Source organism: Coregonus lavaretus (assembly GCF_964263955.1).
Source record: "Coregonus lavaretus genome assembly, chromosome: 24".
Classification (NCBI taxonomy): domain Eukaryota; kingdom Metazoa; phylum Chordata; class Actinopteri; order Salmoniformes; family Salmonidae; genus Coregonus; species Coregonus lavaretus.
This window is the reverse complement of record NC_140011.1, coordinates 34,884,254-34,956,342: the sequence shown is the minus strand read 5'-3', so window position 1 is coordinate 34,956,342 and position 72,089 is coordinate 34,884,254. Positions and strand designations below refer to the sequence as shown.

The 72,089-nt window shown below is 43.9% G+C and overlaps 2 protein-coding genes across 6 annotated transcripts; one reads left to right on the top strand and one right to left on the bottom strand.

Moving 5' to 3' along the window:
* Positions 1–12,535: 12,535 nt before the first annotated feature.
* LOC311100205 (tumor necrosis factor ligand superfamily member 13-like) lies at positions 12,536–15,842 on the top strand. 2 transcript variants are annotated; one of them, XM_084141017.1, is made up of 6 exons: positions 12,536–12,753; positions 13,766–13,856; positions 13,947–13,994; positions 14,248–14,369; positions 14,456–14,594; positions 14,721–15,842. In XM_084141017.1, the coding sequence occupies exons 1-6, from the start codon at positions 12,559–12,561 to the stop codon at positions 14,828–14,830; spliced, it is 705 nt and encodes a 234-aa protein (XP_083997143.1). In that variant the 5' UTR covers positions 12,536–12,558; the 3' UTR covers positions 14,831–15,842. The 2 variants fall into 2 exon arrangements, with proteins under 2 accessions (XP_083997143.1, XP_083997142.1); XM_084141016.1 differs by having other exon boundaries at positions 13,944–13,994.
* A 17,671-nt stretch (positions 15,843–33,513) lies between these two features.
* On the bottom strand, positions 33,514–60,830 carry LOC311100209 (uncharacterized protein). Of its 4 annotated transcripts, XM_084141022.1 has the most exons (6): positions 60,591–60,830; positions 55,351–55,631; positions 55,161–55,260; positions 48,614–48,842; positions 45,431–45,962; positions 33,514–33,600 (listed from the first exon to the last, which is right to left on the bottom strand). In XM_084141022.1, the coding sequence occupies exons 5-6, from the start codon at positions 45,715–45,717 to the stop codon at positions 33,585–33,587; spliced, it is 303 nt and encodes a 100-aa protein (XP_083997148.1). In that variant the 5' UTR covers positions 45,718–45,962; positions 48,614–48,842; positions 55,161–55,260; positions 55,351–55,631; positions 60,591–60,830; the 3' UTR covers positions 33,514–33,584. The 4 variants fall into 4 exon arrangements, 2 of the variants coding, with proteins under 2 accessions (XP_083997148.1, XP_083997149.1); XM_084141023.1 differs by lacking the exons at positions 48,614–48,842; positions 55,161–55,260; positions 55,351–55,631; XR_014609807.1 differs by lacking the exons at positions 33,514–33,600; positions 45,431–45,962; positions 48,614–48,842 and having other exon boundaries at positions 55,169–55,260; positions 60,654–60,830.
* Between the last annotated feature and the right edge of the window lie 11,259 nt (positions 60,831–72,089).

Here is a 72,089-nt window from a genome sequence, read left to right as displayed (position 1 = left end):
AGATTAGGCAGCCGCCTATGGTGGCACTTGAATTTGGGGCGGCATTTTGACAATTGGCTGCCGCCCTCCGGCGCCCCTGATCGGGTGCTACACCGCAGATGGCACCCCAGCCACCAGCTCATAGCGTTGCTGCTGTTCCCGCCCTCACCCCATTCCCGCTTCTCCCCAAGTTCACTCCCACTATCCTTGGTAGCTATGGTGATGTGTATGTTTATATGGGATTATCCAATTGTGAAACATTAATAAAAATGAATCTGCCAATTAAATGATTGTTTTGTTTTTTATGTTTGTGTATGAGGAAGACTATTAGTGATTAAGGCAGTAGCCTAACCTAGCCTGTTAATGTTAGCTAGCCACTACTAGTGGATATAATTTTAGCTAAAGGTAAACTATAGAGATTTGAAACAATTTGCTACCATGTCTAAGAGACAAAAACTATCAGGAAGCGAATATTTTAAAAAAATGAATGAGAAAAGAGGCAGTCTCTAAACCAAAGAAATTCGCTGCTGAAATGTATCAGTTTGCAGCAATGTCCATCAGCTGGTGTGGAGAATGGCAAGCCTCTGAGGACAGGCCATTCATTCGCGGAGAACAACAAGCCCCCGTTCGCTGATTCTAGCAGCGAAGAGGGAAACCCGGAGGAGTTCGAGCCATGCACTTCCACTGATGATGACAGCTCTCTGGCTGGACAAGAACAGGTGGTTGCACCATTCCTAGCCACACCTCCAAACAATGCCGGCGAAGACCCTACTATCTTGGACCCGGACTCAGATTCGTCGCTCCCCGTCCCCGATGACAGTGGTGGTGCTGCTGTTAAATCCAACTCCCAGACAAAAAACATAAAAGATCCCGGTGAGTGGCCAAAATATATGAATGGATCTTTACGGGATATGTTAGTGCAGGCTGGGCCACATCAGGACAAAGAGGGGAATTTCCCAAGAGATGAGGGACAATGAAAGTTTTCGGTGGCCCACTACAATAGGAGGATGGCGAACGGGGAGAGAGTGGAGAGACCATTGCTTGTCTATTCCAAGCAAAACGATGCAGCCTTCTGTTTTTGCTGCAAACTTTTTTCACAGGAGTGCAAATCTGCGCTGGTCAGGGATGTTACCAGGGACTGGAAGAATCTGTGCCACCTCCTCAGCTAGCATGAGAAGTCGCATGACCACCTAGATAGTTTCCAAAGGTGGAAGGAGCTGGAGATCAGGCTGGCGTCCAAGCAAACTATCGATGCCCAAGTCCAATGGGCTATTGACGGAGAGACTCTCCACTGGCAACAGGTGCTGCAGAGGCTCATAGCCCTGATACGCGTAATGGCCACCCAGAACATTGCGTTACGTGGGACCACAGATAGGCTGAACTAGCCAAATAATGGGAACTTTCTGAAGTTTGTGGAAATGCTGGGTATCTTTGATAGAATCATGAAGGAGCATGAAAGGAGAGTACAGTCCAAAGAAACACATGTGCACTACCTCGGTAAAAGTCATTGACATGCTGGCACAAGAGATCCAGCAGACAGTGTGCAGTGATCTAAAAGCAGCCAAATATATTTATATAATTGTGGACTGCACACCAGACAAGAGCAAAACAGAGCAGATGACCATGGTGGTGCGTTTTGTTTCAACCGAGGATGATGGGTCAGTGCGCACGAGAGAGCACTTCCTGGAGTTTAGTGAACTGCTTGATGCGATGGGGGCGGGCATGACCGAGTTGCTCATCTCAAAACTACAGAAACATGGCATCGCCATGAGAGGGCAGGGATATGACAACGGGGGGAATATGCGGGGGAGGCACAGCGGAGTTCAAAAGAGAGTGCAGGATATCAATCCGAGGACCTGGTTCTCTCTAATGCAGCATCGTGTTGCTTGGAGGCGGTTGAGTTTTTTAACACCATCCAAGAGATTTATACATTTATACAAGGTTGGAGGCAAACAGCATTGCCGCCAAGATGAACAACTTTGGCTTCATGTGCGCAGTGGTCATTTGGCATGACATCTTGTTCGAAGTGAACATAACCAGTAAGAGTTTGCAGGCGGTGAGTTTTAACATTTCACTATAGCAGTGGAGTACATATCCAGACACCAAATGGCCTCATTGTATCCCAATGCCTTCGTTGCCCTGAGAGTTCTTCTCACACTCCCGGTGACAGTGGCAAGTGGGGAGCGCACATTCTCCAAGCTCAAACTCATCAAAAACTACCTGCGCTCTACTATGTGTCAAGAGAGACTCAATGGACTCACCACCATATCAATTGAGCACGAGTTGTCTTACGAAATCAACCTCCAACAAGCAGTGCATGCTTTTGCTGCCAGGAAGGCCAGGCGAGTCAACTTGTCTTTGAATAAAAGGTAAGCGTTTGTAAGATTATTCAATTATATATCACCTGTTTACTTTGTATTTAAAAAAAAAGATTTAAATAGACTACATCCCAATCTCGCTCTCTCACGCTCTTTCTCTCTCTCCCCCTCTCTGCCCAACCCCCCTCCACGCCACTCCGCCAACCGCCAGGATGCCCGGCATCAGAACATTCCAGGCATTCCCGTGATTGGCAGATAGCAGGTTGATTGACATGTCGGACCCCGCGAACACTGGGTACTGGTAGGTACAACACAACCATCTACTAGCCTAACACATAACACACAGCTGTCTGTGCGGGTCGCTACACAGCCCCCCCACCACAAAGTCCCTCGTCCCCGAGGGAACAAACAAAGTCTCTGAAGCGACCCGGAGGTCTCCTTTGCCTGCGTGGCTGTGATGGCCGCAGAGTGCCCCTCTGGGAACCAGGGGATGAAGGCAAGGACATGGGGGACAAGGAAGCGGGAACGGGTAATACAGTCCGTGGCTCTGGGGAACCACGCGGTGACACAGGGGGAGTGGGCTGTCTGGAGCCTTGTCTGCGGCACCTGGGGGTGGGTGCCTGGAGAATGTCATTGCCAGAGAGGGGAATTGTGGGGGTTCCTGGGGTTTGGGGAGAAGAGGCCCCTCTATATGGGGCTAACCTGTCCCGGTGCAGTGTCACCTTTCTCCCCCTGGGAGGAAGCCGCACCCGGTAAACAACCTCCCCTACCCTCTCCAGGACACTGCAGGGTCCCACCCAGTGACTGTCCAACTTGGGGCATCTGCCTTTTTTCCTTAGCGGGCTGTAGACCCAGACCAGCTCCCCAGCCACAAAGTGCCTTCCCCGGGTGTGCACGTCATAGTTCCTCTTCTGCCTCACACCTGCATTCAGCAGCTGCTCTCTGGCGAAGGTGTGGGCTGTCTCCAGGCGGTCCTGGAGTCTCCGGGCATACTCCGGCCCCGGGGAAACATGAGGGCTATCCAGGGGCCGATCAAATGCCATCTCCGCAGGGGTACGGATCTCTCTCCCCAGCATGAGGAGGGCAGGCGTGCAGGAGGTGGAGTCTTGGACAGCGGAGCGGCATGCCATGAGGACCATAGGCAGGTGCTTGTCCCAGTCACGCTGGTGTTTGGAAGAGACGATGGCCAGCTGCTGTCCAAGCGTTTTGTTGAAGCGCTCCACAAGGCCATCACTTTGAGGATGGAGAGGAGTAGTGCGGGTCTTGTGCATACCCAGCCTCTCACACATGGTGGCGAACACACGGGACTCAAAGTTTCTGCCTTGGTCGCTGTGGATGGACTCTGCAGCTCCAAACCTGCTGAACATCCCCGCTGTCAGGGCGTCGACGATGGTCTCTGCCTCCTGGTCAGGCAGAGCATAGGCCTCGGGCCATTTTGTGAAATAGTCCATGGCCGTGAGCACCCAGCGGTTTCCACTGTCTGTGGTGGGAAACGGCCCAACTACATCCACTCCCACCCTCTCCATGGGAGCCCCCACTGGGAACTGTTGGAGCTGAGCATGAGAGCGGCCTGGGGGGCCCTTTCTCGCTGTGCAGTTGTCACAGCGGCGGCAAAAGTCTTCCACATCCCTCTTGTGCTGCCCCCAGTAAAAGCCCTGACGGAGGCGGCGCAGTGTTTTTGTGACCCCAAAGTGTCCAGTCCCCACCCCCCCATGAGTACTCTGGAGCACAGCCTCCCGCAATGCTTTTGGGACCACCACCTGCCACCTCTCCTCCCCCGTAGCTGACTCCTTCCATGCCCGCTGTAACACGCCATCAGCCAGCCGCAGTCGCTCAAACTTTGACCACAACCCTTTGGTCGTGAGTGAGAGCGCTGTCACCTCTTCCCATGGTGGCCTCACCTGCGCCTCTACCCACTGTAGCACTGGCTGTAGGTCTGTGTCCCGTCCCTGCTGCTGCCCCCATTCAGCCACGTCGACAGTTTGCAGCTCACAGCAGACAGGCCCGCTCGCCCGACACACTGTGGCACAGACCCCCTCCTCTGCACACAGCTCTCTCTCCCGTCCCTCTCTCCGTTCACAGTGGCGGCAGCCGTCTGCAGTACAGGGCCGACGGGACATGGCGTCGGCGTTGGAGTGGCGTGCCCCTGCCCTGTGCACCACCGTGAAGTCATACGGCTGAAGCTCCTCCAACCAGCGTGCCACCTGCCCCTCTGGCTCTCTGAAAGACATGAGCCACTGGAGAGCAGAGTGGTCAGTCCTTACAGTAAAGGGCAGACCACCCAGGTAGTACTTGAAGTGTTTGACGGAAGCCACAACAGCCAAGAGCTCCCGCCGGGTGACACAGTAGCGGCGCTCATGTTTGTCAAATGTTTTGCTGAAGTACGCCACCGCTCTCTCCCCCTCTGGCCCCACCTGGGCCAGCACCCCACCCATGCCCACATTGCTCGCGTCTGTGTCCAGGATAAAGGGCAATGTGAGGTCAGGGGGGGCGAGCACGGGGGCCTCGATCAGTGCACGTTTGAGGGTGTTGAACGCCTCCTCACACTCCACTGTCCAAGTGAAAGCCTTGTCCTTCGGCAGCAGGCGGTTCAGTGGAGCAGCAACGCTTGAGAAGCCCCGTACAAACCTCCTGTAGTACGAGGCCAGGCCCAGGAAGCTCTTCAGCTGACGCTGGTCGGTGGGGGTGGGCCAGTCTCTGACAGCCGCTACCTTGTCCGCCATGGTGCTGATCCCCTCCTTCCCCACTCGGTGGCCCAAGAAGGACACCTCTCTCCTCATGAAGTGGCACTTCTCGGGGTGGAGCTTCAGACCTGCGGCAGCCACCCTCTCCAGCACACACCGTAGCGCCCCCAGGGCTGACTGGAAGGAGCTGCCATGGGCCAGGATGTCATCGAGGTATACCAGACACTGCTGTCGGGGGATGCCATCCAGCACCCTGTCCATCAAACGCTCAAAAGTAGCTGGAGCGTTGCACAGGCCAAAGCACAGGACCTTGAACTGCCAGTGTCCTCTGTTAGTGGAGAACGCAGTTTTGGCTCTGGCCTCTGGGGAGAGGGGCACCTGCCAGTAGCCACTGCGGAGGTCTAGTGAGGAGAACCAGGAGGACCCCCTAACCAGGTCCAGCGACTCATCGATACGTGGTATGGGGTATGAGTCCTTCCTGGTTACCTCATTCAGCCGCCTGTAGTCCGCACAGAACCTCAGCTTGCCCCCCTTCTTCGGAACCATGACGACTGGCGCCGCCCAGGGGCTGTCTGAGGGCTCAATGAAGTCTGCCCGCTGCATCTCCAACACAGCCTTGTCTGCCGCCTCCTGGCGTGCCAGCGGGATACGGCGGGGACGCATCTTGATAGGTCGAGCATCACCTGTGTCGATCTCATGCTGCACCAGATGAGTCTGACCCACCTCTTCCTCACTCAGCGCAAAGCTGTCTCTGAATTCAAACAGCAACTGCCTCAACCGTTCCTGCTGCTCGGGGTCAAGACCAACACAGTTCCTCCCCCATATCTCCCTCACTGCAGACAGTGTCCTCTCCCCTCCCATCTGGGGTAGCTGGGCTGGGGGGGCGCGGCCCGGGCTCACAGAGGACTGTGTCGTGGAGGTAGCTGGGGGAATGTAACGCAACGCCGTAGGTGACAGGGGGGCTGGGGAAAAGTCACACCCAGATGTGGGGGAGGGGGGGCAGCCATGAGTCTCTGCTGCTTTAACTGTTGGAGTAAAGGGTTTGTTGGGTTGAGTGAATGTGACATTAGGGGCCATGGTGACCTCCGGCCCTCCCTGGAAGCTCAGTGTGCCCCTATTTAGGTCTAACTGGCAGCCTGTGCTCCTAGGAAAGTCCAACCCCAGGATACAAGGGTCCTGCACAGCCGCCACCCACACAGGATGACGCACAGTCCTGCCCCCTACTGTCAGAGTCATTATTCCCTTCCCTTTCATGGGTGCCAGCTCACCTGTGACTGTGCGGAGCTGCACAGTTGTAGGCTCACACTGAGTCCAACCTGGCACAATATCTGGCCTCACCAGGGTTACTGTGGACCCAGTGTCCACCAGGGCGGAGCAGGGCACCCCCTCCACAGTGACAGGGACATGACAAAAGTCCCCAACACAGGTCCGGCCCACCACAACAACAGGCTCCATCCGCTTGCCCTCGTCTGCTTCTGGGGGAAGTGGAGCCTTGCTTCCCCGTCTGTGCCGGTGGGCTCCTCCTGAAGAAGATGGTGGTTGGGATAGAAAGCCAGGGGTCCGCACTACCCGGTCTATGCGGACCCCGAGCCGTTTCCCTGAGCTCTGGGGGACATGGGGCAATCTCGGCGCAGATGGCCTGGCTGGCCACAACCCCAGCAGACCCTGGGACCAGGGCGTGTGTTTCGTGCCGCCTGTAGCGACACAGCACGAATGAGTTCTGTCATTTCAGCCACCCATGCAGGCTTTTCCGGCTCCGGGCTGCTCTGCCCCCCAGCTCGCACAGAGGGTCTGTCTCCCTGCACCCCCACCAAAGCCCCAGCTGAAGCCCCAGCCCACACCAGCTCCCTCTCCAAAGCCATCTCCAAGGCTACCTGCAATGACTCAGGATGAGCCAGCTGGGTCTGTATGCGCAGCTCCGTAGGAGAGAGCGCCTGTATGAACTGGTCCCGTGCTAGCTCGCTCTGCACGGAGGGGGGCATGTGAGCATATGCCCGCCGAGAGAGGCTCTCAATGTCATTAGCTAGCACCCGTAGAGGCTCTCCAGGCTGCCTGCGTCTATTACTCAGTTCGGAGCGCAGTAGCCCGGGCTGTACACACTGTCCATAGCGCCTCCTCAGTGCTCCCACTAAAGCACCATAATCACGTCTGTCCTCGGGGCTAATCAATATCAAACAGGCCAGAGCTTCATCCGTGAGGCATAAAGCCAACTGCAGTGCCCTATCTTCATCCGACCACCCCCTAAAATGAGCTAACAGTTCAAACTGAGCATGAAAAGCTTCCCAATCCGCCTTACCGGAATACTTCGGGGTCTTAACGGATACGGACGCAGCCGGGAACTGGGCGCCGCCATGTTTGTTTACATCCTGAGCCCCAGATTCCTCGTCCCGCCGCGTCGACGTCACCCCTTCGGTCCGCCCACCAGAATCCGCGCGAAACACAGTCGACGAAGCACTCATGCCCGCTTCAGCCGCCATCACTCTAACGTCCTCCCTCAAGCGGCCTCTGGGCTCCGATGCCCTGGCGATCTCCTCAGCCAGAACCCCCGACGTCCATGCACACGCACCTCCTTGGCCATAATCGTCCCCTACCTCCACCTTCACTTTCGGATTCCCTCGAAGCATCTTCAACCCCCGTTCTCACCTACGGTAGCTAGCCACAGAAGTCAGCTAACTAGCTGGCTAACTTTTATCAACGTTTTTACTTCTGACACCAATGTAATGACCTGACTAGATCATAAAAGAACAACTGTCCAGACAGAGGATTGAGTTTACGAATGGACGGTTTATTAAACCAACTTTACACAGGCTACTGTTTGGCCGTAGCCCACGCCAAATAAATGAAAGATAACCCACAAGCCAATCGTGACCTTCTCTTGTGAAGCCCAGACGTAAAAAGAGAGAGAACAAAGGCTAAACCTGGTCTTAACTTCCAATGCTCCATCCCCCTGCCCAACCCCCCTCCACGCCACTCCGCCAACCGCCAGGATGCCCGGCATCAGAACATTCCAGGCATTCCCGTGATTGGCAGATAGCAGGTTGATTGACATGTCGGACCCCGCGAACACTGGGTACTGGTAGGTACAACACAACCATCTACTAGCCTAACACATAACACACAGCTGTCTGTGCGGGTCGCTACAATAGTGTTATTTTTATTGTAATTGAAACAATAATGGGATCGTGCCATGTGGGATAACAGGTGGCATATTATTAATAAGAAAGTCGGTTTCCTACTATAGGTAGTTGGCTGCAAAGTGATAGCAACATTGTAACTCTCCGATGCACGGGGTTAAAGTAAAATTCCCTTCTGCCTGGTAAGGGACCTCCTAAATTATATGTGCACGCGTGCACCAACATTTTTTATGGGCATAATCATAGAATTACATATATAATTGGAGCCTATTTCTTCCTATTCCAAAAAATAAGTGGTAAGCCTACCTGTTTGACAGACACAATTATGCTATCCATAGATGTCGGTATAGCCAAATACTCCAATACTGTCGCATGCACTGATTAAATACCTCGGTGCCTGGGAAGGGCTTGGTGTGTTTGGTTAAAACCAGGGCTCGAATTGAGTGAGGGTATCACATACCCGTTGTTAAAGAAAAGGGCAGATTTTTTTCTCGCGCCTAGAGCGGCAGAACGTCCAGGGCCGGCTCTGAACTGGACTACTGTTCTGTCATATAGTCAGGTGCCCCAAAGACGGACTTAGGAAAATTGCAATTGGCTCAGAACAGGGCCAACGTTGTCAAAAGTTTTGAGAATGACACAAATATAAATTTTCACAAAGTCTGCTGCCTCAGTTTTCATGATGGCAATTTGCATATACTCCAGAATGTTATGAAGAGTGATCAGATGAATTGCAATTAATTGCAAAGTCCCTCTTTGCCAGGAAAATGAACTTAATCCCCCAAAAACATTTCCACTGCATTTCAGCCCTGCCACAAAAGGACCAGCTGACATCATGTCAGTGATTCTCTCTTTAACACAGGTGAGAGTGTTGACGAGGACAAGGCTGGAGATCACTCTGTCATGCTGATTGAGTTAGAATAACACACTGGAAGCTTTAAAAGGAGGGTGGTGCTTGAAATCATTGTTCTTCCTCTGTTAACCATGGTTACCTGCAAGGAAACACGTGCCGTCATCATTGCTTTGCACAAAATGGGCTTCACAGGCAAGGATATTGCTGCTAGTAAGATTGCACCTAAATCAACCATTTATCGGATCATCAAGAACTTCAAGGAGAGAGGTTCAATTGTTGTGAAGAAGGCTTCAGGGCGCCCAAGAAAGTCCAGTAAGCGCCAGGACCACCTCCTAATGTTGATTCAGCTGCGGGATCGGGCCACCACCAGTGCAGAGCTTGCTCAGGAATGGCAGCAGGCAGGTGTGAGTGCATCTGCACGCACAGTGCGGTGAAGACTTTTGGAGGATGGCCTGGTGTCAAGAAGGGCAGTGAAGAAGCCACTTCTCTCCAGGAAAAACATCAGGGACAAACTGATATTCTGCAAAAGGTACAGGGATTGGACTGCTGAGGACTGGGGTAAAGCCATTTTCTCTGATGAATCCCCTTTCCGATTGTTTGGGGCATCCGGAAAAAAGCTTGTCTGGAGAAGACAAGGTGAGCGCTACCATCAGTCCTGTGTCATGCCAACAATAAAGCATCCTGAGACCATTCATGTGTGGGGTTGCTTCTCAGCCAAGGGAGTGGGCTCACTCACAATTTTGCCTAGGAACACAGCCATGAATAAAGAATGGTACCAACACATCCTCCGAGAGCAACTTCTCCCAACCATCCAAGAACAGTTTGGTGACGAACAATGCCTTTTCCAGCATGATGGAGCACCTTGCCATAAGGCAAAAGTGATAACTAAGTGGCTCGGGGAACCAAACATTGACATTTTGGGTCCATGGCCAGGAAACTCCCCAGACCTTAATCCCATTGAGAACTTGTGGTCAATCCTCAAGAGGCGGGTGGACAAACAAAAACCCACAAATTCTGACAAACTCCAAGCATTGATTACGCAAGAATGGGCTGCCTTCAGTCAGGATGTGGCCCAGAAGTTAATTGACAGCATGCCAGGGCGGATTGCAGAGGTCTTGAAAAAGAAGGGTCAACACTGCAAATACTGACTCTTTGCATAAACTTAATGTAATTGTCAATAAAAGCCTTTGACACTTATGGAATGCTTGTAATTATACTTCAGTGTACCATAGTAACATCTGACAAAAATATCTAAAAACACTGAAGCTGCAAACTTTGTGAAGATCAATACTTGAGTCATTCTCAAAACTTTTGACCACAACTGTACACAGAGAGCTAACATTAATAATATGCATGTCAATCTCTCCTGGCTCAAAGTGGAGGAGAGATTGACTTCATCACTACTTGATCTGTGAGAGGTATTGACATGTTGAATGCACCGAGCTGTCTGTTTGAACTACTGGCACACAGCTGGGACACCCATGCATACCCCACAAGACATGCCACCAGAGGTCTCTTCACAGTCCCCAAGTCAAGAACAGACTATGGGAGGCGCACAGTACTACATAGAGCCATGACTACATGGAACTCTATTCCACATCAAGTAACTCATGCCAGCAGTAAGATTAAAAAACAAATAAAAATACACCTTATGGAACAGCGGGGACTGTGAAGCAACACAAACATAGACACATGCATACAAACACACAATAACATACGCACTATACACACATGTACACATGATTTTGTGTTATAGATATGTGGTAGTAGAGTAGAGGCCTGAGGGCACACCCTTAATATGTTGTGAAATCTGTTATGAATGTATTGTAATGTTTTTTAAATGTATAACTGCCTTAATTTTGCTGGACCCCAGGAAGAGTAGCTACTGCCTTGGCAGCAGCTAATGGGGATCCATAATAAATGCAAATACAAATACAAAACTAATTCTAAACCATCTCAATTGGGTTGATGTCGGGTGATTGTGGAGGCCAGGTCATCTGATGCAGCACTCCATCACTCTCCTTCTTGGTCAAATAGCCCTTAAACAGCCTGGAGGTGTATTTTGGGTCATTGTCCTGTTGAAAAACAAATGATAGTCCCACTAAGCGCAAACCCGATGGGATGGCGTATCGCTGCAAAATGCTGTGGTAGCCATGCTGGTTAAGTGTGCCTTGAATTCTAAATAAATCACTGAGTGTCACCAGCAAAGCACCATCACACCTCCTCCTCCATGCGTCACGGTGGGAACCACACATGCGGAGATCATCCGTTCACCTACTCTGCGTCTCACAAAGACACGGCGGTTGTAACAAAAAATCTCAAATTTGGACTCATCAGACCAAAGGACAGATTTCCACCGGTCTAATGTCCATTGCTCGTGTTTCTTGGCCCAAGCAAGTCTCTTCTTCTTATTGGTGTCCTTTAGTAGTGGTTTCTTTGCAGCAATTCGACCATGAAGGCCTGATTCACACAGTCTCCTCTGAACAATTGATGTTGAGATGTGTCTGTTACTTGAACTCTGTGAAGCATTTATTTGGGCTGCAATCTGAGGTGCAGTTAACTCTAATGAACTTATTATGTGCAGCAGAGGTAACTCTGGGTCTTCCTTTCCTGTGGCGGTCCTCATGAGAGCCAGTTTCATCATAGCGCTTGATGGTTTTTGTGACTGCACTTTAAGAAACTTTCAAAGTTCTTGAAATGTTCCATATTGACTGACCTTCATGTCTTAAAGGAATGATGGACTGTCATTTCTCTTTGCTTATTTGAGCTGTTCTTGCCATAATATGGACTTGGTTTTTACCAAATAGGGCTATCTTCTGTACACCACCCCTACCTTGTCACAACACAACTGATTGGCTCAAACGCATTCAGAAGGAAAGAAATTACACAAATTAACTTTTAACAAACACACCTGTTAATTGAAATGCATTCCAGGTGACTACCTCATGAAGCTGGTTGAGAGAATGCCAAGAGTGTGCAAAGCTGTCCTCAAATATAAAATATATTTTGATTTGTTTAACACTTTTTTGGTTACTACATGATTCCATATGTGTTATTTCATAGTTTTGATGTCTCCACTATTATTCTACAATGTAGAAAATAGTAAAAAATAATGAAAAATCCTTGAATGAGTAGGTGTGTCCAAACTTTTGACTGGTAATGTACATTAATTCATTATAATGTAGACTGCAGTGCTGCAAACCCACTGAACTGTATTCCCTTTTCATTCCGTTATTACAATCAGTTATTTTTATTTTTATGAACTACTTGCTTGTCTTGGTCACTGCCTTTCTCAAAACAAGTATAAACATTTAATAAAGACAAGACATTAACTTTAGCTTTAGACTTCAATGTAGGATAGTCCTATTGGCCTTCTGTGGCCTATCACTTTGTTTTCACAGGTCCTCCAGGTCTTCATAGCAGTTTTGTAATCCGAGACTGTATGAGTCATCATTTTCCAAATAATGCGATGATGACATTCAGAAAGTGAAAGTACACATTATAACGGGATCATTACGGCCCTGACAAAGCCTTCATTGAAAAAGGACGCCATCCCCTCGTCCTCGTAACAGTTGGTATGCCTTTGTGACATAATGACAAACCGTTATACAGTACATTTTTATGGCTCATATCTGCTGTACGCTGTGTCGCTGTTCTTGGCCTGCCTAATGGTCCTGCAGTCCAACCGGGTCAGAGAGATTCAGGTCGAACTGCGGGAGCTGCGTCAGTGGACCAGTCTGGTGTGCGGGGACAGAAAGGAATCATCTGCTGATAGCTCTCGCTGCGGGGTAGGTGAGTTCATACATTTACTAATAGGTTATAGTCTACACGAAAAAGAAAACACTATTGTGAAACTTTGCTTGATGTGTAAAGTAGGTCTAGGTTTTTGAGAATTTACAAGAAGTCAATAAATATTCTTAGGCTTACCCACTAGGCCGTTTTAGATTTTGAAGTAATGAATCAAGATGCTTGTTAATGCTTAGAACAATAAGGCCTATTCCACCACACTTCTCAGTAGAGTTGAAGTCTGGAAAATGACTTCATTGTTTACCACCAGGGTTGGGGAGTTGTTACATGTAATGTGATTACAAAAAAACTGCAAAAATATTGAAATCAGATTACAGATACTTTTGAAAAACTAGATGATTACTTCTTGGATTACTTTTAAAGCCAGAAAGGATGTTTGTGAAAAAATACATGATCATACCTTTCTGTTTTCTCAATGACATTCAGCATCGAAAATAGGTGCAAGTTTAAGTTTGTTCAGCCTGACAGAGACTGACCACAAGACAGAGACCACTATGATGACACACCAAATGCGTTTTATGGATCATTTTTGTCTTCTTCTAATACCACTTAAGGGGAAAGTTATCCAAAAGTAAAAGAAAGTAATCCGATTATGTTACTGAGTTTGAGTAATCCAAAAGTTACGTTGCTGATTACAATTTTGGACAGGTAACTAGTAACTCGAGCGGATTACACTTAGAAAGTAGCCTACCCAACCCTGTTTACCACATATCTGAAACATTTTATTCCTATCACACTATCAGGTGATGTGTAAAGTATGTTTTCGAGAACTTATGAGACATCATCAATTCATATTCTTAGGCTACTGGGCTATTTTGAAGTTATTAATGCTTAGGTGTTCGAGCAATAAGGCTTATTATCCACCACACTTCTCAATGGAGTTGAAGTCTGGAAAAATATGACAATTATGTGATTGTTTACTACATTTCTGAAACAACTGATTCTTGTCACACTATGAGGTTCACATCTGATGTCATCTGGCATTTGACACAGATATCTGACTCTCACAGACATACACAATGGAATGGAATTCGAGGAAAGAGGGAGATTTCAAGAAATGGGAGACGGAGGCAGCGGCGCACTGGTCAGTCTCTACCGACACACACATACACACACACATACACATACACGCACAACTTGCTTAATATTTTATAATTTCCATTTCATCCAGCAGGGAGGAGTGCCTTTCTTCACCTTGTTCCTCTGTCATCACACTCATATGGTGAGTCGAATGTACACGGACATCACATCTATACTGTACATTCTCTTTCTCTCTCACACACACTATAGCCCTGTTTAGTCATCTACACCTGTCTAAAAATGTGGGCACATTCGGAATGTGGACAACATCAGGAAAAAGGATGCATGTTAGAACCAGGTATAAACGGGGCTTTGCATTAACTACAATACTCTCCAACATTATTTTGTCTCCAACATACATACACTCCATGTTTTTAACCACTATGTTGTCTCAGATGAAGATGACTACACTCTGGTAAAATGGGCTCTAGGACTGAGTCGTCTAGGGGAGGGGCTGCAGGTCTCTGGAGAAAAGGTCACCGTGGTAACCGAAGGGACTTACTTCATCTACAGTCAGGTAGCCTATTAAAACTAGACATTGTCATCTCTTGAGAGGCTGTCAAGCCAAGTTCCTCTCTATACAATCACTGTGTTTGTGTACAGGTGCTGTATAAAGACACCACATGGACTATGGGTCATGTGATCAAGAAGCGTCTACATGGTATGGAGACCATCTTGATGAAATGCATACAGAGTATGCCCAGCAACATCACTGTGGCCCAAAACACCTGCTTCACAGCTGGTGAGTGTACCCAACCCCCCGGCCAGTGTGTGTTACAAACGACATTCAAATGAATTACTTATAATACGGAACACAATTACTGCACTACTACACCCAGTGCTGAAGTTACTGGTGTTTATCTCCCAGGTGTCCATTACCTGGAGCCAGGATCCACTCTGGAACTCTCCATTCCCAGGAAATCTGCTGGGCTTGTCCTCAAGCCTCAGTCCACCTTCCTTGGCATGTTCAGGATCTGACACTGAGTGACGATCTAACACAAAACCATGTCCCTCCAGAACCCTACAATCCCTCACTGCCTATGATAACCCAACATGTTGACCTACTGCATTGAGTTGCCTTATATTTAAGAAACTCTTATCAATATCAAACGTTTTTCAAGTACTACTCAGCCAGTGTTTTCCTTTCAGCACTCATATTGTGGTAGCCTGATACAGAACAGTTACTAAATATCACAACATTCACCACTAACCTATTTTAGTATTGGAAAGTTCACCGATGTAATGTTTAAATTCCATTATTGAAAATATATGGATATTAATCAAGCAAACAAAATAGTACAGTAGTACAGTGACCCAATATCAAGTTTCAAGGTCATGTGCACAAGTACAGTGAAATGTCTTTCTTGCGAGCTCTAAACAGTACAGTGAGTGGTGACCCGATATGAGTACTGTTAAGTGTACAGCATCGTTGTGAATTAACCTCTGCTAAATTAAACTTTCTGTTTGCCATCCTTATCTATTGAGTGACCTCTTGTGGTCAATATATTGGTGACAATGGTGTATTGTAGTCAATGGGCTGGGGGTTGGAGATGATCAAGATTCATGACCATTGGAATAATTATTTAGATAAGGGCACTGACCTGAGTTAGGAGTTGTGTTCAAATCTTGGGTACTTGTTGAATATTGCGTCATGTAAATTAATTATGACGTCATTTAAGTGTGATGAAGTCACTCGCGAGCGAAGCTTTAAAAGCTCAATCGGTATAGTGAAAATTACCATACAAGAAAGAAGTGGTCTTATTTAGATTTTTTTGTGTGTCTGCGGAGCGTGTTTTAAGATTCAAAAAGATATCGGAGTGGAATGTTTCCTGTATGGATTTTCGTAGCAGGGCGCCTATCAAGGGGGTTATTTCTGGAGTGGTGCAAGAAGTAAAGGCAGAGGATATAACTGAAGACATCGATGGAGTGGTTGGTGCATGTTGATTGACCTGTATGGTGGAAGGAGAAAATAAATAAACTTCATCCATGCTATTGTAGTTCTTTGATGAAGAGTCTCTCCCTTCTCATATAAAGTTAGGATTCATGAGATACCCTGTAAGAGCTTTTGTGCACAAGCCCCTTCTGTGTCATAAATGTAAAATACTTGGTCATATGTCAAGTGTGTGCAGAAGGGAAGAGTATCGTATGCCAGATGAAGGGAAACTATACACTCAATCCCCTTTTGACCTCCTCCTTTTCCGCAGCAACCAGTGATCCGGGTCAACAGCATCAACGTAACAGTGTTGCTTCCGTCCCTCTCCTCGCCCCTACCTGGGCTTGAACCAGGGACCCTCTGCACACATCGACAACAGTCACCATCGAAGCATCGTTACCCGTCGCTCCACAAAAGCCGCGGCCCTTGCAAAGCAAGGGAAACAACTACTTCAACTACTTCAAGGTCTCAGAGCGAGTGACGTCACCGATTGAAATGCTACTAGCGCGCACCGCTAACTAGCTAGCCATTTCACACCGGTTACAGTGGCAAGGGTAAGGAGTGTCCAGCGTGTCTCCTATCTGGAGGCGGTAAGAAGATTGGAAGGATTGAGTGGCGGGGAAGGAACAATGGTACACGCTCCACGACCAGTTAAGGTTTCTCATCAACCGAGGGATAGTGAAATGCTACATGTTAAAAAGGTGAACTTTGTATTATTTATTGCAATGGTCATAAACAGTACAGCACAAGCGTAGAATAAGTCTAAGAAAATTGGAATCGTTGTGAATGCCTCTGAACGTTTTTTGGGTCTTCGTGATTTCACAGCTGAGGCCGTGCAAGAAATCCCGTCGGTGAATGTACCGCCATCACAGGCCCCTGAGCCTGTGTAGGGATGGGTGTATTTTGGAGTGGACTGTGAATGAAAAAGTGGGATGGGTTTCGTAGTTGACGTGTTTTATTTTGTATGATGTCGTTTTCCCCCTTTCCCGCAATGTTTTTTTCGTTTCTAATTCAATACCCCGTTCAGCTGGTGGCGGTAATGCACCATTAACATTGGATACCAACCGCCGTTAAACACCATCGAAGAAGAAGAAAATTACATCCATCATCAGAATGCCCACACGCTCCTCACCATAGCTAAGAGTTTTTACTTGTGTCTGTTGGGAGTGATGTGTTATCTCACAAATACCAGAATAAAGAAGGAGGGTGCAATTGCGGCCCGCAATTCGGGGCGTTCCTGCGGAACTGCTCTTTATACTTCTATTAGTCCATTTTTAAGCTAGGACTCCGGAACACAGGCGGGGGCGTTCCAGTACAGTAAGTGGCGGTAATGCACCTTAACATTGGATGCAAACCGACCATAAACCCCACAGAAGAAAAGGCGGGGGCGACAACACCGGTTACAGTGTTGCCAATTTAGCGACTTAGTCGCTATATTTAGCGAGTATTCAGACCCCTCTAGCGACACATTTTCAAAAAAGCGACTAGCGACTTTTTCTGGTGTTATTGGAGACTCTGATGTGAAAGCACGTATCGTTCTTACTCTTCTCAATGAGCAGCGGGTGCTGCCGTGGGCCCCACCCCACCCCACCCCACCCCACCCCGTCCCACCCCACCCCACCCCCGTCCCAAAGCACTCACAGGTGGCCCAGTCCTTGCGCAGCAGTCCCTCCCAGCTGCAGTCAGAGCAGGAGATGTTCACCCCTCCGCGTCCAGACTGCAAATGATCCACGCATGCGGGAAGCCGCCGCAGGCTGATACCGCACTTATTTTTTTGGGGTCGATTTACTTCTTCTTCAGTGGGGTTTATCGGTGGTTGGCATCCAACATTATGGTGCATTACCGCCACCTACCGTACGGGAATGTGGGCCAGAGACAGGGAGAAACTAAATCCTACCTTCCAACCCCGTTTCTCTTTAAAAAGATAACAAAATATTTGAGACTATATCTAATGACGTTCTGCTCAATATACTCTTTAAACTAATTTCCTGTATCCCCTTCTCCCTCATACTACATCTCATCCTCTCTCTTTCCCTCTGATACTGCCCACACTGTAGCAATACATGCTACACAGTCTCTATTTCCTGACAATAATCACACTTTCCTGATGGATGCTTTCCTATCACGTTTAATGTCTTATTCAACTGGCTGTGTCCCACCCTTAATCTTGTAAAAATAGCCTCCTCTCTTCTGTCCCTTCCTGCCATCCTCCCCTCCCTGACTTTCCTCTGTACCTGAAATAAATGCCTTCCCTTATTATTTCTATTCCACTGCTCCTGCCATCTCTGTACCATTTTGCCTCTGTCTTGCTCATTGACACTTCAACATCAACATCTCCACTACTAAGTGCTTTTGGTCCATTTAGATTGTTAATGTAGATTGTATACAAAAAAACAATCAAAAAAATGTCTCTCCCACAACGTTATTCCTCTCTCCTATAGTGTCCATCACAATTACATGCACATAGCCAATTATGCAAATTAGACGATGACGTCATTTAGCGACTTCTGGTGACTTTTAGGACAGCCAATAGCTACTTTCCTTACTGAGGAGTTGGCAACACTGCACCGGTAGCTAGCTAGGACAGCGGTAGAGTGTCCATCGGCCCCGCATGTAGGGCACTGTTTTTCCGCAGTTCTGTTAACGATGGTGACGGCAGGTGTTTAGCAGGTGGGAGCAAAGAACACTGTGCTAGCTAGCTAGTCAACTAGGATGACTCCAGTACATAGCAGGCAGCATAGCATAGGGGCGACACCGGTAGATACCAGTAGAGTGTCCTCCTTAGCCCCCGAAAAACTCATAATACTTTTATTTCCCTTTTGACCCACATTTTAATAGCATAGACCAGGGGAAGGCGATATGGACAAATTATATCACAATATTTTTATTACTGTATGACAGTATGACGGTATTTATTCTAAATGATGGTATTAGTTCTAAATGTGGCAGCAACACAAATTATAAGTAATTTCAATGGGGCTTACTCCATTCTGAATTTTTTATACTGTTCAATCCAACTGCAAACAACATATTTTTTCAGCATTGTCATCAATTTATGCATTTTCTGCATTTCCACACTGCCACGCAGCATGATTTGGGCAAAAGATCTAGGCCTAGTTAATTGATGAACTGTTGGCATCATGGAAATAGAATGATTATTCTAATTCTATAGTTGGAATATAGTGGGCAGCACCTTGAAAACATTGTTTGATAAGGCAACAAAATAATAAAACAGGGAGGAATTATTGACAGGGTAGGAACCATCCAGGTGACCCTAAATAGATGTTACATTACATGTTGTTTTCTTACCTCATATAGCTAGCCAACATTTCATGCTTCGCCTATTCCTCTCTGATAAGATATCGTTGCACAAACATGCTTATCTAGGCCTACACCAGCACTGGTACCAGGCAGTATTAGCTAGCTAGCTATGTTTGCTCTGACTCTTAGCACATTTAGCAAGCTAACTAGCCAGCTAACTAGATTAGCATTAGCGGCTAACACTAATTATTTTTGCAACACCATGCTAAAAAAAGACAAACTAGCAGACAGTAAGATACAAAGTAATAGTGTATAGAACGCTTGTGGAAAGCAGCATGTCACCAACATTGTTGCATCCATTTAACCATGCAGAGTGAACAGCAAGAAAATGCTCCTGACTCCATGGTCAAGCAACTTTGCCATGTCCTTGGTTTTCCTGCTAAATTGGGCTACTTTGAAAAAGATGCCGAGGGTGAAAATGTATTGGTCGCGGGTTTTGGGGCTACTTCTAAATTGCACCGCCGCCATGGCATTTCTCTTAAAAATATATACTGTATATTTCACTGTCAGTGTTGCCAACGCCTCAGTAAGGAAAGTAGCTATTGGCTGTCCTAAAAGTCGCTTTAATAATTTGCATAATTGGCCATGTGCATGTAATTTTGATGGACGCTGTAGGAGAGAGGAATAAATTCATGGGAGAGACAAAAAGTGAGTAAAAAACACCCTACATTTACATCAGCCAGCTGCGGCTTCCCGCATGCGCAATTCATTTGCAGTCTGGACGCGGAGGGGTGAACATCTCCTGCTCTGACTGCAGCTGGGAGGGACTGCTGCGCGAGGACTGGGCCGCCTGTGAGTGCTTTGGGACTGGGGTAACAAAGCACCCGCTGCTCGTTGAGAAGAGTAAGAACGATACCTGCTTTCACGTCAGAGTCTCCAAAAGTCTCCAATAACACCAGAAAAATTCGCTAGATTTGTCACTAGTGGCTTTTTTAAAAATGTGTCACTAGAGGGGTCTGAAAAGTCACTAATAATATAGCGACAAAGTCTCTAAATTGGCAACACTGTCTGACTATCAGGCAGTGACGCATCACACACGCAGCCCTCCCCCTCCCCACCACACACGCAGCCCTCCCCCTCCCCACCACTCACGCAGCCCTCCCCCTCCCCACCACTCACGCCGCCCTCCCCCTCCACTCACGCCTCAGCCTGGCTGACTTCCGCCGGAACGCAGAGTTTGACGCATCTGGTAGACATGAGCGGTGTTCGAATACCCATACTAACATACTGTATGCTACATACTCAATTTATGTCACAAATAGTACTGTTAGTGCGGTTAGTATGAGTATTCGAACACAGCTAATACATAAATGCAGCAGCCTGTACGCCGAAACATCAGCGATCTCACATGCTGTTTTGCACTAGTTTTCTGTCTGATCAACTGTAGGCTGCTACTACTAACACAAGCAGGAGCTGCATAGTATAGCCTGTATATAGCCTCGCTATTGTTATTTTTACTGCTGCTCTTTCATTATTTGTTACTTTTATTTCGTATTATTTTATATTGTATTTTTTTTTGTATTCTTTCTAATAACTGCATTGTTGGTTAAGGGCTTGTAAGCATTTCACTGTAAGGTCTACACCTGTTGTATTCGGCGCATGTGACCAATAACATTTGATTTGATTTGTGCCCTGTCCCTCAAGGCAGGGTAAATAAAGCAGTAACATTGTGTGTTTATAGGCCATTTGTTTGTGAGAAAATGTGAATGGGATCAAATGTGGTTTATATTCAAACTTGGGCTGACTAGGCTACCTAGACTTTTTCAATGCCAAATTATTAACAGGAATTAATCAATAAACACAATAGCTGACAGACTGTGAGTTAATTCTTTAGTAGGCATAGGGCAGGACTACACTTACACGGTGCAAACCTGCATCAAGCAAGCTCAGCCCTGAGTTTTATTGTCCAATCATGTTGCTTTCTCTGTGTATAGGAAACCCCCCTTCTTTAAAATATAATTAAGTACAAGGTTGCTGCAGTTTGACAGAGTTTTCTTCCTCCCCATGGCCAGGAATCTTTCCAGGAGTTGGCACCCAACCTTGAGAGGGTGGAGAGGAGGATCTGATGGTTCACAGTGTCGAAGGCAGCGGATAGATCTAGGAGGATGAACTGTCACACTTTACTCACAGAGCTACAGAGTGGTCCTCTGTAGCTCAATTGGTAGAGCATGGCACTTGTAACGCCAGGGTAGTGGGTTCGATCCCCGGGACCACCCATATGTAAAAATGTATGCACACATGACTGTAAGTCGCTTTGGATAAAAGCGTCTGCTAAATGGCATATTATTATTATAGGAGGCTGATGTCTGATGGGAAATGTGTCTGTGTCGTAGATCACCTCTCCAGGATCACCTGAGCGGTTGTCTTCACACTGGACTGGACCCTGCAACACAACACATAGTAAACATAGTAACCTACAGTATCAATGTGTCTGAAAAATGTTTTTAATCACAACAAGTCACTGATTATTTGCCAAAAATAAAGATGTTCCTGAGACATCGTTCTTCTAAGTGTGTGTGTGTGTGTGTGTGTGGATGTGTTTACTATTCTTGTGGGGACCAGAAGTACCCACAAGAATAGTAAACAAACAAACATTTGACCAACTGGGGACATTTTGTTAGTCCCCACGAGGTCAAATGCTATTTCTAGGGGGTTTAGGGTTAAGGTTAGGAGCTAGGTTTAGGGTAAGAGTATGGATTAGAGTTAGGTTTAGGGTTAGGGAAAATAGGATTTTGAATGGGACTGAATAGTGTGTCCCCACAAGGTTAGCTGTACAAGTGTGTGTGTGTGTGTCACCATGTTCAGGTATCTACAGAAACAGGTCAGACAGCCAGACAACAGCCAGATATGAACTGAAGGTCTCTGAACAGTCACACTTTACTCACAGGAGGCTGATGTCTGATGGGAAATGTGTCTGTGTCGTAGACCACCTCTCCAGGATCACCTGAGTGGTTGTCTTCACACTGGACTGGACCCTGAAACACAACACATAGGATGAGGGGTGGTGCTGGGAGGAGGGTTGGTCTCTCCAGAGAGGGGTTCTGGGACTGCCTGGTCAGGTTGCTCTGCTGAGATCTGAACAACATGTTGCAACATTAAAGCAAGTCTCTATATCTTCACATGTTGGCATAACGTCACATGTTGCTACACATTACAGAATGATCACATTGTAAATTGTGTTTATTCTTTAAATTGGGTTATCATTTATTACATTGTAATAAGTAATCAAAACATGTTAATATGATTGAGAAGTAGAAGAAGAAAACAAGACGCCATTAGGTAATAAAAACATCTGTCCTACAACCACGATGCAATAAAACATCTGTCTGAAAAGGCCATGCAATAGAGATGAAACATTGAACCAAACTTAATACACAATACTACGATACCTATAAAATAGCAGTATTTAGCCTCAACACATTTTCATAACAATATGCTTATTTTATCTTTAAAAACTCAGTACAATTTTAGGCTAAGCATGTCAGTCCCAGCTCTGAGTTCGACAATGGTGGCTGCAACACCAAATTCTCGTCACCAAAAAATCAACCAAGGCCAAATCTAAACACTTGTTAATACATTTTTAAAAAAGCTGTGTTGTAATATAGTGTATGTGTGAATCACTGAACGTTTTGCCCCTATGGTCTGCTCCACACATGGTTTTGCTGTTTCATTAGCATGCCTCATCCAAAACTTCAAAAACATTCAAATCATATATTCAAATGTAACACAAGCAACAGATCAGAACAAAGTACTGTAGCTTGGATGTCTGTTGACTAGCCATATCATCACATATCTTCACAACATTCTTCGGTAGTATATGTTATGATGTACTGTTGATGCTAAGCATGGTCGGAAAATTGAGGACTAGTCTACCTCACGTGCGCTGCTCAGGATGGAAACCACCACATCAGAGAAAGTTAAATTATATGCTTCCAGTACACAACATATATATAATAGTAAACATTTAACAAGTTATGATATTAGCTGATAAACTTACTTCCATGTTCATTATCAATCGACGACACAAGGTAACCCCAGCTATTAAAATGGCGAAAAATGTACCTGTACGGTAGTGCATACGTCACTCTGTGGGCCTTAAATGGTGTGGTAGGCGTTATAGCAAGAGATCTCAAACAGTGAATATGTATATACTAAATTCTAAATTGTATGATCCTACATACGTTGCCGTGTGTTTACATTTTTACCCAAACAATTGAATCACACATTCTCAATAGAGAATCTCCATGAAAAGTGTTTTAGTTTTGGACTAGGCTTAATCTGGAAAAACTGCCCCTCAAGTTTAAAAGTTAGTAAAACTGGTCCAACATACCTTGCTCCTCCTTCATGTGGACCTCTGGGCAGGTTGAACTGTAAAATAAATTACTTTATCTGTTCCATGACTAGTTTGAGTTTGGTCTGGTGGTATCCTAGTGCCCCGGACTCAGGACGGATCCTAGTGGCAGAGGTTCAATCCCAGAGTCTTCCACCGTTCTGCCCGTTTCCTCTTCATGTTGGTCCCTCTCCTTCATATCTGGTTCAAGCTCAATGACATTACAAAATGTACAAAAATAGGTGCTCAAACTCAGAGGTTTTCCTACAAGTCTGAGTAACAACAGATCTGATGAGCACTATGGTTTCTAATCAACAGATAAATGAACTTCCTCATCCAAACCTGTTTGACTGCTGTTAGATTAATTTGGATTTTAAGAATAATGACTAAAGAATTACACCCCAAACACAGCATAAATGTTAGAATTATCATGTAGTGTCAACCCACTAACAGAAGGGGCGTTACTAACCATTCAAGGGGGGAGGCGGGAACTGTTTAAGAAAGGTGGGAGGAGCATAGTGTTTTTGTTTGTCAAGAAGTATAAAGAAAGGCGATTTGTGTTTTGGCCTGAGAGCTCTCCTTGAATAAAAATACAGATAAGACTTGTGAGTTGTGGATTAAAACCAGAGCCTTACAACCTCTGGTAATGATTCAAGCTTAGGGTGAATTAGAGATAAAAATTCACGTGACAGATTGGTCCTTCGAGCCGGATCTTAATACATCTTTATCGTTCTGAAGACACCGAATCCGTGCACGGGCGGGTGATAGCATCCGTTACAGTCCTGGCCTTCCACGTTAAGGTTAAAAAACAGGCCGGTGATTACTCTTTATGAACGATAAAGACGTTAACAAGTTTGAAAAAGCATTTTAATCCAGACTGCAAGGAAAAGGTCAGTAATTTCTATTCATGGATTTTGGTAAAATGAGTTGAACTTATTTACCAAAGAAGGTAATAATTATTACGACAGGGAGGGTCCGCAATTGATCCTAGAGGTAAATAGCTATTACAAAAAAAAACTAGTCCGAAATGACATGGTAGTGAATTGCAATCACAAATGTAAACTAAGTTAATATTGTCATTGTACGAATTGCAATGTTCAGTATAAACAGGGAAATAATTATCATCGTATGAGAGGGATATGTCGGGAGTTCATATATGCGACTGGGCATTTGTTAGAACTGTGCAAACAAGTTTTGACGGATGATAAGGTCGTATGTGTGTGAGACTTAATCCCTCGGGAGACGTGGTTATTATTTCAGGGGTGGAGGGAAAAAAAAAAGTCGCGTGAGGAAAATTGGGTAACTTACTCTTTTAATTTTAAAGGGTTAATTACAAAAGCAAGAGGGGCACTAAGAGATTAGCTCCTACGAAAATAATTCGGGAGGGAATTATTTAAAAAACAAAAAGGGGGGGAGGGATTTCTTATTGTTCCACGATGGGAAAGACATCTTCTAAACAAGTCCGAGAATTAACGGGAGATGAAAGAAATATGTTTTAGGGATCCATTTGGGAGAAGAGGTATGAATTTATTGGGCATCTCGAAGTAAAAAAGTTAGTAGGCAGATGCATATAAAATTAGATGAAAAAACAGCAAGCGGAGGGCTAGAGACAGCGAGGGTATGGCTTTTTGAAGCGCGAAGGAGAGAGAAAGGGATATACAGGAAAAATGAAGTTTCAGGACCTCCCCCACAGCAAAGAGGAGAGAGGTAATATCCAGAGTTGGTAGAGCAAGCTTGGAAAGAAAGCCCAGATGACACCGTTGTCATGTGTAAAAGAAGATTAGGGGTGATCCCCGTCCTTCCCCCACCATATGACGGCCAAGTCGGAATGTTGGAAGGGCGGGAAGACGGGGGGCAGAGTAAAGAGGCCAGTGAACAGAACAAAGAGGGGGAAGTTTTACAACAGGAGGTAGTCAGGTTGAGAATAGAATTGGCTAAAAACACCACAAAGCGATTATTTGAGAGGTACCTATATAAGTCCAACGAGTGGTCCTCTGTAGCTCAGCTGGTAGAGCACGGGGCTTGTAACGCCAAGGTAGTGGGTTCGATCCCCGGGACCACTAATAAAAAAATCAAAAATAATTTTAAAAAAATGTATGCACGCAGGACTGTAAGTCGCTTTGGATGGAAGCGTCTGCTAAATGACATATTATTATGCGCTTTCGCACTCAAGCGTAGACGTACGTTATGAGAGAATATTTGCGTTTTTGGTCAGTTGGCAGACGCTCTAATCCGGAGCGACTTGAAGAGAAAATAGAGGTTTGCATGGAACTATTCTGTCGTGTTGGGCATTTGAATGGCAGAAGATGAAATATGTGTGTATGAGGAAATTCAATGGCGGGTATGAATGATAACCGGATACTACTTAGTATTTGGTTGGTTAAATGCTAAATAAAATATTTGAGGTGTGGTTATGGGGTAACTAGGAAGACGCACTTATTCAAAAAGGAATGGGTGGAGAGAGAGAGTTTTTTTCGTGTATTAAAGGTTGAATTAGATAGCTTTAGAAATATTCTAGATATGTCTATGAAAATATGTTATACGTACTAATGACATTGTTTCCTAAGAAGGAAAATTGTAGGGAATTTTCCCGTGCCTCCCCCATAATGTAAGAAGGAGCAGGAGAGGGGGGGAGTGAGAGACAGGACATCGTTCAAATGGTAGGGATGTCATTAAGTGTATGCTGATAAATAATATCAAAAGTTTGTTTTATTGATTGGGGCCGAATCAGAGAAAACTGTTAAAGATATTGAATAGCGAACTGAAAATGAAAGGCATAAAATACAGAATAATTGGACGATTTTAAAACTATAATTTGTTTTGGTTAGGAAGCAAGTGGCATTGGCTGTTGTGCTGGGGGAATAGCGCCAGCCTGTGGTGGGTTCTGGATTTGTTATAAATAACTTTATATTTTAAACTAAAATAAATAGACTACAATTTGAACATCAGAAAAAGGACAATATAATTCGTAATAGTTATTATAATTATTATTGATAGTTATTGCAGTTATTATTATCCTGAGTGGCGCAGTGGTCTAAGGCACTGCATCGCAGGGCTAACTGTGCCACTAGAGATCCTGGTTCGGATCCAGGCTCTGTCGCAGCCGACAGCGACCGGGAGACTCATGGGCGGTCCACAATTGGCCCAGTGTCGTCCAGGGTAGGGGGGAAAATGGCCGGCAGGGATGGAGCTCGGTTGATAGAGCATGGGGTTTGCAACGCCAGGGTTGTGGGTTCGATTCCCACGGGGGGAGGCCAGTAAAAAAAATTAAGATAAAAATAATACAAATGTATTCACTAGGTTGCTCTGGATAGGAGCGTCTGCTGGGTGACTAGAATGTAAATGTATTATCATTGATTCAGTAATGATAGGAGGGAAGTAGCGATAGAGCTGAGAGGGTTGAGAGTTGAGGACAAGGAGAATGATTTGTGGCCCTGGTTGGCGGGAAAAAGGAGAGGCAGAGACATACTTAGAGAGACAGAGGAAGTTAGAGAGGGAGAGAATAAAAGGCTGAGAGGCAGAGATAACAGTTTCTGGAGCTTGAAAAGCAGAGACTAACAGAGTAAGAAAAGGAACAGACAAGAGCAGAGTATTTAATGGCCACTAGGGAAAATAGCTGGGATCGGTAGAACTCCAGGATAGACAAGGACAGCAGATGTAGGACTAATTAAGGGGGTAGCTCCAGTACAAGTGATTCCTCGATTCGATAATAGACCATACCAAAAGCAATATACTATGGAACCAGAAGCAATAAAAGGGATAACACCTACATTTGAGCATTTATTTAAGGGAGAGGTGATAATTCCTGGAGATGAGGTACAATGAAACTCTCCAATTTTTCCTGTTAAGAAGGAGGCACCTAGCGCCGACTGGAGGATGGTCATGGACTTGCAGGGGGTTAATAGAAATATATTGCTGAACCAATGGAAAACCAGAGAACTCCTATTTTACAGTGATAGATTTAGCTAATGCTTTCTTTAGTATCCAAGTTCATCCGGATAGTCAGGGGTGGTTTGGCTTTACTTTTCAGGGAAGGAAATGGACTTAGGCTAGGATGCCTCAAGGCTACTCGGAAAGTCTTACAATCTTAGACCAGGCTATAACTAGGAATTTGGGAAAGTTTGAACATAGGGAAGGACGCAAATGTTAGTTTATGTAGATGATATTCTATTGGCTAATCCCATTCAGGAAGGATGTAAGAGGGATACAATCCAATTGTTAACCTTCCTGGCAGAACAGGGACACAAAGTGAGCAAAAAGAAACTTCAACTTTGGTAGAGGTCATTTACCTAGGACATACTATAACACAGGAGGGGTGAATGTTAAACTCATCCAGGAAAACTGCTATATTTGAAGCGCCAAAACCGTTAAAACAAAAAACAAATGATGAGCTTATTGATAATGATAAAGTGCTGTAAAGTTTGCGTACTCCATTATGTACTGCATACGGGTAAATTAAGTGATCTTATCTATGGGAAGGCAATGGCAGCCCATGGTAAAGTAATTTGGAACTCTAAGGAGGCATACATACATCAGGGATGTTATCCAAATGGTAGAGAGTAACGAGGGATATGACATTGGTAGTGATTTAGAGATGATGAAGTTTTTTTGGTTGGCTATTAGATATAACTGGGTTAATCATGAACATAGAGATTTTTTATTCTTTGTTGCTAGACAGAAGACTTAGGTGACTTAAAAAATAGACTTGTCATGTCCAACAATCAGTCTTCAGGTCAAGCCCGGGAGAGCCGGGGTAGAACAGAGGTTGAACTAAACACAAGTGTTTTTACAAGATAAGAGATTGTTTGATTGGATTACTAATTGATTCTGAACTGAATGAAAGTCGAATTTAGCCGCCATAAAGAGAAAGGAAGTGGGAGGAGCAATAAAGAAGCAAAAAAGAATTTCAAAAATGAAAGGCATGGCAATTGGTTGATAAATAATCTAAGGGAATGTTTAGGAAGGTGGAAAAAATTGACACATAAGCAGAACTATGTGTCAAGAGGGGGGAAGAGGCTAATTGTATTAGATAATATACGAAGGAGAGGACAAAATACTTAAAAAAAAAAAAACATTTTTTAGATAGTCTAAAAAGAGAATGCAGTCAGAAATTGTTACATTAATCTGAACATGTGTGAAGATAGTTTATTAACCACACCCGTATGTCAGAGGTTTTGTGCCCCACAGGTGAACTAAAGGAGAAGGTGACCCACTATCTAACCAGGTGACTGGTGAGCATCCAGTCACTAGAAGGAAAACTGGAAGCAGGCCTGTTGGGAAGGGCCCCTATCAGGTTATGTTGGTAACCGCCTTTGCCATTAGAATAGCAGAGAGAGGAACCTGGGTCCATGTTACCCACTGCAAGAAGGTAGGACCACATACAAGCACCGCTTAGCACACGCAGAGTTGACGAGCGGAACTGCGCCACAGGGTGCGGGGGTCACCTCTGTCAACGAAGATCTCCTACCCAGACCTATCATCACTGTAGTGTGTTCCTAGGGTGTGAGTATGGGGTGGTACCGAGCAGAAGGACTCAAGACAGGAGAGGGTTTTTTTTGTGGAATATGGGTGACCCTGAACTGCATCATAGTCTCGGCAATAGTCGTGGTAGGTCAAAATCCACCACCACCTCACACCAATTACGCTATGGCCTTACCATTATTAAGAAATAAAGGGAAAGCGACCCGACATACTGACCATCAAGGGCGAGTGATCTACAAAATAGGAGTCAGAGAAGGGTGGGGAGTAAGATTCAAAATTATGATTAGGGATCTTATCAGAGCGGATAAGCAAGCAACATGGGATTATAAGATCCCGTTGTATTTATGTTCAGCCCCCTCAGCGGATTGGTCCTGGGCTCAGGTATTTAGACATACTGGGGGAAGGAGATATGAGACGGGGGGGGGCTGGACGTCCAGATGGAGGATAAGAAGGTATAACGACATCCCCACGGAGATGGTAGTAACAATAGTAAAGGTCACTAAAGAGGACATGAAAAGAACTTACTGGGCTTGCGCGGACGTATACGGACGGGATACTTGTCTAAGATTATATTTAATGGAGTTAAAAGATATAGAGGGAGCAGGTACTGGCATTAATCCATTAATGACAATAGACCGAGTAAATCAGTCAAGGGATGACGGAGTCAATTTGACTAACCCGTCCACTATGAAAGATTTTCTCCTCCAGGAATGGAACAATGGGGAAGTGGAGGGGGTACCTGATGAGAATCTCTGGTTAAAGTGGATGAAATACACCGCTAGGGCCTTGGGGGAGACCAATTGTTATGCATGCTCCATTGGGCGACCGACAATGTTGACCGCCCCAATGCCAAAGGCAATGTTTCCCTGTGTATTAGACCTGGGGTCCAATCAAAAAGAGCCCAATTGCACAGGGATTGGGCTGGCAAAATTGACATACTCGGCCAGCCCACCTAGATTCACTTTAACTCCTGGCGAATACCAGTGTTACAGACATAGAAATGGCACCCGTAACTTGGGTGATTTTGATGGCTGTAAAGAGATAATTAATGTGACTGATTTAGATAAGGAAGGAAGAAAAAAAATTAGGAACCTAACCATCCCTTTGACTGATGTGTGGTGGGCATGCACTAAACAGGGAGCATTCGGCAGACATTACCAGAGGGATGGGTGGGTACTTGTGTACCAGTATTGTTGGTCCAACCTGTAAGAATTGGTCATCAAAGACCAGTGACAGGAAGAATAATTAGGAGAAAAATAAATAAGTCAGGAATGAAATAGCCCAATTTGGATAGATGGTATAGGCATCCCCAGGGGTGTTCTAGACGAATACAAAGCTATAAATCAAATATGGGAGAGTTTTACTACAACATTTTTCTGGTGGGGGACAAACAAAAATATGGATTGGATAAATTATATCTATTACAACCAACAGCGATTTATTGACAAGACTAGAGATGCAGTAAGGGGATCTCTGAGCGATTATCCGCCATCCCGCTCGTAACTTAGTAGAGGTTGGTTCTAGATCAGGCAGAAAGGGCCGGTGTCTATAGAAAGATAAGCCATTGTTGCATATTTATCCCTAACAACACCACACTGGATGGGACAGTCACCAGAGCTCTTACAGAATTAACTGCACTGAGTGAAGGATGAACTGAACTCAGAAGTTAGTACATTGTGGATAGGGTGGTTTGATGAAATATTTGGTAAATGGAAAACCCTAGCAGCCACCATCTTAGGAGCGATCAGTGTTTGTATGGGTATTCTTGTATTATGTGGTTGTTGTCTTGTTCCCTGTGTCCGAGGATTGGTGAGTCAGGCGTTGGTGAAATGCAGTATCTAAACAATGATGAGAGATGGACTGACTCCGGACTCTGACCAGGGGAATGTGAAAAACAATCCTCCAGGCTTGGTGGATGACGAAGATTTGGACCCTGAAAGACCGCAATTGGATGAAATGTTTATTAGTTCTGATGTGATCTCTGAGATTAATCATGCTTGTAAAATACATTTATCCTGAATGTGGGAATATTTAGTCAAAGGGGTGGATTGTTAGATTAATTTGGATTTTAAGAATAATGACTAAAGAATTACACCCCAAACACAGCATAAATGTTAGAATTATCATGTAGTGTCAACCCACTAACAGAAGGGGCGTTATTAACCATTCAAGGGGGGAGGCGGGAACTGTTTAAGAAAGGTGGGAGGAGCATAGTGTTTTTGTTTGTCAAGAAGTATAAAGAAAGGCGATTTGTGTTTTGGCCTGAGAGCTCTCCTTGAATAAAAATACAGATAAGACTTGTGAGTTGTGGACCTTGAATCATTGATGATTAAAACCAGAGCCTTACAACCTCTGGTAATGATTCAAGCTTAGGGTGAATTAGAGATAAAAATTCACGTGACAACTGCGTACATGTACACAGAGATATTGGCACTGTTGCCATGTACGTACAGTACCAGTCAAAAGTTTGGACACACCTACTCATTCAAGGGATTTTCTTTAGTTTTACTATTTTCTACATTGTAGAATAACAGTGAAGACATCAAAACTATGAAATAACACATATGGAATCATGTAGTAACCAACAAAGTGTTAAACAAATCAAAATATATGTTATATTTTAGATTCTTCAAAGTAGCCACCCTTTGCCTTGATGACAGCTTTGCACATTCTGGCATTCTCTCAACCAGCTTCACCTGGAATGCTTTTCCAACAGTCTTGAAGGAGATCCCACATATGCTGAGCACTTGTTGGCTGCTTTTCCTTCACTCTGCGGTTCAACTGTCAGCGTCTGGGTGAAGTGGTGAAATGTAATCAGGCGCAGGACACAGAACTGAGCAAAGTATGGCTTTACTAAACACAAAGTAAACCATAGCAAACCCTCCACACAGGAAGAGCAAAAACAACAGCTCAACAGACGACGTAACAACGAACAATCACGCACAAACCCAGGAGGGAAAACAGAGGTAATATAGGGAAACCAATAAGCCTAATGAGTAACAGGTGTGAATAATAAAGAAAGGACTAGTGTGACACAGAAACATCGATCGGTGGCAGCTAGTACTCTGGTGACGACGAACGCCGAAGCCTGCCCGAGCAAGGAGGAGGGGCAGCCTCGGCTGTATCCGTGACACCAACTCATCCCAAACCTTCTCAATTGAGTTGAGGTTGGGTGATTGTGGAGGCCAGGTCATCTGATGCAGCACTCCATCACTCTCCTTCTTGGTCAAATAGCCCTTACACAGCCTGGAGGTGTGTTGGGTCATTGTCCTGTTGAAAAACTAATTATAGTCCCACTAAGCACAAACCAGATGGGCTGACGTATCACTGCAGAATGCTGTGGTAGCCATGCTGGTTAAGTGTGCCTTGAATTCTAAATAAATCACTGACAGTGTCACCAGCAAAGCACCCCCACACCATCACACCTCCTCCTCCATGCTTCACGGTGGGAACCACACATGTGGAGATCATCCGTTCACCTACTCTGCGTCTCACAAAGACACAGCGGTTAGAACCAGAAATCTCACATTTGGACTAATCAGACGAAAGGACAGATTTCCACCGGTCTAATGTCAATTTTTCGTGTTTCTTGGCCCAAGCAAGTCTCTTCTTCTTATTGGGGTCCTTTAGTAGTGGTTTGTTTGCAGCAATTCGACCATGAAGGCCTGATTCACGCAGTCTCCTCTGAACAGTTGATGTTGAGATGTGTCTGTTACTTGAACTCTGTGAAGCATTTATTTGGGCTGCAATCTAAGGTGCAGTTAACTCTAATGAACTTATCCTCTGCAGCAGAGGTAACTCTTCCTTTCTTGTGGCAGTCCTCATGAGAGCCAGTTTCATCATAGCGATTGATGGTTTTTGCGACTGCACTTGAAGAAACTTTCAAAGTTCTTCAAATGTTCCGAATTGACTGACCTTCATGTCTTAAAGTAATGATGGACTGTCGTTTCTCTTTGCTTATTTGAGCTGTTCTTGCCATAATATGGACTTGGTCTTTTACCAAATAGGGCTATCTTCTGTATACCACCCCTACCTTGAGTCTCAAATATAAAATATATTTTGATTTGTTTAACACTTTTTGGGTTACTACATGATTCCATGTGTGTTATTTCATAGTTTTGATGTCTTCACTATTATTCGACAATGTAGAAAATAGTAAAAATAAAGAAAAAGTAGTCCCCTGTAGCTCAGTTGGTAGAGCATGGCGCTTGCAACGCCAGGGTTGTGGGTTCGTTTCCCACGGGGGGCCAGTATGAAAATGTATGCACTCATTAACTGTAAGTCGCTCTGGATAAGAGCGTCTGCTAAAAAAATTATAATAATAACTTGAATGAGTAGGTGTGTCCAAACTTTTGACTGGTAGTGTATATCTGTCTTGCTGATCTCGTGATGTCTGTGAGTTGTGTTCTATTTTACTGTTGTCTCCACCTCTGGACAGGCCGTCATTGTAAATAAGAATTTGTCCTTAATTGACTTACTAAAAAAAAGTGCTTTATAAATCCAATCAATTGTTATTTATTTTCATTAAAATGCACAAGGATAACAAACACATCTGAATACAACCAGTAACAGAATAAAGGACAGATGTCATACACACGTCCGTCCATCCGTCTGTCTACCTGTTTCTATCTGTCCTCTCAGGCAGCTTGTCTGTTCTCTCTTCTTTCCTACTGCTCATTTTCCCTGAGAACAGAAAGAGACAGAGACAGCAGAACCCAGATGTGTGTTAGTTCAGTCTGTGGGCCAGAAGTCTTCAGTGTCAAACTCACAATATGCTGAACATACAATGCATTCGGAAAGTATTCAGACCCCTTGACTTTTTCCAAATGTTGTTACATTACAGCCTTATTCTAAAATTGATTAAATCGTTTCTCCCCCCTCATCAATCTACACACAATACCCAATACTGACAAAGAAAAAACAGGTTTTTAGACTTTTTTGCAAATGTATAAAAAATTAACTGAAATATCACATTTACGTAAGTATTCAAACCCTTTACTCAGTACTTTGTTGAAGCACCTTTGGCAGCGATTACAGCCTTGAGTCTTCTTGGGTATGACGCTACAAGCTTAGCACACCTGTATTTGGATGGGGAGCGTTGCTGCACAGCTATTTTCAGGACTCTCCAGAGATGTTTGATCAGGTTCAAGTCCGGGCTATGGCTGGGCCACTCAAGGACATTCTAGAAACTTGTCCCGAAGCCCCTCCTGTGTTGAAAAACATCCCCACAGCATGATGCTGCCACCATGCTTCACCGTAGGGATGGTGCCAGGTTTCTTCCAGACGTGACAATTGGCCTTCAGGCCAAATACTTAAATCTTGGTTTCATCAGACCAGAGAATCTTGTTTCTCATGGTCTGAGAGTCCTTTAGATGCCTTTTGGCAAACTCCAAGCGGCTGTCATGTTACTTTTACTGAGGAGTGGCTTGTGTCTGGCCACTCTACCATAAAGGCTGATTAGTGGAGTGCTGCAGATATGGTTGTACTTCTGGAAGGTTCTCCCATCTCCACAGAGGAACTCTGGAGCTCTGTCAGAGTGGCCATCGGGTTCTTGGTCACGTCCCTGACCAAGGCCCTTCTCCCCCGATTGCTCAGTTTGGCCGGGCGTCCAGCTCTAGGATGAGTCTTGGTGGTTCCAAACTTCTCCCATTTAAGAATGAAGGAGGCCACTGTGTTCTTGGGGACCTTCAATGCTACAGAAATGTTTTGGTACCCTTCCCCAAACCTGTGCCTCGACACAATCCTGTCTCGGAGCTCTATGGACAATTCCTTCGACCTCATGGCTTGGTTGTTGCTCTGACATGCACTTTCAACTGTGTGACCTTATATAGACAGGTGTGTGCCTTTTCAAATCATGTCCAATCAATTGAATTTACCACAGGGGGACTCCAATCAAGTTGTAGAAACATCTCAAGGATGAACAATGGAAACAGGATGCAACTGAGCTCAATTTCGAGTCTCATAGCAAAGAGTCTGAATACTTACAGTGGGGAAAAAAAGTATTTAGTCAGCCACCAATTGTGCAAGTTCTCCCACTTAAAAAGATGAGAGAGGCCTGTAATTTTCATCATAGGTACACGTCAACTATGACAGACAAAATGAGAAAAAAAAATCCAGAAAATCATATTGTAGGATTTTTAATGAATTTATTTGCAAATTATAGTGGAAAATAAGTATTTGGTCAATAATAAAAGTTTCTCAATACTTTGTTATATACCCTTTGTTGGCAACGACACAGGTCAAACATTTTCTGTAAGTCTTCACAAGGTTTTCACACACTGTTGCTGGTATTTTGGCCCATTCCTCCATGCAGATCTCCTCTAGAGCAGTGATGTTTTGGGGCTGTCGCTGGGCAACACAGACTTTCAACTCCCTCCAAAGATTTTCTATGGGGTTGAGATCTGGAGACTGGCTAGGCCACTCCAGGACCTTGAAATGCTTCTTACGAAGCCACTCCTTCGTTGCCCGGGCGGTGTGTTTGGGATCATTGTCATGCTGAAAGACCCAGCCACGTTTCATCTTCAATGCCCTTGCTGATGGAAGGAGGTTTTCACTCAAAATCTCACGATACATGGCCCCATTCATTCTTTCCTTTACACGGATCAGTCGTCCTGGTCCCTTTGCAGAAAAACAGCCCCAAAGCATGATGTTTCCACCCCCATGCTTCACAGTAGGTATGGTGTTCTTTGGATGCAACTCAGCATTCTTTGTCCTCCAAACACGACGAGTTGAGTTTTTACCAAAAAGTTCTATTTTGGTTTCATCTGACCATATGACATTCTCCCAATCCTCTTCTGGATCATCCAAATGCACTCTAGCAAACTTCAGACGGGCCTGGACATGTGCTGGCTTAAGCAGGGGGACACGTCTGGCACTGCAGGATTTGAGTCCCTGGCGGCGTAGTGTGTTACTGATGGTAGGCTTTGTTACTTTGGTCCCAGCTCTCTGCAGGTCATTCACTAGGTCCCCCCGTGTGGTTCTGGGATTTTTGCTCACCGTTCTTGTGATCATTTTGACCCCACGGGGTGAGATCTTGCGTGGAGCCCCAGATCGAGGGAGATTATAAGTGGTCTTGTATGTCTTCCATTTCCTAATAATTGCTCCCACAGTTGATTTCTTCAAACCAAGCTGCTTACCTATTGCAGATTCAGTCTTCCCAGCCTGGTGCAGGTCTACAATTTTGTTTCTGGTGTCCTTTGACAGCTCTTTGGTCTTGGCCATAGTGGAGTTTGGAGTGTGACTGTTTGAGGTTGCGGACAGGTGTCTTTTATACTGATAACAAGTTCAAACAGGTGCCATTAATACAGGTAACGAGTGGAGGACAGAGGAGCCTCTTAAAGAAGTTGTTACAGGTCTGTGAGAGCCAGAAATCTTGCTTGTTTGTAGGTGACCAAATACTTATTTTCCACCATAATTTGCAAATAAATTCATTAAAAATCCTACAATGTGATTTTCTGGAAAAGAAATTCTCAATTTGTCTGTCATAGTTGACGTGTACCTATGATGAAGATTACAGGCCTCTCTCATCTTTTTAAGTGGGAGAACTTGCACAATTGGTGGCTGACTAAATACTTTTTTTCCCCACTGTATGTAAATAAGGTTTGTTTGCTATTTTTAATACATTTGCTAAAATTTCTAAAAACCTGTTTTTGCCTTGTCCTTATGGGGTATTGTGTGTAGATTGATGAGGATAAATGTGTATTTAGTCAATTTTAGAATAAGGCTGTAACGTAACAAAATGTGGAAAAGGTCAAGGGGTCTGAATACTTTCCGAATGCACTGTAAATATGTCTGATGACATCATCGAAAGCAGACAGTTGGTGGACATCAATCTAGACATGTTTAAGACTGATGGATCTTTCTCAATTCATCTTTCCCTGGCCTTTTCTTATTTGGGCTAAAGTCTGTCCTCCACCCTCTCTACTCCATACTCTCTCCTCCGTGACCCGGAAACCGTTAAGTGGTTGAGTGGTCGAGGAGTTGTCAATTCGTTAGTAGGCGAACAGAAGAGTTTTGAAATCTTCCACACCCCCTTTTAAATCAGCTTTGGTTTTGTCGGCGGAGAAAAGCATGCACACATTTAAAAACAATCTGCTACTTATTGTTTTACCTATAAAATGTCTTGCACAACTAACTTCATTTTGTTTTTATCACTTAACACATTTTTGGGGGATCCAGCCCTGTAAAAGTAATTTTTCTGATGACGCACGAGTGGAGAAGGAAAGTCTCACTTCATACCAGCACATTTTTGTCCACGCTCCCTCTCCTCAATTACATTTGACCTTTTGTAAACGGAAGTGAGAGAGGACATAGGAGAGAGGACGCAGGAGTTGAGCAAATCAAATTGAGAAAAGCCTGTAGATTCCTCGCATCCTCTCTCCTCGCCGCCTCCTCAAATCAAAGGACTTTGGATGAGAGGTCCGAGGGGAGGGACCTTAGACCTTCTCCACCAAAGGAGGCGAGGAATGGCAGAAAGATGAATTGAGAAAGATACTGTGTTTCCAAATTTTCTGGTGATATGTTCACTTTTTCATAAAAGCATGACACTTAGAACACTTGTACAGTTTGGGGACCTGAACATTTTCAGATATGGCGCTATCGCAAAAATGTCTCCTGGCAGCTGTGGCGGACATGTTCCCTTCCGCCATAACCAAATAATGTATTTTGCGTATCTCCTGAACCAAACATGATGACACAGAAATGGCGACGTCTACCCCTATGTTGATGGTCAAGGATTACAACAATGCCATGCAAAACATAAAAAACGACTTCAGGTGGCCGCGGCAGACATTTTGCTATTCCGCCATTACTGGACAATGTATTTTCCGTCTTATCTGTAGAAACAATCATGATACCACAGAAAAGCTGATGTCTACACCTATGTTTTGATGTCTATACCTCAGGTCAATGAATACAAAGGTGCCATGTACAACATCATAAACAGTTCCGATTATTATATAATAGCAACGTACACAATATCATATTATTTATGTGGCATACAGAGCCATACAGTTGTCTAATGCTGTCGTCTTGTCCCTGGTTGTGAATGTGGATACTGTGTGACACTGTAAATTCATGGAACATAGGAAGGCCTTTGAAATTGTCTGGACCCAGGGACTTCGTAATTTCATGGGCATGTATGTACCTCAAGTGCTTGTCGGTCCCAAATGCCACCCACCACTCCTCAAATTATATTTCAGAAGAGAAGGCTTCCATTTTGGAGCAATTCACAATTCTCCTTTATGCACAACACAACATCGGAAACAACTACAGGTGGCCATTTTGCTATTCCGCCATAAACAGACAATGTATTTTCCGTCATATCAGTTTAACCTAAACATGATAACACAGAAAATATGTCTACCCCCATGTTTTGATGGCCAATTATTAAAATGCCATAAACAATTCAGATTATTATGTAATGGTGGACTGCCATGGGAAGAAATCCAATGAAAACGCTGTTTCTGACAATGTACGCAATATAATATTATTTCTGTGGTTGATTCGAAAATTTGATTGCATATTTTTTATTATGCTTTACCAAAAATCTATACATGGAGTCACCATTTGACACCAAGCTAAGGCAGGAGCAACTGCACACCGCTAACCCTAAACCTGATAACACAGAAAAAAAGGCTGGACGTTTCTGAGATTCTACGGTATACTAATCAAGATTGATACAATCATAGGGACATTTTTCAACTACTTCAAATGTAGTGTCATTATGGGCAAAACCCCAGAGTTTTCAAATCCAGAGTTCCAAGTGGTCAATACTACTGGGAATGTCTTGTGAAGCAGACTCAACAGACACGCCGGGGTTTGGGGAGTCAAAGGGAGAAGAGAACATGTATTTCTTAGTAGTTGTTTTTCTCTCAATCTAAAGGCACAACCCATATTCAAGCCAATTTCTCAAGTAGCTGAACATGTCATTACTACAACCTTGTGAAAGTGACAAACTGACACGTTTTCATTGGTCAAAAACAACTTTATCTTGATTTGACGGCCTGCATCATGCGCAACATGCACGTCTATTTGGCAGTACCCTCTCTAGGTGGTTCCCTGTGCAGTCTGGAGTGAGACGTCACTCATCTCTCCTATCCTCTTCCTTATTACCACCGACTGGTTCATGACCAAAACCACATCATACTACAACCCAGAGGTATTTAGTGGATCCTGTTCTACCCAGCTGTAATCTCTCATTGTCCCATTTGGAGGTCTGAGCGGAACAGCCTCAATACAAATATCCTCCTATAATACAACAGCAACGTCAAATCTGTTCTGTTGTATACTTTGGAGTGTTGCCGTGTAACGAAGAATGACATGAGAAGGATAGAGTCTTTCAGCAGTGGATGTCTCAATAGGATATTCTGCATCCTCTGGCCGAATAAAATACACTAAAGTAAGCTATACAAGAAGACCAGTTATGGACTTCTGTCCTGATGGGGATGAAGTGGATTGAAGTATAGAATATTGACAATTTAGTGGGCACTCACGGTGGGTATCTTTTAGGTCCCAGTTGTTGTTTCTATGCAACTTTCAATGGACACCCCCATGAGTGTCTTTCAGAACCCCTCCTAAAACTCCACCTCTTTCGTTTTGGTTGTTAGCAGTGACTCTGTTAGTTCCCCCTTCTGTTTGAGCTAAATGTTTGGTTTTCTTGCTGGGGAACGTAACATATCATTTGAGGAGTGGCATTTGAGACCCACTGTATGTGCCCATGAAATCACCAAGACCCTAGGTCCAGACCATTTCAAAGGCCTTCCTGTGTTCCATGAATTTACAGTATCCACATTAACAGCAAGAGGAACGACAACAGCATTAGACAACTATAAGGCTCTGTATTCCACAGAAATAATATTATATTGCATACGTTGTCAGAAACAGCCACTTCTTCCCATGGCAGTCCAACATTATATAATAATCTTAACTGTTTATGTTATACATGGCACCGTTGTAATCCTTGACCATCACCATCACATAGAGGTAACATTTTCTATGTTATCATGGTTGGTTCTACAGACACAGTTGCGGCCAAATATATTGGCACCCTTGCACTTTTCTTAACGTTATGTATGGTTTTAGTTCCTGTGTAGGTGTGTGTGTGCCTTAATACCTTCTTGATGATGCCCCTCATGGCCGCTAGTTTTCCGTTATCTGTTTCCATCAAACAGCAGCAGTTTCATTTAAGGACCAAAGGATTGACAGCCGTCCCATATAGATTGCAAAATAGTTGGGAAGAGATTTTTGACGTGCCGATCCCATGGCATAGTGTTTATGAACTGATACGCAAAACGACGCCAGATTCAAAACTTATAATTGTTCAATTTAAAAATTATTGTATAAAATTATTGCTACCAATAGAATGTTATTTATATGGGGGATACAATCTTCCCAGCTCTGCAGATTTTGCTGCGAAGAGACAGACTCATTAGATCATTTGTTTTGGTACTGTCCATTTGTAGCTTGTTTTTGGACACAGGTCCAGGAATGGCTAAAGGATTGCAATATTTACCTGGAGCTAACCCTGCAGATAGCATTACTGGGTGATCTGAAAAGTCATAGTCAATCAATCAATAATATAATAATACTTTTAGCAAAAATGTTTATTTTCAATTTACAATCTGTAGAAACTATGAGAATAGAAAGGTTCAGAACTTTTGTAAAACATCACAGTACAGTTGAAAAATATATGGCAAATAGAAATCCAATATGGATGGTGTTAAGAGATAGATGGATGGTGTTGAATGGAGTTGAAGGATGGAACTAATAACAACTAACAACAACTAATAACAACAAGATACCTAATAATGTAAGAATGCTGTGTCCATAATAAGTATATAGGTTATAGGTTGAAAGCTTTTGTGAAAGAGCACAGTTAGAAAGATATAGCAACCCATGCCCACCATTTTTCTCTGTTCTGTTCATTTTCCCTATTCACTCTCTGGAAGAAAATAATCTCAACAATAATTTTTACATTCTAAATTCCTGTCCAATCATTCAAAATGGTTAAATTCCTGATTCATTGCAAGGGTACTATTTCTTGCTGTAAATGTTTATTTGTGCAAACCGGATGGACATCATGAAAATGATCAGAGAGGTTGAGGGTAGAGGAAGTTCAGGAGTAAAAACAAACAAAATATAATTATTGGAAAGTAATAAAGGGAAATATATATTTTTTAAAGGATATATAGTGGGGAGAAAGTATTTGATACACTGCCGATTTTGCAGGTTTTTCTACTTACAAAGCATGTAGAGGTCTGTAATTTTTATCATATGTACACTTCAACTGTGAGAGACGGAATAAAAAAAAAAAAATCAAAAATCCAGAAAATCACATTGTATGATTTTTAAGTAATTAATTTGCATTTTATTGCATGACAGTATTTGATCACCTACCAACCAGTAAGAATTCTGGCTCTCACAGACCTGTTTGTTTTTCTTTAAGAAGCCCTCCTGTTCTCCACTCATTACCTGTATTAACTGAACCTGTTTGAACTCATTACCTGTATAAAAGACACCTGTCCACACACTCAATCAAACAGACTCCAACCTCTCCACAATGGCCAAGACCAGAGAGCTGTGTAAGGACATCAGGGATAAAAGTGTAGACCTGCACAAGGCTGGGATGGGCTACAGGACAATAGGCAAGCAGCTTGGTGAGAAGGCAACAACTGTTGGCGCAATTATTAGAAAATGGAAGAAGTTCAAGATGATGTCAATCACCCTCGGTCTGGGGCTCCATGCAAGATCTCACCTCGTGGGGCATCAATGATCATGAGGAAGGTGAGGGATCAGCCCAGAACTACACGGCAGGACCTGGTCAATGACCTGAAGAGAGCTGGGACCACAGTCTCAAAGAAAACCATTAGTAACACACTACACTGTCATGGATTAAAATCCTGCAGCGCACGCAAGATCCCCCTGCTCAAGCCAGCGCATGTCCAGGCCCATCTGAAGTTTGCCAATGACCATCTGGATGATCCAGAGGAGGAATGGGAGAAGGTCATGTGGTCTGATGAGACAAAAATAGAGCTTTTTGGTCTAAACTCCACTCGCCGTGTTTGGAGGAAGAAGAAGGATGAGTCCAACCCCAAGAACACCATCCCAACCGTGAAGCATGGAGGTGGAAACATCATTCTTTGGGGATGCTTTTCTGCAAAGGGGACAGGACGACTGCACCGTATTGAGGGGAGGATGGATGGGGCCATGTATTGCGAGATCTTGGCCAACAACCTCCTTCCCTCAGTAAGAGCATTGAAGATGGGTCGTGGCTGGGATTTCCAGCATGACAATGACCCGAAACACACAGCCAGGGCAACTAAGGAGTGGCTCCGTAAGAAGCATCTCAAGGTCCTGGAGTGGCCCAGCCAGTCTCCAGACCTGAACCCAATAGAAAATCTTTGGAGGGAGCTGAAAGTCCGTATTGCCAAGCGACAGCCCCGAAACCTGAAGGATCTGGAGAAGGTCTGTATGGAGGAGTGGGCCAAAATCCCTGCTGCAGTGTGTGCAAACCTGGTCAAGACCTACAGAAAACGTATGATCTCTGTAATTGCAAACAAAGGTTTCTGTACCAAATATTAAGTTCTGCTTTTCTGATGTATCAAATACTTATGTCATAAAATGCAAATTAATTACTTAAAAATCATACAATGTGATTTTCTGGATTTTTTTATTTTTATTTTTTATTCCGTCTCTCACAGTTGAAGTGTACATATGATAAAAATTACAGACCTCTACATGCTTTGTAAGTAGAAAAACCTGCAAAATCGGCAGTGTATCAAATACTTTCTCCCCACTATATATCCTTTAAAAAATATATATTTCCCTTTATTACTTTCCAATAATTATATTTTGTTTGTTTTTACTCCTGAACTTCCTCTACCCTCAACCTCTCTGATCATTTTCATGATGTCCATCCGGTTTGCACAAATAAACATTTACAGCAAGAAATAGTACCCTTGCAATGAATCAGGAATTTAACCATTTTGAATGATTGGACAGGAATTTAGAATGTAAAAATTATTGTTGAGATTATTTTCTTCCAGAGAGTGAATAGGGAAAATGAACAGAACAGAGAAAAATGGTGGGCATGGGTTGCTATATCTTTCTAACTGTGCTCTTTCACAAAAGCTTTCAACCTATAACCTATATACTTATTATGGACACAGCATTCTTACATTATTAGGTATCTTGTTGTTATTAGTTGTTGTTAGTTGTTATTAGTTCCATCCTTCAACTCCATTCAACACCATCCATCTATCTCTTAACACCATCCATATTGGATTTCTATTTGCCATATATTTTTCAACTGTACTGTGATGTTTTACAAAAGTTCTGAACCTTTCTATTCTCATAGTTTCTACAGATTGTAAATTGAAAATAAACATTTTTGCTAAAAGTATTATTATATTATTGATTGATTGACTATGACTTTTCAGATCACCCAGTAATGCTATCTGCAGGGTTAGCTCCAGGTAAATATTGCAATCCTTTAGCCATTCCTGGACCTGTGTCCAAAAACAAGCTACAAATGGACAGTACCAAAACAAATGATCTAATGAGTCTGTCTCTTAGCAGCAAAATCTGCAGAGCTGGGAAGATTGTATCCCCCATATAAATAACATTCTATTGGTAGCAATAATTTTATACAATAATTTTTAAATTGAACAATTATAAGTTTTGAATCTGGCGTCGTTTTGCGTATCAGTTCATAAACACTATGCCATGGGATCGGCACGTCAAAAATCTCTTCCCAACTATTTTGCAATCTATATGGGACGGCTGTCAATCCTTTGGTCCTTAAATGAAACTGCTGCTGTTTGATGGAAACAGATAACGGAAAACTAGCGGCCATGAGGGGCATCATCAAGAAGGTATTAAGGCACACACACACCTACACAGGAACTAAAACCATACATAACGTTAAGAAAAGTGCAAGGGTGCCAATATATTTGGCCGCAACTGTGTCTGTAGAACCAACCATGATAACATAGAAAATGTTACCTCTATGTGATGGTGATGGTCAAGGATTACAACGGTGCCATGTATAACATAAACAGTTAAGATTATTATATAATGTTGGACTGCCATGGGAAGAAGTGGCTGTTTCTGACAACGTATGCAATATAATATTATTTCTGTGGAATACAGAGCCTTATAGTTGTCTAATGCTGTTGTCGTTCCTCTTGCTGTTAATGTGGATACTGTAAATTCATGGAACACAGGAAGGCCTTTGAAATGGTCTGGACCTAGGGACTTGGTGATTTCATGGGCACATACAGTGGGTCTCAAATGCCACTCCTCAAATGATATGTTACGTTCCCCAGCAAGAAAACCAAACATTTAGCTCAAACAGAAGGGGGAACTAACAGAGTCACTGCTAACAACCAAAACGAAAGAGGTGGAGTTTTAGGAGGGGTTCTGAAAGACACTCATGGGGGTGTCCATTGAAAGTTGCATAGAAACAACAACTGGGACCTAAAAGATACCCACCGTGAGTGCCCACTAAATTGTCAATATTCTATACTTCAATCCACTTCATCCCCATCAGGACAGAAGTCCATAACTGGTCTTCTTGTATAGCTTACTTTAGTGTATTTTATTCGGCCAGAGGATGCAGAATATCCTATTGAGACATCCACTGCTGAAAGACTCTATCCTTCTCATGTCATTCTTCGTTACACGGCAACACTCCAAAGTATACAACAGAACAGATTTGACGTTGCTGTTGTATTATAGGAGGATATTTGTATTGAGGCTGTTCCGCTCAGACCTCCAAATGGGACAATGAGAGATTACAGCTGGGTAGAACAGGATCCACTAAATACCTCTGGGTTGTAGTATGATGTGGTTTTGGTCATGAACCAGTCGGTGGTAATAAGGAAGAGGATAGGAGAGATGAGTGTAAAATAAATTTAAAAACATGTTTTCACTGTCTTTATGGGTGTTGTATGTAGATGGGTGAGATTTTTAAATGTATTTAATCCTTTTTCAAATTCCGTCTGTAACACAACAAAATGTGACCGACCGCCTTGATTCAGTCTTAGGTAGCAACATTTGAAATTGTGTTTTTTTACATTGGATAAAAGCAGAGCCACGGAGCAACAAAATGGTATATCATACACTGCATTTGAGGAACAATGGGAAAGTAATTCTGATTTGAAAGTTGATAAACTTGTAACCCCACTTTTGAGAAAATGGCCCTTGAATGTTTTGGTACACCTACTGGAAAGCTCTTCTTTGTCTACACCCATTCAACATTGTTCACACCCTCTTAAGCCAGCCCCACACATCCATCTCTTTAAGGATTCACATGTGATGTCATGTGCTAAACAGCAAGTAATGTAGTAAAGATTAAGACTAAAAGTGGTAAAAGTAGTAGCCTACAATAAGGAAAAATTCCAGGTAAACAGAAAGTGTAGAGATACAAATATTAATTGACATTAAATCAATTCACCTCCCAAGTTTAGATAAGAAGAATAACCTCATACAATGCAATGAAAATGATATTCACCTGAAGTGCTGGTACTGCTTTATCTGTGGCAGTGGCCTGAAGTACGGAGTCAGGTGTTGTTGCCAGCCATAGCTTTCCACCAGCACCGTACCATCCTCCAGTCCAACCAGCTGTGGGATGTTGACCCCTGTCACAGTGCTGTCCTTCACAACACCAGAAATCTCTAAAAAGTGTTCTCTGGTCTTTCTAAAGCGCTGCTTGATGAGGCCGAAGCACCAGTCGGGGGCAAACTTGGTGTAGCCTGTGATCAGGAAGTGAAGGTCCAGACAGTGGTGGAGCTTGTGCATGGTCCGCCAGGCACAATACCTTGTTTTGGCCACTGCTCCACACGTGTTTCCCCAACTCCGTAGTTGGTGAAGAAATTGTGCATGTAGTTGATGACTGCGCTGCTGCCTTTGCTGGATGACATGCCTTCATCAATCAAGTAGTTGACTTGTGGTATTCCTTCACAGCAGACACCAAACAAGCCATACTTGCGAGGAATTAACAAGGTGATGGGGCCTGGCTGCATAGGGCCAGAAGGATAGTGCACCTGCAAACAACAAAAAAAGAACATTAAGATAAGTTAAAATGAATTGTCTCACCACTGTCAGTTTTTCTTTATTTTGACTATTTTCTACATTGTAGAATAATAGTGAAGACATCAAAACTATGAAATAACACACATGGAATCATGTACAGTGAGGGAAAAAGTATTTGATCCCCTGCTGATTTTGTACGTTTGCCCACGGACAAAGACATGATCAGTCTATAATTTTAATGGTAGGTTTATTTGAACAGTGAGAGACAGAATAACAACAAAAAAATCCAGAAAAACACATGTCAAAAATGTTAGAAATTGATTTGCATTTTAATGAGGGAAATAAGTATTTGACCCCTCTGCAAAACATGACTTAGTACTTGGTGGCAAAACCCTTGTTGGCAATCACAGAGGTCAGAAGTTTCTTGTAGTTGGCCACCAGGTTTGCACACATCTCAGGAGGGATTTTGTCCCACTCCTCTTTGCAGATCTTCTCCAAGTCATTAAGGTTTCGAGGCTGACGTTTGGCAACTTGAACCTTCATCTCCCTCCACAGATTTTCTATGGGATTAAGGTCTGGAGACTGGCTAGGCCACTCCAGGAACCTTAATGTGCTTCTTCTTGAGCCACTCCTTTGTTGCCTTGGCCGTGTGTTTTGGGTCATTGTCATGCTGGAATACCCATCCACGACCCATTTTCAATGCCCTGGCTGAGGGAAGGAGGTTCTCACCCAAGATTTGACGGTACATGGCCCCGTCCATCGTCCCTTTGATGCGGTGAAGTTGTCCTTTCCCCTGAGCAGAAAAACACCCCCAAAGCATAATGTTTCCACCTCCATGTTTGACGGTGGGGATGGTGTTCTTGGGGTCATAGGCAGCATTCCTCCTCCTCCAAACACGGCGAATTGAGTTGATGCCAAAGAGCTCGATTTGGGTCTCATCTGAACACTTTCACCCAGTTCTCCTCTGAATCATTCAGATGTTCATTGGCAAACTTCAGACGAGCATGTATATGTGCTTTCTTGAGCATGGGGACCTAGCAGGCGCTGCAGGATTTCAGTCCTTCACGGCGTAGTGTGTTACCAATTGTTTTCTTGGTGACTATGGTCCCAGCTGCCTTGAGATCATTGACAAGATCCTCCCGTGTAGTTCTGGGCTGATTCTTCACCGTTCTCATGATCATTGCAACTCCACGAGTTGAGATCTTGCATGGAGCCCCAGGCCGAGGGAGATTGACAGTTATTTTGTGTTTCTTCCATTTGCGAATAATCGCACCAACTGTTGTCACCTTCTCACCAAGCTGCTTGGCGATGGTCTTCCTTGTATTCTTTCTGATTGAGAAGGGGTCAAATACTTATTTCCCTCATTAAAATGCAAATCAATTTATAACATTTTTGACATGTGTTTTTTCTGGAGACTGCGAAAATCAGGCCTTCATGGTCGAATTGCTAGAAAGAAACCACTACTAAAGGACACCAATAAGAAGAAAATACTTGCTTGGGCCAAGAAACATGAGCAATGGACATTAGACCGGTGGAAATCTGTCCTTTGGTCTGGAGTCCAAATTTGAGATTTGTGGTTCCAACCGCTGTGTCTTTGTGAGACGCAGTGTAAGTGAACGGATGATCTCTGCATGTGTAGTTCCCACCGTGAAGCATGGAGGAGGTGGTGTGATGGTGTGGGGGTGGTTTGCTGGTGACACTGTCTGTGATTTATTTAGAATTCAAGGCACAAATAAACAGCATGTCTACCACAGCATTCTGCAGCGATACGCCATCCCATCTGGTTTGGGCTTAGTGGGACTATCATTTGTTTTTCAACAGGACAATGACCCAACACACCTCCAGGCTGTGTAAGGGCTATTTGACCAAGAAGGAGAGTGCTGCTTCATATGACCTGGCCTCCACAATCCCCTGACCTCAACCCAATTGAGATTGTTTGGGATTAGTTGGACCGCAGAGTGAAGGAAAAGCAGCCAACAAGTGCTCAGCATGTGGGAACTCCTTCAAGAGTGTCGGAAAAGCATTCCAGGTGAAGCTGGTTGAGAGAATGCCAAGCGTGTGCAAAGCTGTCATCAAGGCAAAGGGTGGCTACTTTGAAGAAACTCAAATATAAAATATATTTAGATTTGTTTAACACCTTTTGGGTTACTACATGATTTCATTTGTGTTATTTCATAGTTTTGATGTCTTCACTATTATTCTACAATGTAAAACTTTTTAGAAATATAGAAAAACCCTTGAATGAGTAGGCATGTCCAAACTTTTGATTGGTACTGTGTATGTATATATATATACACACACATACAGTGGGGAGAACAAGTATTTGATACACTGCCGATTTTGCAGGTTTTCCTACTTACAAAGCATGTAGAAGTCTGTCATTTTTATCATAGGTACACTTCAACTGTGAGAGACGGAATCTAAAACAAAAATCCAGAAAATCACATTGTATGATTTTTAAGTAATTAATTTGCATTTTATTGCATGATCATTTCTGTTTTAGATTCCGTCTCTCACGGTTGAAGTGTACCTATGATAAAAATTACAGACCTCTACATGCTTTGTAAGTAGGAAAACCTGCAAAATCGGCAGTATATCAAATACTTGTTCTCCCCACTGTATATACATAATTAATCAGCATAAAGGAGGAAATGGTGCTTACTTGTTGAGCAAAATCAAAGCTGTAATGCATCCTGATGTCTTTGCTTGCTGGTTCAGTAGGGCCCCCCAGAGACAACTGCAGGTCTTGTCAGGTGGTCTTGCAGTCAGCAACCATCTTCTGGTAGACAAGCAGGAGATGCTGCTCTTGTTTCTTCAGCTTTGCTGACTTAACAGCTTCTGGCAGATTGGCAGATCTGAAGACCTGATAGTTGTTCCTCTTGCACTGCCAGCTAAGGTACAGTGATGGAAAAAAGTATTTGATCCCCTGCTGATTTTGTACGTTTGCCCACTGACAAAGAAATGATCAGTCTATAATTTTAATGGTAGGTTTATTTGAACAGTGAGAGACAGAATAACAACAAAAAAATCCAGAAAAACGCATGTCAAAAATGTTATAAATTGATTTGCATTTTAATGAGGGAAATAAGTATTTGACCCCCTCTCAATCAGAAAGATTTCAGACTCCCAGGTGTCTTTTATACAGGTAACGAGCTGAGATTAGCTTCTCAGCTTGTTACCTGTATAAAAGACACCTGTCCACAGAAGCAATCAATCAATCAGATTCCAAACTCTCCACCATGGCCAAGACCAAAGAGCTCTCCAAGGATGTCAGGGACAAGATTGTAGACCTACACAAGGCTGGAATGGGCTACAAGACCATCGCCAAGTAGCTTGGTGAGAAGGTGACAACAGTTGGTGCGATTATTCGCAAATGGAAGAAACACAAAAGAACTGTCAATCTCCCTCGGCCTGGGGCTCCATGCAAGATCTCATCTCGTGGAGTTGCAATGATTTATTTTTATTTTATTTCACCTTTATTTAACCAGGTAAGCCAGTTGAGAACAGGTTCTCATTTACAACTGCGACCTGGCCAAGATAAAGCAACGCAGTGCGATAAAAACAACACAGAGTTACATATGGGGTAAAAAACATAAAGTCAAAAATACAACAGAAAATATATATACAGTGTGTGCAAATGTAGCAAGTTATGGAGGTAAGGCAATAAATAGGCTATAGTGCAAAATAATTACAATAGTATTAACACTGGAATGCTAGATGTGCAAGAGATTATGTGCAAATAGAGATACTGGGGTGCAAAAGAGCAAAATAAATAACAATATAGGGATGAGGTAGTTGGGTGGGCTAATTTCAGATGGGCTGTGTACAGGTGCAGTGATCGGTAAGGTGCTCTGACAACTGATGCTTAAAGTTATTGAGGGAGATAAGAGTCTCCAGCTTCAGAGATTTTTGCAATTCGTTCCAGTCATTGGCAGCAGAGAACTGGAAGGAATGGCGGCCAAAGGAGGTGTTGGCTTTGGGAATGACCAGTGAGATATACCTGCTGGAGCGCAGACTACGGGTGGGTGCTGCTATGGTGACCAATGAGCTAAGATAAGGCGGGGATTTGCCTAGCAGTGATTTATAGATGGCCTGGAGCCAGTGGGTTTGACGACGAACATGTAGTGAGGACCAGCCAACAAGAGCGTACAGGTCACAGTGGTGGGTAGTGTATGGGGCTTTGGAGACAAAACTGATGGCACTGTGATAGACTACATCCAATTTGCTGAGTAGAGTGTTGGAGGCTATTTTGTAAATGACATCGCCGAAGTCAAGGATCGGTAGGATAGTCAGTTTTACGAGGGCATGTTTGGCAGCATGAGTGAAGGAGGCTTTGTTGCGAAATAGGAAGCCGATTCTAGATTTAACTTTGGATTGGAGATTCTTTATGTGAGTCTGGAAGTTGAGTTTACAGTCTAACCAGACACCTAGGTATTTGTAGTTGTCCACATACTCTAGGTCAGACCCGTCGAGAGTGGTGATTCTAGTCGGGTGGGCGGGTGCCAGCAGCGTTCGATTGAAAAGCATGCATTTAGTTTTACTAGTGTTTAAGAGCAGTTGGAGGCTACTGAAGGAGTGTTGTATGGCATTGAAGCTCGTTTGGAGGTTTGTTAACACAGTGTCCAATGAAGGGCCAGATGTATACAAAATGGTGTCGTCTGCGTAGAGGTGGATCTGAGAGTCACCAGCAGCAAGAGCGACATCATTGATATACACGGAGAAAAGTGTCGGCCCAAGAATTGAACCCTGTGGCACCCCCATAGAGACTGCCATAGGTCCAGACAACAGGCCCTCCGATTTGACACACTGAAATCTATCTGAGAAGTAGTTGGTGAACCAGGCGAGGCAGTCATTTGAGAAACCAAGGCTATTTAGTCTGCCAATAAGAATGCGGTGGTTGACAGGGTCGAAAGCCTTGGCCAGGTCGATGAAGACGGCTGCACAGTACTGTCTATTATCAATCGCGGTTATAATATCGTTTAGGACCTTGAGCGTGGCTGAAGTGCACCCATGACCAGCTCGGAAACCGGATTGCATAGCGGAGAAGGTACGGTGGTATTCGAAATGGTTGGTGATCTGTTTGTTAACTTGGCTTTCAAATACTTTCGAAAGGCAGGGCAGGATGGATATAGGTCTGTAGCAGTTTGGATCTAGAGTGTCACCCCCTTTGAAGAGGGGGATGACCGCGGCAGCTTTCCAATCTCTGGGGATCTCAGACGTTATGAAAGAGATGTTGAACAGACTAGTAATAGGGGTTGCGACAATTTCGGCGGCTAGTTTTAGAAAGAAAGGGTCCAGATTGTCTAGCCCAGCTGATTTGTAGGGGTCCAGATTTTGCAGCGCTTTCAAAACATCAGCTGTCTGAATTTGTGTGAAGGAGAAGCGGGGGGGGCATGGGCAAGTTGCAGCAGAGGGTGCAGAGTTGGTGGCCGGGGTAGTGGTAGCCAGATGGAAAGCATGGCCAGCTGTAGCAAAATGCTTGTTGAAATTCTCGATTATTGTAGATTTATCGGTGGTGATAGTGTTTCCTAGCCTCAGTGCAGTGGGCAGCTGGGAGGAAGTGCTCTTATTCCCCATGGACTTTACAGTGTCCCAAAACTTTTTGGAGTTAGTGCTACAGGATGCAAATTTCTGTTTGAAAAAGTTAGCCTTTGCTTTCCTGACTGCTTGTGTATATTGGTTCCTAACTTCCCTGAAAAGTTGCATATCGCGGGGGCTATTTGATGCTAATGCTGTACGCCACAGGATGTTTTTGTGCTGGTCAAGGGCAGTCAAGTCTGAGGAGAACCAGGGGCTATATCGGTTCTTAGTTCTGTATTTTTTGAATGGGGCATGTTTATTTAAGATTGAGAGGAAATTACTTTTAAGGAACAACCAGGCATTCTCTACTGACGGAATGAGATCTATATCCATCCAGGATACCTGGGCCAGGTCAATTAGGAAGGCCTGCTCGCTAAAGTGTTTTAGGGAGCGTTTGACAGTGATGAGGGGTGGTCGTTTGACCGCGGACCCGTTACGGACGCAGGCAATAAGGCAGTGATCGCTGAGATCCTGGTTGAAGACAGCTGAGGTGTATTTAGAGGGTATGTTAGTCAGGATGATATCTATGAGGGTACCCATGTTTACGGATTTAGGGTTGTACCTGGTAGGTTCGTTGATAATTTGCGTGAGGTTGAGGGCATCTAGTTTGGATTGTAGGATGGCTGGGGTATTAAGCATATCCCAATTTAGGTCACCAAGCAGTACGAACTCTGAGGATAATGGGGGGCAATCAATTCACATATGGTGTCCAGGGCACAGCTAGGGGCTGAGGGGGGTCTGTAGCAAGCGGCAACAGTGAGAGACTTATTTCTGGAAAGGTGGATTTTTAGAAGTAGAAGCTCAAACTGTTTGGGCACAGACCTGGATAGTATGATAGAGCTCTGCAGGCTATCTCTACAGTAGATTGCAACTCCACCCCCTTTGGCAGTTCTATCTAGACGGAAAATGTTATAGTTGGGGATGGAAATTTCAGAATTTTTGGTGGCCTTCCTGAGCCAGGATTCAGACACTGCTAGAACATCAGGGTTGGCGGAGTGTGCTAACGCAGTGAATAACTCAAACTTAGGAAGTAGACTTCTGATATTTATGTGCAAGAAACCAAGACTTTTGCGATTACAGAAGTCAGCAAATGATAGCGCCTGGGGAGTAGGAGTGATACTGAGGGCTGCAGGGCCTGGGTTAGCCTCTACATCACCAGAGGAACAGAGGAGGACTAGAATAAGGATACGGCTAAAGGCTTTAAGAACTGGTCTTCTAGTGCGTTGGGTACATAGAATAAAGGGGGCAGATTTCCGGGTGTTATAGAAAAGATTCAGGGCATTATGTACAGACAAGGATATGGAAGGATATGAGTAAAGTGGAGGTAAACCTAAGCGTTGGGTAACAATGAAAGAGATAGCATCGCTGGAGGCATCAATTGAGTCGGTCTCCGCGTGTATAGGGGGTGGGACAAAGGAGCTATCTAAGGCAGGTTTAGCTGGGCTGGGGGGTCTACAGTGAAATAGTACAATTAGAAATACAGTGATCCCTCGCCACTTCGCGGTTCACTTATCGCGGATTCGCTATTTCGCGGATTTTCATAATGCATTTTTTTTTTTTTTTGGTGCATTGTGCTCTGCATTCTGATTCGCTAAAAACTCACTTCCGCTTCTTGTATCAAAACATGCTACGAATTGTGCTATCATTTTGTCGTCTCGTGCAGTTATGTGTACGAACATAAAACAGCTTGGCAAATTTACATTAAGTTGGCCAAATTATCTTGTAATTTCGAACATCTTCTAAACCCATAATGTCGACGAAACGGCCTACACGTGAGTCACTGTATTTGTATACATGTAATAGTTGCTAATTGTAAAAAAAAAAAAGTTTTCTATTTCGCGGATTTCACTTATCGCGGGTCATTTTCGGAACGTAACCCCCGCGATAAACGAGGGATTACTGTAACCGAAACAACAATAAGCTAACCATGTTTGGGCTGAGGCTAAACATAAACAGGATGTAGTACCGTAAAAAGGAACAGTCCAGCAGACATCAGCTGTATAGCTGAGTTATCATAAGGTCCGGTGAACAGCAATAGGATAGTTCGGAGGCTGCTAAAGCACTAGGCCACGGCTAGCGTGTGTAAGAGGCCACGGCTAGCGTGTGCTAGCGGGCCGGGGCTAGCAGATGGAATCTTCGTGGTTAACGTCGCAACCACATCAGACGATTTCGTCGGCAGACCAGTCGTGTAGGATCGGCGGGGCTCTGTGTCAACACTAGGTGGTCCCGTCCGGTTGACAGAGAGGTAGATAGCCGGGAGATGGGCCTAGCTCAGGATGATTAGCCAGACCACAGCGTCCATTTTGTTGCAGCTAGCTGGTAGCGATGAATCCGGAGTTAAAGGTCCAGTGATTCCGGCGGAAAAACTGATATGTTCTGGGTCGATAACGCGCTGTGCAGACTGGCCGAATATCCGGTGATTAATGTCCAGTGATTAAAATTAATCCCGCAGAAAAAAATCCAATGTTCTGGGTGAAATACCGCTAGCTGTGGCTAATAGCAAGTAGCTAGTTAGCTGGCTAGCTAGTTTCAGCTGGAGATTCTAGATAAAGGTAAGTCAATAATAGAATCCGTTCCACATTGAGTGAGGCGGGTTGCAGGAAAGTATATTTTGTAGAAGGATGAAAAGTCTGATAGGGAAATATGTACGAAAAATAAATAAAAAACAGGGTATTTACAGGCTATTTACAGACACACGACAAAAACAGAACTGCACTACTACGCCATCTTGGATTCATGTAGATCATGAGAACGGCGAGGAATCAGCCCAGAACTACACGGGAGGATCTTGTCAATGATCTCAAGGCAGGTGGGACCATAGTCACCAAGAAAACAATTGGTAACACACTCCCCCGGGAAAGACTGAAATCATGCAGCGCCCGCAAGGTCCCCCTGCTCAAGAAAGCACATATACAGGCCCGTCTGAAGTTTGCCAATGAACATATGAATGATTCAGAGGAGAACTGGGTGAAAGTGTTGTGGACAGATGAGACCCAAATCGAGCTCTTTGGCATCAACTCAACTCGCCGTGTTTGGAGGAGGAGGAATGCTGCCTATGACCCCAAGAACACCATCCCCACCGTCAATCATGGAGGTGGAAACATTATGCTTTGGGGGTCTTTTTCTGCTAAGGGGACAGGACAACTTCACTGCATCAAAGGGACGATGGACGGGGCCATGTACCGTCAAATCTTGGGTGAGAACCTCCTTCCCTCAGCCAGGGCATTGAAAATGGGTCGTGGATGGGTATTCCAGCATGACAATGACCCAAAACACATGGCCAAGGCAACAAAGGAGTGGCTCAAGAAGAAGCACATTAAGGTCCTGGAGTGTCCTAGCCTGTCTCCAGACCTTAATCCCATAGAAAATCTGTGGAGGGAGCTGAAGGTTCGAGTTGCCAAACGTCAGCCTCGAAACCATAATGACTTGGAGAAGTTCTGCAAAGAGGAGTGGGACAAAATCCCTCCTGAGATGTGTGCAAACCTGGTGGCCAACTACAAGAAACATCTGACCTCTGTGATTGCCAACAAGGGTTTTGCCACCAAGTACTAAGTCATGTTTTGCAGAAGGGTCAAATACTTATTTCCCTCATTAAAATGCAAATCAATGTATAACTTTTTTGACATAACTTTTTTCCCTCACTGTATGTCCTGGGCTTAGTGCTTGAGATGTGGGGCAGCAACTTTCTCCATAGATTCCTGAAGGAAGACAGCCCGACGACACGTACCGCTGGAAAATAATGTGAGATCAATAAAAGTAGTGCCAATCATGTTGGAGGTAAATTAAATAAGAAAAACGTGGTGTTTATGCTTTACATACCAAGAGTTGTCATCGATTCCTTGTAGAGACGCCACACTGCTGCTTTTGTCACATGAGATGGCAGCAGCTTTCCACCAAAGTGTTTGTGTCCTGGGTGGCGTCCTGGTAATACTATTGCATTATCCTCTGCGTAGTTGTTGATGAAGTTCACAACTTGCTGCAAGTCCTCATGTTGCAGGTGTAACCTGTGTTTGCTTGGGCCAGCTCTCTCTTTGATGGGAGGCATTAGACCATTGTCCTTGTATGACTGGTGGAGGAGAGTCAGGCGTGTTCTACTGATGCTGAAAGACAAATTCCAGATACAAATATTTTAGTATTATTATACAGTAGATGGCCGTAATCACTGTCAGACACACCTGGCTAACTTGATGGGTCATGTAATCACCTGTCGAAGTGGAGTCTTTTGTTTAGACATATAGCTAGCTAGCTAAACAATGAACCATAATCCCAATCCATAGAGTACTAGCAATACAACCCGATTGTCATAGCTAATTTTCCCCTAACTTCGGACACTCTCTAGCGGTTGGAGGACTAAATCACCTCGAGCTCAACATTTAAATGGACTGGAAAAGAACGGTAAGTTTTGCGACTAACGACACCCTTCTAGCTAGCTGACCACCGATTTTCAGTGCAATTTGTGTAAGTTAAGTTAGGTTTTGAGCGTTTTCAAAAAAGTTATATTTGTACACTTTGTAGAACACGCTGCATATTGTAAAATTCGATTGCGCGACAGACCACACATAATTTAATATCCAACTTTTTACCTCTGAAATATAGCTAACAGATTTTCTAATGTTACTAGCTTAGTTGCTAAATGTTGATAGAACTGCTAAGACAGCAAAAAGGTAAGAAATTGTAAGCGTTAGATAATACATATCACGAAAACAGCTGAATGTTGTCAAGCTTTACCGTATCAAAATTGGAGTCCTCTGACGGAGGCGTTTTGCACAATCTGCAAAAATGTATTTGGAACTTTGAACCATTAACTTTTTGACACCTATCACTGTTGGTTATGTTTCATCTTACAACAGCTACATAGAGGCAGTATTTAGTCAAATTGTACAATGTATGCATCAATATTAAACTAATTGGGACACTAATTTTCATTACAGATAACATCAAACAAAAAATTTGGGTACACTTTCAGTTATTGTGAAAACTTTCATCACCTTTCAATGCCTTAGCTCTGAAATGTAAATGTTTATACATATTCAGATTGAGTTATCTTTCTAAAATGTGTATAGTATGCCAAGTTATTTAGCTACGTGTATTAACACCACAGCATGGAGAAAGTCAAGAGGAAGCAGTGGAGTGAGGTGGACATGTTCCATGCCATGGAGGACTGCGGGGCAGGGATGGCTATCCGCCAGGCTGCCAAGGTTAGGCATCTTTTGTTTTTAGGAGATTACCATGTGTATGTGAATTTTATCTGCTAGTAACAGTTTTCTTTTCTTATCTACCAAGGTGCATGGTGTACCTCGGCAGACCCTGGCGGACAGGCTGAGCGGCCGGGTGACCCATGGTTGTCGCAGTGGACCACCCACATTGCTTGCACCAGAGGATGAAAATTATCTGGTGCAGTACTGTATCTACTGCGCCAGCCACGGGTTCCCCTTCACCAGACAGAGGCTGATGAAATACGCCGACAAAATACGCAGGTATTTGGTGTTCTATGTATTTATGTATGTAGATTGGTGGACTGACTGTTCTCAATGTGTGTGATGTAAATGTGGATGTGTATGGTGATGCCAAAACAAAATTTTCATCCTGGATGGACAATTATATATTCTATTCTATTGTTGGTTTCGGCACCCAGGGGAAACAATCCCACCACTGGGGAAGAGGTGGTGGGAAATGTTCAGGAGGCGGCACAAGAACCTGAGCATGAGTAGGCCGGACACCCTGGACAGGGGGAGTGCTGAGTGTGCCACACATCCGACGATGGACACCTTCTTCACTTCTTATGAGAAGCACTTGGAGGAGAGTCGGTTGAGGGAGAAACCCAGACAAATCTATAACTGCGATGAGTCTGGGTTTCGTAGCGACCAGAGCAGGCACAAAGTGCTGGCTCCCCGGGGCGCAAAACACCAAGGAGCACATCACAGTGCTGGCCTGTTTCAACGCAGCTGGGGAGGACGTCCCCCCCCCCCCCCCGTTTATCATCTACCCCAAGTGTTTCCCCGGTGGCCACTACACACTGGGAGGCCCCCCCCAAGCCTTGGCTAGCAGTGGCTACATTGACGAGGACCTGTTCAGGAAGTGGTTTCAGCACTTCATTAAGCATGAAGTGAAAGAGCGCCCTCTCCTTCTCCTCTTCGATGGGCACAAGAGCCACATGGACCCAGAGGTGCTCGCGGCGGCACTAAGAGAAGGGGTTATACTTTTTTGTCTTCCACCACACTGCACCCATGTCCTGTAGGACGTGGCATACTTTGGCCCTTTAAAGGCTGAGTTCTCCAAGGTAGCTGGAGACCTTAGCCATTTTGACCACTCCTACATTGTAAACAAATCAGAATTTGCCAGAGTATTCTGCTACCCGTACCAGCGATGCAAGGACATGCGCTATGTGGTGGAAGGGTTTAAGAAGTGTGGCCTCTTCCCTTTGACCCTTCAGCCATTGAAGGGTCCCGTTTAATGCCGTCTCGTCCCTACCGGGTCCCACCACCGCCTCTCCTGGAACCAGCAGCACTGTGCCGTCCATCAGCACTTCCTCCCCAGTGACCACAGGAGGACCCTCAGCCCCTGCTCCAGTCCCAGGCCTAGCTCTAGAAGAGCACCCCCTAATAGAGGGGGGGGCTGATAGCGAAGGACCTGGGACACATCCGTACTGTCCTGTAGTATCAGCTGGACCGATACAGAAGACTCCATGTGGTCGCCACATGCCTCACCGGGGAGGAATACACGCGCCAGTGGTAGGAGAGGGGTGAGAAGGAGAGGGCAGAGGCAGAGGAGAAAGAGCGTCGGGCAGCCCTCAGAACACAGAGGGCACAGGAGAGGGCTGCCATGGATGAGACCATTGACGCCATCGCCTCTGCAGGACCCTCTGCTGGAACCACTCCTGACAGTTGCATCACCACTGCCAGTGCCTCCCAGTGTGCAACACCTGTAGGAGACGCCGGAGTCCACAGCTGCAGAAGAAGGCCACGTGCCTGCTCTCCCGGCCACAATCGTCGGCCCCTCAACCCCACCATTAAACACCAGCTCCTCCAAGACATCGTCGGCGGTTTTGTCCACCACCACCACGATGCACACCACCCACCCTGTCTGTCACCGCCAACACAGCCTCCTCTGGACCAACTGCCTCCTCAGTCTCCCCTGGTCACACCACCATAGCAGCCTCGTCTGGTGTCCCTGCCCCCTGCAATTTGAATACCGCCACCTCCACAGGTAAACACATGTTAAATTACAAAAAAATGACTGTTTGTTATCTGTTTTATAAAACAGAAATGTAAAAAAAAAATGTATCTCTTTACATATCTACAGTACATAGCACCAGCCCTCAAGTCATCTCCACCTCCTCCAAAACCTCTGCAGCTTCCTCCAGAGGTATTGATGTAAAAAAGTTGAAAAGGGTTTTCATGAAACATGCTCTGTCTAACACTACTTTTTCTCAAACTGCAGCACAGAAAAGGAAGAGAAAAGCTCCACCGGTCACATCTGTCACGCCACCCATGGCACCACTCTCAGGTACTTCATCTGCTTTTCTCTCTCTCTCAGTTGTATCAATTACTATTGTTGCTGAAGAACTTCTACATTTTGCAAAACCATATTAATCAATTGCGGGGAGCATGATCCGCCTGCAAGCTCCTCTCAGGAGTGTAGATCCGAGGTGCCGTGGTTGTGCTGTGACTTCTGTCAGCGCTGGTTCCACTGCAGGTGTGTGCAGTGGGATCAAGAGGTAGTGGTGGAGCTGGATTTCTATTGTGATTTTTGTGATAATATAGGGATGGAGGTCGAGATTTAATTGTTTGTTTTGTTTGTGTTCATATGAAATTATTTGTACAAAAAATAAATATCTAAAATATAATATATATATTTATTGAACCCATCTTGTGTATTTCTTCCTTTACTTTCCAAGTGCACCTCTGCAACACAAACTCCAACAGTGTTTTCATTGTTTATGTCAATGCACATAACATAAATTAGTTTTATTTGATGTAAATTATTAATACTCATATTATAGTATTCAACTGTTATATAATTTCTCAAAACATAAGATTAATCTGTAAAACAAATGATGAGACATTATTTGGTTACAACACTGAATATGTTGGTGAAGAACCATTTTTTAAGAGTCCACAGGAGGGCGCACAGGGCTACGCAATGAAAAGTTGACAGGCAAGTCATTATTTTTTACCGGAAGGCTAGCCAAGTAGTCAAACTATCTAGTAAACACTATTTTTTTGAACAAAATTTAACGGATATATGTTGTAATTGAACATTATGCCGATAATACGGGACCTATGTTTTTGCTAAACCGCTTATCAAAAAGCTGCTAATAGTAGTATTTCCACTGAAATGTCAAACTTGCTAATTGCTAATGTAGTGTATTAAGATTATGTCTTTGTTAAATGTTTTTCATGAAGAAATGGAATGTTGGTTATGTTAGTATCAAAAGACAATGTTCACATACAATAGACAGGAAGTGTGTTGTAAACTGGTGATTGGCCAGAAGAGGGAGCCCATCTTGTTGCATTGTTTATAAATAGGGGTACACGAAGAAGAGCGGGCAGAGCAGCCATTAGAATTGGAGGACACTGCTCTCCAGACCTCGCGAGTCTGTCACTCATGCTAAAGCTTGTGGTCTGAATAAACCTTATGATCAACGTTCCGTATGAGCAGACTCCTTTTGTTCATCAGCAATAATTGCCACCACTCACTCGACACTAACCCGTTAGCTAACATTTTTACGACACCAATAATCACATAACATTGATGGCTTGATCACAAGATAACACTGTTGAAGTTAATATATACTTTAAACGCTGTTGAATATGCCGAAAATACGGGGTTCCATGCTAGCTAAAGTTAAGCTTTAACTTGCAATGAAAACAACTTTCTGACAAAATTAGAAACGTATAATATCTGAAACTGTAGCTAGACTCTTACCCGTATACAAGGATGAACGCTTAACAGCAGACTGCAACCCCTTTCATTAAATAAGACGTCCTGTGTCGTTTCCGTTTTGTTTGTACAGTTTGTTTGGCCCATTGTGTCAAGTCACTCTGGTTCACACTTACCGTGTGCAATGCCATAAGAATAGTTCTCCTGAAAGTAGTTCATCACAACTTTTTCCCACTGACCTTCGTCGATAGCGCATGATAAATTCAGGGCAGCAATGTTATTGAGAGCAGTAGAAACACATTTGCAGTTCTCCATGGCTAACGTTATATATTTCGAAAAAAACTGCAGTAGAAAGGATTACGCTTCTTTTCTTCTTCAGTGGGGTTTATCGGCGGTTGGCATAAAACGTTTTGGTGCATTACCGCCACCTACTGTACTGGAGTGTGGGCCAGAGACAGGGAGAAACTAAATTTACATTTACATTTTAGTCATTTAGCAGACGCTCTTATCCAGAGCGACTTACAGGAGCAATTAGGGTTAAGTGCCTTGCTCAAGGGCACATTTACGTCATTTAGCAGACGCTCTTGATGGCGAGATCATGGAACGGGCAGTCCTTCCCCGGGAGGAAGAGCAGCTCCGTCTTGCCAGGGTTCAGCTTGAGGTGGTGATCCGTCATCCATACTGATATGTCTGCCAGACATGCAGAGATGCGATTCGCCACCTGGTTATCAGAAGGGGGAAAGTCCTACCTGCCAGCCCCGTTGCTCTTAAAAAAGATAACAAAATATATGTAATGGGTGAATAGTTATGCACGCTCAAGTTCTGTTTTTTTGTCTTATTTCTTGTTTGTTTCACCCCCAAAAATATTTCGCATCTTCAAAGTGGTAGGCATGTTGTGTAAATCAAATGATACAACCCCCCAAAAAATCAAATTTAATTCCAGGTTGTAAGGCAACAAAATAGGAAAAATACCAAGGGGGGTGAATACTTTCGCAAGCCACTGTATCTACACTACCAGTCAAAAGTTTGGACACACCTACTAATTTCAGGGTTTTTCTTTATTTTTCTACATTGTAGAATAATAGTGAAGACATCATAATAGTGAATCATATAATCTGAATCTGAGAAATTGACTCAGCTATCAAATACAGATGAAGACGGTGATGTCTTTCAGCCTCTTCACCTCTTCCTGGTCAGCTGCAGACAGAGAAACATTACATTATAACTTTACATTGTGTTTTATTCTGTGTACTTCAGGTCTGTGTCATTTGTAAAGCATTTTGTTACATATACTGAAGAGAATCATGTTTGTGTATCTGGTTATCTTCTAGACTAAGAAAAGTATTCTCATCGATTCTCTTGCCACAATTCATTAAGAACACTGGCAACATGTTTATTTTGTATTCACCTAATTTATACAATAATGTACCAATGACTTACAAGGTAGGGGGTTGAGAGGGTGCAGGCCCCACAGACTTGACGTCATCACCATGTGCAGGTATCTAGAGACAACATGAGAGTCACAGTCAGACAACAGCCAGATATGATCTGAAGGTCTCTGAACTGTCACACTTTACTCACAGGAGGCTGATGTCTGATGGGAAATGTGTCTATGTCGTAGACCACCTCTCCAGGATCACCTGAGGGGTTGTCTTCACATTGGACTGGACCCTGAAACACAACACATAGTAAACATAGTAACCTACAGTATCAATGTGTCTGAAAACTGTTTTTAATCATAAGGAGTCACTGTTCATTTGTGAAAATAAAGATGTTCCAGAGACATTTTGTGTGTGTGTGTGTGTCTACACTCACAGGAAGAGTTGTGATGCTGGGAGGAGGGTTGGTCTCTCCAGAGAGGGGTTCTGGGACTGCCTGGTCAGGTTGCTCATTTGAGTGTTTATTCTGTAAATTGGGTTATAATTTATTACATTGTAATAAGTAATCAAAACATGTTAATATGATTGAGAAGTAGAGGAACAAAACAAGATGCCATTAGCTAAGAAACATCTGTCCTACAACCACGATGCAATAAAACATCTCATGTCTGAAAAGGCCATGCAATGGAGACGAAGCATTGAACCAAACTTAATACACAATACTACGATGCCTATAAAATAGCAGTATTTAGCCTCAACACATTTTCATAACAATATGCTGATTTTATCTTTACAAACTCTGTGCAATTTTAGGCTAAGCATGTCAGTCCCAGCTCTGAGTTCGACAATGGTGGCTGCAACACCAAATTATCTTCACCAAAACATCAACCAAGACCAAATCTAAACACTTGTTAATACATTTTTCAAAAAGCTGTGTTGTAATATAGTGTGTGAATCACTAAACGTTTTGTCCCTCTTTGTTACGCTGATCTGCTCGACACGTGGTTTTCCTTTATCCTAGCACGCCTCATCCAAAAACATTCTAATCATTCACATTCAATATTCAAATGTCCCACAAGCAACATATCAGAACAAAGTACTGTAGCTTGGATGTCTTTTGACTAGCCATATCACCACATATATTCACAACATTAATCTGTAGTATCTTTTCTGTACTGTCGATGCTAAGCATGGGTGAGGACCACGTGCAGTCACTTGCGCTGCTCAGGATGGACACCGCCACACGAAAGAAAGTTACATGACACTTCCAGTACACAACAGATATAATGGTAAACAAACAACTTATGTTATTAGCCAATACACTTACCCCCATGTTACAATAAGAAACAATGTTGAATACTGAGCTGAAGAAATGTCCTTTGACAGCGGTACGTCTCTTCCTGTCTTTACCTTGTATAGAGTGGTAGATGTTACCGGAAGAGACGTCAGGTAGTATCTTCCAGTAAACCTACAGAGATATACAGTACATACTCAATTCTAAATTATATTATATCCTGCATAGATTGTCGTGTGTTAAAATGTTTACCCCCCAAAAATGATCCCACAAATTCTCAATAGAGAATCTCCATTAAAAGTGTTTTCGTTTTGGAATAGGCTTAATACGAGTCTGGAAAACCTGCCCCTCAAGTTTAATAGTGAGTAAAACTGGTCCAACATACCTTGCTTCTCCTTCATGTGGACCTCTGGGCAGGTTGAACTGTAAAATAATGACTATCTGTTCCATGACTAGTTTGAACACTAGTGGTAGCGTAGTGCTCCGGACTCAGGACGGATCCTAGTGGCAGAGGTTCAATCCCCGAGTCTTCCATCTTCCTGCCTGTTTCCTCTTCATGTTTGCTCCGAGGTTTTCCTACAACCCATGTGACGAGCAATATAATGCAAATGATGCAAATGAACTTCCTCATCCAAACCTACTTGACTCCTTAGCAGTTGCCATGGATATCTGTCATGCTGATCTCTTGTAATGTTTGACGTCTGTGTGTTGTGTTGTTCTATTTAACTGTTGTCTCCACCTCTGGACAGGCCGTCATTGTAAATAAGAATTATTTCTTAATTGACTTACTCCGACAAAACAAAGAAGAAATCCAATGAAATCACTGTTTTTGACAACATACGTAATATAATATTATTTATGTGGAATAGAGAGCCATACAGTTGTTTGCTGCTGTTGTCTATCCCCTGGCTGTGAGGAAGAGGAAGCGAGGGGAGAGAGAGAGAGAGAGAGAGAGAGAGAGAGAGAGAGAGAGAGAGAGAGAGAGAGAGAGAGAGAGAGAGAGAGAGAGAGAGAGAGAGAGAGAGAGAGAGAGAGAGAGAGAGAGAGAGAGAGAGAGAGAGAGAGAGAGAGAGGTGGGAGATGAAGTAGGTAGGGAGTGAGAGGGGGAGGGAGGATGGGGTGGGAGATGAAGTAGGTAGGGAGTGAGAGGGGGAGGGAGGAGGGGGTGGGAGATGAAGTAAGTAAAGAGTGAGAGGGGGAGGGAGTGGGAGATGAAGTAGGTATGGGAGTGAGGGGGAGGGAGGAGGGGGTGGGAGCTGAAGTATGTAGGGAGTGAGAGGGGGAGGGAGGAGGGGGTGGGAGCTGAAGTAGGTAGGGAGTGAGAGGGGGAGGGAGGAGGGGGTGGGAGATGAAGTAGGTTGGGAGTGAGAGGGGGAGGGAGGAGGGGGAGAGAGAGAGAGAGAGAGAGAGAGAGAGAGAGAGAGAGAGAGAGAGAGAGAGAGGTGGGAGATTAAGTAGGTAGGGAGTGAGAGGGGGAGGGAGGATGGGGTGGGAGATGAAGTAGGTTGGGAGTGAGAGGGGGAGGGAGGAGGGGGAGAGAGAGAGAGAGAGAGAGAGAGAGAGAGAGAGAGGTGGGAGATAAAGTAGGTAGGGAGTGAGAGGGGGAGGGAGGAGGGGGTGGGAGATGAAGTAAGTAAAGAGTGAGAGGGGGAGGGAGTGGGAGATGAAGTAGGTAGGGAGTGAGAGGGGGAGGGAGGAGGGAGTGGGAGATGAAGTAGGTTGGGAGTGAGAGGGGGAGGGAGGAGGGGGAGGGAGATGAAGTAGGTAGGAGTGAGAGGGGGAGGGAGGAGGAGATGAAGTAGGTAGGGAGTGAGAAGGGGAGGGAGGAGGGGGGTGGGAGATGAAGTAGGTAGGTAGTGAGAGGGGGAGGGAGGAGGGGTGAGAGATGAAGTAGGTAGGGAGTGAGAGGGGGAGGGAGTGGGAGATGAAGTAGATAGGGAGTGAGAAGGGGAGGGAGGAGGGGTTGGGAGACAAAGTAGGTAGGGATTGAGAGGGGGAGGGAGGAGGGGGTGGGAGATGAAGTAGGTAGGGAGTGAGAGGAGAAGGAGGAGGGGGTGGGAGATGAAGTAGATAGGGAGTGAGAGGTGGAGGGAGGAGGGGGTGGGAGATGAAGTAGGTTGGGAGTGAGAGGGGGAGGGAGGAGGGGGTGGGAGATGAAGTAGGTAGGGAGTAAGAGGGGGAGGGAGGAGGGGGTGGGAGATGAAGTAGGTAGGTAGTGAGAGGGGGAGGGAGGAGGGGGTGGGAGATGAAGTAGGTAGGTAGTGAGAGGGGAGGGAGGAGGGGGTGGGAGACGAAGTAGGTAGGGAGTGAGAGGGGGAGGGAGTGCAAATAGTCCGGGTAGCCATGATTAGCTGTTCAGGAGTCCTATGGCTTGGGGGTAGAAGCTGTTGAGAAGTCTTTTGGATCTAGACTTGGCGCTCCTGTACCGCTTGCCGTGCGGTAGCAGAGAGAACAGTCTATGACTAGTGGCTGGAGTCTTTGATAATTTTGAGGGCCTTCCTCTGACACCGCCTGGTATAGAGGTCCTGGATGGCAGGAAGGTTGGCCCCAGTGATGTACTGGTCCGTACGCACTACCCTCTGTAGTGCCTTGCGGTTGGAGGCCGAGCAGTTGCCATACCAGGCGGTGATGCAACCAGTCAGGATGCTCTCGATGTTGCAGCTGTATAACTTTTTGAGGATCTGAGGACCCATGCCAAATAGGTTTTTGCTTAAAAAATTAGAAAAAAACTGCAATATATTACTGTTGTTTGTCCCTCTTGATCCACCATAGCAACAACATAGCCAGAAACACTTCCTCAAAATATAATTAATCTAAGATAAATCAAGAAATCTGTCATTAATTTTGATGTTTTTGAAGAGAAGGTCTTAGGAGCGCAATTCTACATCTGGCTAAGATGTTTTATTTGTCAAGTATACAATTAAAACTAGTTGTTCTCTCATTGAATGAACACTTCCTGTTCCTACTAGGAGTAATACTGTTGACCAATCAACGAAGGGGCGTAGACTCCGGCTACCGAATTTCGACTTGCCACAAGAACATTTTGTGTGTGCATAAACAGACCAAAAAAAAACGTGCTGAAGACCAAAACCATCGCAAAATAATGTCATAATACAGTTGAAGTCGGAAGTTTACAAGACAAACCAGGAAGGGGGAGAGAGAGGAAGTGGCTGTGGATCTGTGAACCACAAGAAAATAGACATTGTATGTATATATATATATATATATATATACACACACAGTGGGGAGAACAAGTATTTGATACACTGCCGATTTTGCAGGTTTTCCTACTTACAAAGCATGTAGAGGTCTGTAATTTTTATCATAGGTACACTTCAACTGTGAGAGATGGAATCTAAAACAAAAATCCAGAAAATCACATTGTATGATTTTTAAGTAATTCATTTGCATTTTATTGCATGACATAAGTATTTGATCACCTACCAACCAGTAAGAATTCCGGCTCTCACAGACCTGTTAGTTTTTCTTTAAGAAGCCCTCCTGTTCTCCACTCATTACCTGTATTAACTGCACCTGTTTGAACTCGTTACCTGTATAAAAGACACCTGTCCACACACTCAATCAAACAGACTCCAACCTCTCCAAAATGGCCAAGACCAGAGAGCTGTGTAAGGACATCAGGGATAAAATTGTAGACCTGCACAAGGCTGGGATGGGCTACAGGACAATAGGCAAGCAGCTTGGTGAGAAGGCAACAACTATTGGCGCAATTATTAGAACATGGAAGAAGTTCAAGATGACGGTCAATCACCCTCGGTCTGCGGCTCCATGCAAGATCTCACCTCGTGGGGCATCAATGATCATGAGGAAGGTGAGGGATCAGCCCAGAACTACACGGCAGGACCTGGTCAATGACCTGAAGAGAGCTGGGACCACAGTCTCAAAGAAAACCATTAGTAACACACTACGCCGTCATGGATTAAAATCCTGCAGCGCACGCAAGGTCCCCCTGCTCAAGCCAGCGCATGTCCAGGCCCGTCTGAAGTTTGCCAATGACCATCTGGATGATCCAGAGGAGGAATGGGAGAAGGTCATGTGGTCTGATGAGACAAAAATAGAGCTTTTTGGTCTAAACTCCACTCGCCGTGTTTGGAGGAAGAAGAAGGATGAGTACAACCCCAAGAACACCATCCCAACCGTGAACCATGGAGGTGGAAAAATCATTCTTTGGGGATGCTTTTCTGCAAAGGGGACAGGACGACTGCACCATATTGAGGGGAGGATGGATGGGGCCATGTATCGCGAGATCTTGGCCAACAACCTCCTTCCCTCAGTAAGAGCATTGAAGATGGGTCGTGGCTGGGTCTTCCAGCATGACAACGACCCGAAACACACAGCCAGGGCAACTAAGGAGTGGCTCCGTAAGAAGCATCTCAAGGTCCTGGAGTGGCCTAGCCAGTCTGCAGACCTGAACCCAATAGAAAATCTTTGGAGGGAGCTGAAAGTCTGTATTGCCCAGCGACAGCCCCGAAACCTGAAGGATCTGGAGAAGGTCTGTATGGAGGAGTGGGCCAAAATCCCTGCTGCAGTGTGTGCAAACCTGGTCAAGACCTACAGGAAACGTATGATCTCTGTAATTGCAAACAAAGGTTTCTGTACCAAATAATAAGTTCTGCTTTTCTGATGTATCAAATACTTATGTCATGCAATAAAATGCAAATTAATTACTTAAAAATCATACAATGTGATTTTCTGGATTTTTGTTTTAGATTCCGTCACTCACAGTTGAAGTGTACCTATGATAAAAATTAGAGACCTCTACATGCTTTGTAAGTAGGAAAACCTGCAAAATCGGCAGTGTATCAAATACTTGTTCTCCCCACTGTGTATATATATATATATATATATATATATATATATATATATATATATATATATATATATATCGGCTGGTTCAAACAGGTGCAGTTAATACAGGTAATGAGTGGAGAACAGGAGGGCTTCTTAAAGAAAAACTAACAGGTCTGTGAGAGCCGGAATTCTTACTGGTTGGTAGGTGATCAAATACTTATGTCATGCAATAAAATGCAAATGAATTACTTAAAAATCATACAATGTGATTTTCAGGATTTTTGTTTTAGATTCCGTCTCTCACAGTTGAAGTGTACCTATGATAAAAATTACAGACCTCTACATGCTTTGTAAGTAGGAAAACCTGCAAAATCGGCAGTGTATAAAATACTTGTTCTCCCCACTGTATATGTGCTTTCTTGAGCAGGGGGACCTTGCGGGCGTCCTTCACGACCTTGCGGGCGTGCTTCACGTCCTTCACGACGTAGTGTGTTACCAATTGTTTTCTTGGTGACTATGGTCCCAGCTGCCTTGAGATCATTGACAAGATCCTCCCGTGTAGTTCTGGGCTGATTCCTCACCGTTCTCATGATCATTGCAACTCCACGAGGTAAGATCTTGCATGGAGCTCCAGGCCGAGGGAGATTGACAGTACTTTTGTGTTTCTTCCATTTGTGAATAATCGCACCAACTGTTGTCACCTTCTCACCAAGCTGCTTGGCGATGGTCTTGTACCTGACATCCTTGGAGAGCTCTTTGGTCTTGGCCATGGTGGAGTGTTTGGAATCTGATTGATTACATTTTAGTCATTTAGCAGACACTCTTATCCAGAGCGACTTACAGGAGCAATTAGGGTTAAGTGTCTTGCTTAAGGGCACATCGACAGATTTTTCACCTAGTCGGCTCAGGGATTAGAACCAACGACCTTTCGGTTACTGGCACAACGCTCTTACCCACTAAACTACCTGCCGCCCCATTGATTGAGTGCTTCTGTGGACAGGTCTTTTATACAGGTAACAAACTGAGATTACGAGCACTCCCTTTAAGAGTGTGCTCCTAATCTCAGCTCATTACCTGTATAAAAGACATCTGGGAGCCAGAAATCTTTCTGATTGAGAAGGGGTCAAATACTTATTTCCCTCATTAAAATGCAAATCAATTTATAACATTTTTGACATGCGTTTTTCTGGATTTCTTTGTTGTTATTCTGTCTCTCACTGTTCAAATAAACCTACCATAAAAAGTATAGACTGATCATTTCTTTGTCAGTGGGCAAACTTACAAAATCAGCAGGGGATCAAATACTTTTTTCCCTCACTGTATATACAGTGCCTTCAGAAAGTATTCACACCCCTTGACTTTTTCCACATTTTGTTGTGTTACTGCCTGCAAAGGGCACCTATTGGTAGATGAAGAAAAAAAACAAAGCAGACATTAAATATCCCTTTGAGTATGGTGAAGTTATTAATTACACTTTAGACGGTGTATTCGTACACCCAGTCACTACAAAGATACAGCCGTCCTTCCTAACTCAGTTGCAGGAGAGGAAGGAAACTGCTCAGGGATTTCACCATGAGGCCAATGGTGACTTTAAAACAGTTAAGAGTTTAATGGCTGTGATATGAGAAAACTGAGGATGGATCAACAACGCTGTAGTTACTCCACAATACTAACCTAATTTACAGAGTGAAAAGGAGGAAGCCTGTATAGAATACAAATATTCCAAAACATGCATCCTGTTTGCAACAAGGCACTAATATAATACTACAAAACAAATTGGCAAACAATTCACTTTTTGTCCTGAATACAAAGTAAATCCAATAAATTACGGAGTACCACTCTCCATATTTTCAAGCATAGTGGTGTCATGGGTATGCTTGTAATCGTTAAGGACTGGGGAGTTTTTCAGGATAAAAAAGAAATGGAATGGAGCTAAGCACAGGAAAGATCCTAGAGGAAAACCTGGTTCAGTCTGCTTTCCACCAGACACTGGGAGATGAATTCACCTTTCAGCAGGACAATAACCTAAAACACAAGGCCAAATCTACACTGGAGTTACTTACCAAGAAGACAGTGAATGTTCCTGAGTGGCTGAGTTACAGTTTTGAATTAAATCTGCTTAAAATGGTTGTCTAGCAATGAATCAACAAACAATTTGACAGAGCTTGAAGAATTTTGAAAAGAATAATGGGCAAATGTTGTACAATCCAGGTGTGCAAAGCTCTTAAGAGACTTACCCAGTAACACTCACTGCTGTAATTGCTGCCAAAGGTGATTCTAACATGTATTGACTCAGGGGTGTGAATACTTACGTAAATGAGATATTTCTGTATTTAATTTTCAATAAATGTGCAAACATTTCCAAAAACATGTTTTCACTTTCATTATGGGGTATTATTGTGTGTAGATGGGTGAGAAAAAAATATATTTAATCCTTTATGAATTCAGGCTGTAACAACAAAATGTGAAATAAGTCAAGGGGTATGAATACTTTCTAAAGGCACTGTATTATACACCATCTCCTGGTGTAGGTGTTTCAGTCTCTTCATGGATGTCTTCTCTCCATCCCTCCCCTCTTTCTGTCCTTCAGACTTCCTGTCTGCAGAGGAAGACTACAGAGATAGATAGAGGACTCATCTTTGTATCTGTGCCATCGTCTGTGACAGCGAGTTGAGGACCAATGAAATCAGATTTTCCCTCTCGCAAAGATTGCATCATCCACTAGATTTGATGAAGATAACTGATTAATTATTTTATTAATCAAATGTGTTTTTGTGTGCTAAAATAGTAATGATAAAATACCTATCACATTACACATTTAGTAATGACAAATGCATTTAAACTTCATGCACAGTAAAACTTTTGTATGAATTAATATAAGTATTTTATTATTAGGAGTGGGGGGAAAAGGTGCTTGTGCACTGATAAGCACACCAAATCAGAATAAATGAATCCCTACAAAAGGCCTTTATTACAGACAGAAATAGTCCTCACCCCTCCTCAGACGATCCCGCAGGTGAAGAAGCTGGATGTGGAGGTCCTGGGCTGGCGTGGTTACACGTGGTCTGCGGATGTGAGGTCGGTTGGACGTACTGCCAAATTCTCTAAAACGACGTTGGAGGCTGCTTATGATAGAGAAATGAACATTAAATTCTCTGGCAACAGCTCTGGTGGACATTCCTGCAGGCAGCATGCCAATTGCACACTCTCTCAGATTCTCTCAACTTGACACATCTGTGTCACTGCACATTTTGAAGTGGCCTTTTATTGTGAGGAGAAGATCTGCTCCATCTTTCTGTTGGGACCTCGCCATCTGGAACACAACACACTTGTCAATGACAAGACAGCTGTCTGAAATATTTTTTATACAACTAGCTCGTAAATCCTAATGTGATTTCTGTCCTGAAACGTGTTACTAATCTTTCAAGGTGATGTTAGCTAACTAAACAATGTAGCTAAACAATGCTGCAATGCTGCTTTTGGAGGTAATTAGCTAGCTAATAATTTAATCTGTGACTTCCATTTATGAAAATGAACAAAATGATAAGATGGAGATTTATTCATTACATAAAAAAATTTCGGCACAAAACCAGTAAGTCTACAAACAAGCACACAATAACAACAGATTTTCTAGCAGCTAGGGGGTACAACAAATTACAGATTATACAAAGGCCTTAAAAGACACATGTATTGACAACAGGCACAACTCCGATATAAAGTTGTTTTTTCAAAGTTGCCGAAATGCCAAGTGCTCCACTTCTATCCAATGATGTGTACTAACCCTGGATGACTGACGAGGTTAATACACACTGTATTGAAGCCACCACACAGCCATCTTGGTGGTCCTCCTCAATTGTAAAAAAGATTTAGGAAGCTATAGAAATGCATTTATGAATGTCTACTTTTGTTTTTGACACGTTTAATATATTACAGACCCTAATGCATACTTTTAAATTATTATGTGAGCTAAAAAATAAAAAAAGTATATATAACATTTTCCTTAAAGTATATGTATTTTTTGTACTAATGTTACTGTCCCCACTACACCATTAAAATATACTTAAATACATGTAATTTTGTCCATGACACATTTAATTGAAATACTGTAGTATTCCATTAATTCCTATAGAATACCACAGTATGAGTCATAAAACCTAGCGGTCAAAGAGGGAAATGGTTCCAGTCATTTT

Coding starts and splice junctions, on each gene's coding strand:
- LOC311100209 (XM_084141022.1), bottom strand. CDS start 45,717: ATGCACAAGCTCCACCACTGTCTGGACCTTCACTTCCTGATCACAGGC.
- LOC311100205 (XM_084141016.1), top strand. CDS start 12,559: ATGACAAACCGTTATACAGTACATTTTTATGGCTCATATCTGCTGTAC. Junction 13,995..14,247: donor TCTGTCATCACACTCATATG/GTGAGTCGAATG, acceptor ATGTTGTCTCAG/ATGAAGATGACTACACTCTG. Junction 14,595..14,720: donor AAACACCTGCTTCACAGCTG/GTGAGTGTACCC, acceptor TTTATCTCCCAG/GTGTCCATTACCTGGAGCCA.